Source organism: Alosa alosa, chromosome 1, assembly GCF_017589495.1.
Source record: "Alosa alosa isolate M-15738 ecotype Scorff River chromosome 1, AALO_Geno_1.1, whole genome shotgun sequence".
NCBI classification, from domain to species: domain Eukaryota; kingdom Metazoa; phylum Chordata; class Actinopteri; order Clupeiformes; family Clupeidae; genus Alosa; species Alosa alosa.
Genome location: NC_063189.1, coordinates 29,894,799 through 29,965,514, shown reverse-complemented (window position 1 = coordinate 29,965,514; position 70,716 = coordinate 29,894,799). Strand labels below are relative to the sequence as shown.

Here is a 70,716-nt window from a genome sequence, read left to right as displayed (position 1 = left end):
TGTTCTAAGCCTGTGGATAATTAGCTTCTTGCTGATTTCATTAGGTTTTCTTTGAAAAGGGGAGATGCCATGTTTGTTGCACACTTGTATTGGTTTTAATGAGGTAAAAAGGTCTGAATTATGTGGTATTATGGCACATAACTAACCAAAATGTGCTCTCTGTAGTTCCCTCTTTAAACATGCAAATGCACATCTGGTGAGGCAGAAGCCCAGAGTGTTTGCTGGATTGCATCTCCTTTAAAACTGAACATTACGGTACTGTGGGGGAGAAATACATTCAGTGCAGATATGCATAATTGTGTGCACCTCTGGGATTGCATTGCTCTTAGTTCTCCTGTTGTAAATATCTGCCCTATGTATTCACAAAGCAGCTGATGTCTTAAGCTCAAACGTTGACGCAGACACACTCTCCTCTCCTGTCCCCTGGCTGTCTATAGTGGGATGGCGTGGGGCCGTTCCCCGACTCCAGCGACCCACCCAAAGGGCTGCAGATGCTGTGGCACCCGTCCATTGTGAAGCCCTACCTCACGCTCCTGTCCGAGTGCTCCAACCCCGACACTCTAGAGGGCGCCGCCGGGGCTCTACAGAACCTGGCAGCTGGCAGCTGGAAGGTAGGCCCCGCTCCCAAACCAGTGAGTAACCCCAACCAGACCAACGGACGGACCTAAACTAAGCGCTTTGAACGGCTGTCATGTGTTGATATGTCATGTGTCTGACCCTGACTCTGACCCTGATTGGCATGGATTTCAAAACCTATTTGTTTGTTTGTTTGTTTTTCTTAATTTATGTGGAATGTGCTTTGTAGCAAAAGTGGTGGAGTTGTGTATAGTGCATTTCTTGTACCATTTTGAAAGATTAGAAAGATTATGATATAGCTAACATCAACACTAGGTATACTATTTAACAATAATGAAATTTACAGCTAGAGTTTTGTGAAAAGCACATCCCATTCCTCACGACTGAATTCCCACTCCCTCCCACCCTCACACTCCTAGCCACCCTGCATACTGAACCAATTTTGGTGAATAGACAAGCAAAGCATAGCATGCAGACCAAAGATGACATCTGCACTGATGGAGGAGCAACATTCTTGACAGCTCTCCTTCCCACTCTCTCTCTCTCTCTCTCTCTCTCTCTCTCTCTCTCCCAGTGGTCTGTATATATTCGGGCAGCCGTGCGTAAGGAGAAAGGCCTGCCAATCTTGGTGGAGCTGCTGAGGATAGATAATGACCGTGTGGTGTGCGCCGTGGCCACTGCCCTGCGCAACATGGCCCTGGACGTGAGGAACAAAGAGCTCATCGGTAGGTTGGCTTTTTTACGCGTCAGTCACGTACCTCCTGGTCAGCCCATTGGGTGTGGTAAGATTAACAGAGGCATTCGCCTCTCTCTTTTCACCATGATCCTACTTTTCTCTTTTTAAAAACTTTATATAAATTGGATTGGAAAATATGAAAATGTTAAGTCCTCAGTGAACATTGTCCCAAGGGTCTCTGAATATTAATCTGCTGGTTCATATTCCTAGTTGCCCTCTGTTCCCTACTGAAAAAGATGTGTGTTTCTGAGAGATAAAAAATATATTAAGAAATGTCCTCAACAATAAAATACAATTCACCTGATTTCACCGCATGTTTGCCATGGACATGAAATTAGCCCTGCCCTCGATCTGTTTTAGCATTCTTATCCAAAACCATGCACACATATACTGTAGACCTACTGTTTGAGCTGTGGAGTTGAAAACATTTGTGTGCTTTGTGGACATATCTGGGGGCCTGACATTTCTGTGCAAGCAGTAGCTGCATCCGCCTTTGGCCCTGCGCTAGCGAGCACAGCATCTTTGAAAAGGCCCCGCATGCCCACAGTGGATAGCACGCGCTGGTCACACAAATGTCAGCACAGAAATAGGGATCCCAAGCCTTAATAATTGATAAAGGATGCATGCATGAGCATTTCAGCCCATTGAATTACTCACACTTTGTCTTTCTTTTCCTCTCCTCCAGGCTTGACAAGCGTTAGTGTTAGGCTCTCCAGCGGCCACTGTGTTGGTCAGCACTATAGTGAGGGAGACTCAGGAAGGGATGCTGGTGTTGTGTATTGCTGCTCAGGTGGTAGTCGTGCCGTAGAGACAAGTGTGTCATGGCTGCTGCTGTGTTTGTGATGAGGTCCAGGGAGGCCCATCAGACAGGCGCTTCCTCATTACTCTGTTTATTAGCCTCTCGCTCTTCACTGGAGTGCTTTATAGGCCATGAAAGGGCTGAGTTTTACACATTTCCATTCCAATAGGTTTTCTTATCGTACTGAAAAGATGTTGGCATGAAGGCTTTTACTTTCCTTTTAAAGGACTGACATTCATGGGTTGATTGGTATGCCAGTTACACTAGTTTCATTTGGAAAAGTGTTTGTGTCAGGACCTCATCCAGCTCTTTCTTTCCAACCCCCGCCCCCGTCTCCATAGGTAAGTACGCCATGCGGGACCTGGTCCACCGTCTGCCGGGAGGCAACAACAACAACAGCAGTGGTGGAGCCCCGGCCAGCAGCCTGGCGGGGAAGACCATGTCGGACGACACCATCACGGCCATCTGCTGCGCCCTGCACGAGGTCATCACCAAGAACATGGAGAACACCAAGGCCTTACGGGATGCCGGCGGCATCGAGAAGCTCATCGGTATCGCTCGCAGCAAAGGCGACAAGTACGTACTGGCCGCATGGTTGGGCATGGGGCCCACTGGAGCGTCTATCTGTGCTCCCCCACTCTGCCGGTTCTCACGTTCTATTCTCCTGACAGAGGAACCCTGTGGACCCCTGTGTGGTTCAGCATGGGTTTAAAGAGCCAATCAGGACTGTTCTCTGCTAATTGATTCCCCTATGGCTGTGGACCTCGCAATGCCTCAGGCAATGGGCTCAGAACTGTAATTTATGCCATTTAATTGATGTATTTATTTGGGGGTTAGCTGAACAGCAGCTACCTTTCAGATTCAAAGTTGTTTTTCATGTGGATGTAACCACCCTAGAAGCATATTTGTAGCCACAATTACAAGTTGTATGATAAGTGCACAGTTTGATAAGTGCAAAATGCAAAACTGAATCCTGGTTGAACAAATGAATAGATAAGTGCTATGAAAGATGCTGCCCGTAATCAACACATATACTGTAGCTTCATAGAAGGGAGGAGTGCAATGTGATTGCCTGTTGAGCTGATATATCAACAGCCTTTCAAAACCAAAATTAAATCATAGACTGTTCTGTTATTGTAGTACTTCTCTTTAATGTACTTCGAAATATGTTTTGCAGTTCTTTATGTGAATTTATGTAGCAGAGAGTGGTTTCTGTGGAGCCATTCTATTGTAATAAAACAGAATTGGGTCAATACATGTGGTGCGTGGGCTCCAGCTCAACTGTGTCTGTCTCCCCCACAGACACTCTCCTAAGGTGGTGAAAGCAGCCTCACAAGTCCTTAACAGTATGTGGCAATACAGGGACTTACGAAGCCTCTACAAAAAGGTATCCATCACTTGTGTGGAAATGTTCTAGTTTGTGCTACTTTTCTGCTATTTTTTTGTACTGTTCTGTTAAGATATTGAAAATAAACAATGACAATGATGGGGGAAAAATAATAATAATATTTATACATTACCAGTCAAAAGTTTAGAGACACTTTAGAATTGTCCATTCCACTCCATTATAGACAGAATACCAGCTGAGATCAGTTGCATTGTTATTTTGATCAGGGGAGCAGTTTTCAGATACATTATGTGCTTACAAAATTGCAAAAGGGTTCTCCAATGTTTTCTCAGTTAGCCTTTTAAAATTATATCAGATTAGTAAACAGAATTTTTGAAACATTGGATGGTTGCTGATAATGTCAATGTAGATATTGCATTAAAAATCAGCCATTTCTTTCTACAACAGTCGAGAACAACAACTTACAACTGAAATTCCTAGGTGGTAAATAATGGATGCAAGTTTCATGTGAGTTGCCTTTACCTCTTTTGCAGGACGGATATTCTCAGTATCACTTTGTGGGCTCCTCCTCCACGATAGAGAGGGACAGACAACGGCCTTACTCCTCCTCCCGGACCCCCTCCATCTCTCCCGTCAGGACGTCCCCCAACAATCGATCCGGTCAGTCCTATTTCCTGTTGTAATTTCCACAGCGCTGCCTCCACATTTGAAGTGACCGCTTTAGAGTTACAGGCTGGACATGCTCAGTGAGGCCCCTCAGTATCATAGGGCCCGAGATTGAGAAATCCAGTTTGGCAGCGCGCTGAGAGTTCAGCCGTTTGAGAACCTTATTTCCTCTGTCAGCAGCCCAGAGAAAGCCCATGTGAAAGTCAGTCTCAATGGTCAGTTACTCTGCAGCTGTCAGGCTGGCCAGCATCCCTTAGAGGAAGGATTTCAGCCATGATGGAGCTGTCGCAAGCACATAGGACTTGGATTTTCTTTCTTTATTTATTTTTTTCCAGAGGTAGAAAATGCAGAAAGTTTGGACCCCTGAGTTTCTCAAAGTAGTTCGAAGTCAATCAAGGAGACAAAACATCTCCATAAAAGCCACGTCACACCATCATGCTGATCAAGAGCCCGCTTGTAGGCACCATGCTGCTTCCATCCTGAGCTTCATAAGGGAGACCTTGTCACACCCAATTAGCTCTAATGTGTTCACAGGTTGGATGCACCCGCTAAAGAGGCCCTGCCATGCACCTTAATAACAACTTGTGTTCCCAGTGACATTGCTTTGATTAAACCCTGCCTCAAATAAGATACCTGTTTGGCATGTCTTTTGGTGCCGACATTGTAATTAAAATCGTCTCTCACTTAATGCTCTGGCATTATCCATAGCATCAGGTGATTACATGCACACACACACACACACACACACACACACACACACACACACACACACACACACACACACACACACAACACACACACACGTGCACACGACGTGCGAGTGTGCATGCGCACCCACCCACACACACACACACACACACACACACACACACACAGAGTTCACACATTGCTAGTCCTGCGCTGTGTTTGACAGGGCAGACACACTGGTAAATTGATCGCTTGGCACTCTCATATCAGATGTTAGAGCCTCTTCACTGGGCAGAGACTGACATGACACCATGTGTGGCAGAGCCAGCTCCCACGTGATCATGAGTACAACATAACCCTTCTCTGTGTTGACATGGCATCATACCCACCACATAAACACACCTCTGAGCCAGCCAGGTCCCCATGGCACAAATCAGGAAAGTCAAAGCTGATGCCACTGTTTTGAGCTCTTTTGAAAGCATTTCCATTCAGAAACAAGGGTGAGCATACCTCCAGGAAAGATGCCATGGCAGGGAAGAATAGGGCCTTAGAAACGGATGCGTTGGTTTACCAAGGGATTAACCAACAGGCAAGCCAGTGCCCTTTGGTCACCATGCCTAGAGATTGGCATGGGGTACTTTCCATAAGATCATCTCTCAATGCAAATCAAACCAGCTTTTAGGCTAACTGAAATAAAAGCATGCCAATCTCTAGGTATGTGGTGAAGGGTATGTGATGATGTCAGGCTATTTTAATTCAAAGGAAACTTCAGGATGCATAGTATCCTGGATCCACGAAATAGCTGGCCTTTAAAAATAAAAATCTGCCTGCCTCTATAGGAATTTAACATGGAAGGGGTATTTTAAGGAAGAACATTTATTTATTTAGGATACATTATTCATTCACAAAGAAAATTGGTGTCCTTAAAGGTTGGATTTTGTCCTATTTTTTAATGAAGGCATTAAGATCAATTTCCAAAAGATGATTTTTTATTCCTCTCTTTAGTCAACATGGCGGTGTAAACGTACAGTATGCACACCACTGTATAAAGTCTGGTGTGTTTGGTGAAATGTAAGCCGTTGTGTTGGCCAAGCACAGGGCAAGAAGAGTCTGTTTGTGTTTACACACACACACACATACACACACACACACACATACACACACACACACATACACACACACACACACATACACACACACACACATACACACACACACACACACACACATACACACACACACACATACACACACACACACATACACACACACACACATACACACACACACACATACACACACACACACATACACACACACACACACATACACACACACACACATACACACACACACACACATACACACACACACACACATACACACACACACACACACATACACACACACACACACATACACACACACACACACATACACACACACACACACATACACACACACACACATACACACACACACACATACACACACACACACATACACACACACACACACACACACACACATACACACACACACACATACACACACACACACACATACACACACACACACACACACATACACACACACACACACACACACACACACACACATACAACAAGGGCGAGCACACCTCCAGGAAAGATGCCATGGCAGGTAAGAGGAAGAAAGCTGCTGTTACTCCTGAATTCTGAAATGAATGTGAATCATGATGATACTGCTGTAGCCCACAGCAAATAGAAAATCTACTACAACCAGAAACGGCCTCTACAGTACATGAGCTTTACACTCAGATGATCTGCGTTACTCTGGATGACGACAATGGTGCTGACGATGATGATGATGATGATGCAACCTGCCTTTTGTAGCAGGCTGTTATAATTTAGGTGTATATGAAAAACATCTAACATATGATTTTGTCATGTCGGTAATCTGTAGACCAGAGTGGATTAGGAACCTTTTGGGCACAATGAACACAGTATTGATATTGCCGGTATCTGCATCTGACAACCAGGATCAAACATTCAGCTTTATGTGCTCTCCTTCCCACAATGCAGCTCAGATATCCAGTGGAACATCAACACTGTACCGCGGGGCGTATGTGTCTCCTGGAGATGACTTGAAACACAACCAGGTAAGCTACAGAGCAGGCCTATGCTCATCTGTGTGCTACCAGTAGCATTTTGTACGGTAAAGAGTGAATGGTGAAATAGTGGCAGTAAAAGCTGCAGACCCTGGTCACCGACGCTAAGCCGAGTGCTGTTCCCTGTAGGTGCCGGTGCAGGCCAACCTGCCGGACGCCTACCCTCCGTTCCAGACGCCGCCCGGCGCCAACTACGAGGAGGGCTTTTACGAGGACCAGGTGCTTCAGCGTCCCCAGCCCAACGCCGACGGCACCATGACCCTCGGACTCAAATCCACCGGCAACTACGTGGACTTCTACTCGGCGTCTCGCCCCTACAGCGAACTCAACTACGAGACCAGTCACTACCCGGCCTCACCAGACTCCTGGGTGTAGCGGGGGGGGGGACGGGGGGTAAGGGGTAAGGGGTTCTGGAGGAGGGAGGAAGGGGCGGAAGGGCCAGTCGGGACACGGTGACATGAAGCCTCCGCATGTGCATGACCACCACAAGAGACATTTTTTTTGCAGCAGACTCCGTCTGGTCCAAGCCTGCTCCACCAAGTGCTCCTCCATGTCACCACACGGGTGGAATGCTGGAAGGGGAGAGACAGGAAGAGAGATGGGGGGGGGGGAGGGTTCCACACATGAATACTATGAACATCATTGGGGTTGCATAAGAAGGAAACGGAATGTGTTTTTAAATGGATGGTCTGTTGGGACATTTGTGATGGGATGGGGACAGTAGAGAGTCTGGAACGTCTGAAGAGGAAATGTGTCTACTGTACATATGTGGCATACTACTGGGGATGCGAACGTCAAGCACAAGTGGAGAAACATAAGGTGACACTGAGGAAGATACATTGTCACACCTTTCTTACCAGATTTCTTTTGGTTTGCTTCGACTTGCGTTTCATGCCTCTACAGAGACTCCTCTAGCCTTTATATCTTTTTTGAATATTATTTTTGTGTTTCTAAACTTCTTTTGAACTTTTCTCTTTTACAATGTTAAGTTGTCTGATGTTCATTTCTTTGAGATGCAAGTGCATTGTGTACATTACACAACGTTTACTGTGTCTCTTATGTCATGGCATACGTGCATCATTTTTTATGTTTAGTTTTTGACTTCTGGCAACACAAGAGTGGAAACTCTAATTCATATGAGCAGTAACCTTGGTCCGCCACATGTGAGGACTCAGCCATGTCGTTTGTGTCAGTTGTGGTGGTTAACTCTTATATCAGCACACACACACACACACACACACACACACACACACACACACACACACACACACACAGCTGCACTCTTAACACTCTCAATCACACAGCATCATCACCTGTATGGTGCTACACTGCCTGAAACCAGTTTACTTGCACAAACAAATTTCTTTCCTCTCATTATCTACAATATTTTCCCTACATTGTGTAGCCGTGGGGGGGGGGGTTAAACCTGCCCTGGTCAACTTCATGAAGAGTACCCAGCTGTTCATAACTAGCAAACTAGTGAGCTGTGCTTACATCCAATTTTGTACAAATGTGCCAAACATGAATATCCCTGAGCCAGGGGCTACCGTAGAAAATGGTGTTGAGGTTTCTATCCAGCAACACATCATTGGTTTAAATGATGCCAGTTTGTAAATGTGTTGAGTTTGATTACGCTTCGTTTCTCCTTTTTTTTTTTTTTTAAAGTGTGTTTTAAAGTCACTAAATCCTGGAATTTATGTGGGGTTGGGGTGGGAAAGGGGCTTTGAAAGTTGAGATCCCTGCAAAGATGTACAATTTAGACAACCCTGTGTTGTAAAATAGTTCAAGTTTGAGAAAAATCCACATTTCCCCCACAGAGGTCAGTGGTTCCTAAAGTTCATCGTAGAATAAACTGTCAATAGAGTATGAATATTATATATATTATATAAATAAATATATATATATACTTTTTATGTGCAGATGTGGATGTCACATAACGCAACAACATAATGAAAAAAAGCCTTGTAAAAAAACATGTAGGATTTTGTTCACACTCATTTCTATTCCAAAAATGACACACTAAGGTGTTGACCTCTTGTTGTCATGTTGTTGCCATGTCTAGCAAAGGAGGCCAGGGCTTGGGTTTTATGTGGGGACATAGTCAGCTAATGTGTGTAATTCTGAGAGGAACAGGTGCTATATGCTGTGCCCACCTTTGTGTATGTTTTGGTGTTCTAGGTTATGTACTTTGCCATTTCGTGCCCCTAACTTTTGCGTAACATTAAAGAGCATCAGCGAAACAAATGGGCAGTTTCTTGTCACTCTGCTGAGCCTCCCATGCCAACAGACCATTATCATGTAGGACACACAGAGTGAGAAAAGAAAACCAGTGGCACATATCAATTGACCTACTCAACTTGATTGTGAAAAGACCCATGCAGAACATGTGTCTGTAAGAGAGTAAGAGGATAGTTTGTCATTGTAAGCCCTGGTCTCCCTTACGTATCATTTTGGGTGTATAGATACTTGTCTGATGCAAGGAAAAGAAATGATCCCAAATGTTATTTAGCATATCCTGCAGCACTCTCTGTAGTGGACATCTTTAACTCAAGCAAAATTTTGTGAAAGTAGACATGTCTGACAACCTGTATTGAAAATGTCAGTACATCTTTTTATTTCTATTGCTAGACAACGTGTTTGAGAGAATTGTGAATCTTTTTCATTGCCTCAACAGAGTGCAACTGCTACAAAATATTAACTGACCATTGGAGAGTAAATGTTTTTGACATTACCTTTCTATTGTCCAGATTGTCTTTGTGTTGTCAGCATCAGGTAATACTGACTAGAAATGTTGCATCGAATACAACCACACGACAAACATCATTAACCATATTCATCATGCAAATTGCTCCTTGACTAGAATCACTGTACAGGGGTGTGTGTGTGTGTGTGTGTGTGTGTGTGTGTGTGTGTGTGTGTGTGTGTGTGTGTGTGTGTGTGTGTGTGTAGGTGCACATGCCTGGTCCTCATATCTTTCTCCTGTGTTTTTGTCACGAGTGCCATCATGTTGTCATCATGTCAACTGCCTTTCTCTTTTTTTGATGTTTTCCCCCTTTTCCTCTCTGGATGAGAAGATGAACCTGATGGTGGCATTTATACTAGGACCCTATTGCACCTGCATGCATGGCCATCCGTTTTGTCATTATTGAGGGTGCGGAGAAAAGACAAGGTTTTATGGGGTCCCTTAAAGAGTCGTCTGTTCATTTACAAGGCTCTGCATTCATCCATCTATTTATCTAGCTACTATCCTTGACTCTTAAGCCAAGAAAACACACTGCTGTGATCCCATCATAAGAAAGGCTTCAACACACGAGCGCATTCATTAACATGTATGGAATATGAGATGTTAATACTGTACATCCTGTTGGCGTTGTGGAGCGCAGCGCTGTCTGTTTAAATATGCTGTTGGGTGGGGCTGAGCAGGCCAGGCCAGTCCTCTGAGACGCTCTTGCGGATGAGAAAATCTTTCAAGGTTTGCTGGGCTGGGAGCAGGTCACACAGTGAGTCGCTCACTCTAGGAGGGAGAATGCTGCCCCCTACTGGCAGACCTCCGACACAGGCCTCACCTCTGATGTGGCACGGATGAGCTAACCAGCTAGCTTCAGTCTCATATCAGCCTAATAGCCTTCTCTCTCTCTCTCTCTCTCAAACATCTGTGATAATATCACTCTCATATTCGCCTCTCATATTGGGGGTTTTAGTGGACAGTACACTGGCACAGTTCAGGAGTATCTGTGAGATGTGTGCTTTTTGCAGTGCTCAGCTGGGGACGGTGAGACTCCCTCTTCAGCTTGATGGAGCTCAGATGGGTGCTTCACCCTCCATTTGTGGCGCTCGGTGGAGCCCCGTCACTGTGACAGAGGGCTCCTGACTTTTTTATAACTCAACACTTCAGTTTAGTGCCCCAGCTGCCTGCCCATAGGTCATCCAGGTACAGTCAGAGCTGCATTAAATGCTGCCTGGCATTTTTTACTGTCTGATTGCCTGCTTCTCTAACTCGGTCTGTCTGCGTTACTGCAGAAATGTGAGCAGGTATCTTACAAACGTGACCAAGCCATTAATCACCAAACCAAACCAATAATTAAAGCAACCCAACGCACAGTCAGCAGGTTCTCCTTTTATTGAGCTCTACATACGTATCACACTGTGATAACACACTGCCACTGTGATATTGAGGACATCTTCACAGCTTTCCCCCCTAGTCTCATTACGTAGTGCTGAGGGCCTCTGTGGCCAGATGTCTCATCAGTGCCCAGTCATAACAAAATGTTAATACTGTACAAACAAATTATTGCAGTTATAAAAAAGTGTTCTGTATCAAATTTCAAGTATGATTTCCTCACTAGTGGAATGAGAGGCATTAATACAACAGCAATAATAACAATAATAACAACAGCAACAATTATTATTATTATTATAACATGGTAGATGAATAAACATGTGGTCTTTCTGTTACTCTTGATAAGTGTGGTTAATTGCTGACGCCATTCATTAATGCTCAACACCACTAAAACACCACTTGTCAAAACAGTAAAAGTCTTTTTCATAAATAGTAATGAAGTGAAGTAGTGAAGTTTCAATTTCTTAGTAGTTTGTAATTGACTGGCTTGTCAAAGTGGGATAAAAAAGACCAAAGTGGCGCAGCTCACTGGCAAACGTCATCTCCGTGGGGAGGGGAACCTGATCTTGTCGTCCGCCCGTTTCTTCTCGCTCTTCACCTCCTTGTACTTCCACTTGGGTATCTGTAGGTGGGCATCGTCGCGGTGGCGCCGCGGCTTCTTCTCGGGCGGGTGGGCGGGCGGCGGCGCCTTGCACAGCATCACCTTGGGCACCACCAGGCCCGGGCGCACGCTGCTGCGGCGCATCATGTGCAAGGGCAGCAGGCTGGAGCGGCGCAGCGCCAGCGAGGACGCCACCGCCATGTCCTGCAGCATCTGGGGCTGCAGGCTGGCGCGCCGCTCCTTCTTCTTGGGCACGAGCAGCACGCGCGAGTTCTGGAAGAGCCGCTTGTAGGTGGCCAGCCGCTCGGGAGCCGAGGCCAGGCTGCGCAGCTCGTTGGCGCGCTGCTGCCGCAGGATGTCCTGCACGGCCGGACGCCGCTTGCCCACGCATGGCGGGCTCCGAGGGCACACGGTGTGGCAGCCTGTGGCCAGGATGGGCCCGTTGAGGGCGGTGGTGAAGCGCACCATGTAGTCCAGCGCGCCGTCGTCCACCGCATTCACTTTGTTGCTGATGCTGAAGGAGCAGCAGCGGGTGCAGTCGGTCAAGCGCTTCCAGCAGGACCGTGGCTCCTGCGCCTGGGCCACCATCTCTTCCAGCTGCGGCCACTCCAGCCGGTACGAGTCGCAGAACTGCTCGGCGCATGGCTGCTCCATCAGACGTTCTATGATGCGCACCGTCTCATAGCGGCATGTGAAGAGGGCCCACTCGCGCGACGTCAGCTTGCGCCCGAAGTCCCGGGCCTCGACGTCGGCACCTGTAGAGAAATCAGAGAGGATGTGAGACAGACACAGAACACACTCTCTGACCACTCACAGTTAGGAAGAGTTCAATGGTGCCCATAGCTGTGAACTAAATGTAGTACTGCTTGAAAACATATCTTCTCCACTATCCACTACATTCCTGAGCCAACAATGGGCGTCGTCATGACACCTCAGTATTCAGAAATCCAGTTTTCTATTTCCGCTGAAGCTGAGTTGTATTGAGTATAATGTGATGGTAGACAGTGCCTGACACACCCTAAGCCTATATGGTAAGTCCTTGAATTTCCCCTAGGGATCAATAAAGTATCTATCTATCTCTCTCTCTCTCTCTAGCCAGGGGTGTCAACTATAAGGCCCGGGGGCCAGATCAGGCCCACCAGCAGGATTCATGCGGCTCCCCAGATGTTTTGGGTAGGAAGAGAAAATTAGAGAAAAAAATATTCACATCCAGTTGTCTTCAACAATGCGTAATAAGCAATATCTAAAAAGAGCAGTATATGACAGCAGTACATGACTTGTGCTAGTTTGCTCATAAGTGGGTATAGTAAAAAAGCATATAATCTATCAACACTCCTATACCCATGCAGAAGAATGGTAATGACCATGACGATGACGGCCCCTGTGAGGTCTCATTCCAACAAGTCCAGCCCACTGCCTGATATGAGTTTGACACCCCTGCCCTAAGCCATGTAAAAGTAAACTTATGTATATGTTTCTGTTAGTCATATAGTATATAGAATATCCATATTGAGTACATTATTGTCGACATTTCAAAATAAATATATGTTGAAGATTATCCTACTGAGACTGCACTATGTTACTGTAGAATGTAAACAGAGTGGCCGGAAGCAGAGTTTCATGAATAAGGTGGGTAGGTGTAATTCATCTCATCCTGAAGTGTGTGTGTGGTTAGGTACCTGACATCATGAGGGCGCGCACACACTCTGCCCTGCCCTGCATGGCCGCCTTCATCAAGGCTGTGAACCCATGGCAGTTCCTGCGCTCGATGTCCAGCCCTGGGAAGTAGTTGAGTAGGAACTGGGAAATCATCAGATGGCCTACGCGCCAGACAAATGGCAACAAGGAGAAGCACGAGAGGTCAAAAATGGCATCTACTTGAGTACTTGTATTTTGAAAGTTCCACATTCAGCATCTAATTTACAACATTTTGTAACATTTTCTAAATATGCCATTAATCCTTTCGCTCATTTTCCATCAGCTTGTTACATTGGTTTACACCACACTGGTGTACATTTATGAGGAACATCTTACTGTTAGATAATGAGTAACATTAATCACGAAAACAGTGGAGCAGGCAACCTGATAAAGCCCACTATACTCACCGGCCTGTGCAGCTGTGATGAGGGCAGTGTTCCCTTCATTGTCCTGCCAGTTGACATCTATGAAGGGACAGTGGGCCAGGGCGATGACCACATCTACATAGCCATTGTAACAGGCAAGTATCAGTCCAGACTGTGGGAAAAAAACGAATCAAGAGTGAATACAGTCCTTTATCAACAACTGAATTACTGAATTCCTGTAATCTTGTTGGCAACAACCCTTGGTCTGACAAAGAAAGTGTACTTTCTGACTCATTGTAGATAGAGTAACACACATCAAAAACACTACTAACAGAGAGTAACACACACCAAAACACTACTAACAGAGAGTAACACACACCAAAACACTACTAACAGAGAGTAACACACGACAAAACACTACTAACAAGGTGCTGACCTCTGTTGAGTAAGAATTTTGTCACACTTTGTCAGTAAATGTTTATATTTTTTTATTTTGGATAACTTTTCAGATCTAATTTTCAGTGAAACGTGAGACTCGTTGGACATGCCAGTGACACCACGTGTGGGATCTTCATGGGAGAACCGCACAACTACATGGGCTTGAGTGAGCAGTGTGTGGCAGTGGGACAGAGGAGCATCACCTTTAGGAGTGACCTGCACACTACAGGAGTGACCCTGAGACACTACAGGAATCAACAGCAGAACACATGGGCCACAGTACAGCTCCAAGCACTTCCTGCACCACACCTGGTGCATAATGGCCCAGGAATACCATGCACTCCATCTGGGTTAAAGGGATCTCAAAGCTGGCAAAGAATAGTCAAGTCAAGTCAAGTCACTTTTATTTATAATGTCAGTCATGTTAGGCCATGCCAGGTTATCATGTCTTGGAGGTTGCAGGCTTTGTGGTTGGCTGGGTCTCAATTGCCATAATCCTCATAGGTCTATACTTAAGTCAATAGGATCCTGAACAGTCCTGCACCAACACAGTGTTGAAAGCCACCACTGATCTAGGTTAAAACCTTAACACGCTAGGCAAAGGTGGCAAATACACACAACCAAAAGCCACGTTGCCATGGTTGCCATCCATGCAAATACTCTAAGACAGGTCAAGTGAGATGTGCTGACATGTTCTACACTCTACAGTCACAATAACAAAAACAATTAAGACAACTGTGTCATTATATCCCTTTAACCAACCCAACATGGCCGAACAGCGGGGAGGTGAAGCTTTGCTTAAGGGCAAGCCAACAAGCCACAGCCACAAATAGCCACAAAATAGTATTAGCTACTACTTAGCAAGGGATACCCAGAAGAAACTCCCTACAGCAATGAGGCTACTGAACCTGTTTACCATGACAACACAACCCCCTTACAGTCAATATGTCCATGACGGCACCACCACAACAACAACAAGTTGTTTTACTCAGGACAGCTGGAAAGGACTGAACATCTGGGTTGCCGTTTCAAATATTTGATATGACAGAAAATTGTTTTTATTTATTTTGTTCTGACAACAGTCATTAAGACTTATGACCTGTGACCTGGTATAATGTAAAAATAACTATGACCACAATCTCTACACCCTTATACAGTAGAGGCATGTCAGGTCACACAGGGAAAAGAAAGTGTCAAAACAAAATGTCCCTTAAAGGAGAAGTCAGCGATTGTACGTTAAAAAATTTGTCACATTCAGTGAACATCTCCACACCATCCGCTAGCTGCCCATCCCGTGAGTACACTGTAAAAAAAACGAATAGGTCTCTGTAGGCAGCCCAGGCTCCGAAAACTGGACACAATTAAAGTGGGGGCAGCCTGTTCCACAGACAAAACCAACACCATGTTTTGAACTTCTCTGGGAATACTGGAGAGAATATCTCTTTGGTATGTTTTGTTTGGTCCTTGGTTAGAACATAATGTACGTTGTTTTGGACAAAAGCTACATATAAACATTAAAATTAAATATAAACATGAACATGAACAAACGTGACTTACTGCACAATTACCGACTGTACCTTTAAAAGGCTGAAAGGGTGAGGGCAGTCAGAGCCATAAAGCAGCAGTAGCAGAGAGGGTTAAAGCAGATCTTTGGCGGTAGTCTTGGAGTCCAGTGCCAAGGACCAAAGAGTCCCGTCTGAGGTAATTTCTTGACCCACTTCCTGTCTCCCTCTCCCTCTCATTTCCTGTCTACTCTTGCAGGACAATTCCCATGTCATTTAAAAAAGCACCACAAATCAGTTATGTAAAGGCAGGCGGAGAGAATCTGAAATCTATATGCCAAAAATCAAAAGTATTTCAAAACCAAAAAGCATGGTGGTGTGCAGGGACAGAGCCTGGACCGAGGATACACAGTGCCATGGGGTCAGCTGGTAGCGTATCAGAGGAGAGGGTCTCAGCCTGCCCTGGGGGCTGGATCACACAGCTAAATTTGAGGGGTCAAGATTGGCTAAATGTTTTTTTTGTGGCTGCTGGCACACCACTTCCGAAGTTGGCCGCCATATTGGTATGCGCCTAATTTCATTCACCTCCAACCAACTTCATAATTGATACTGCACTCACTTGGGTAGTCTGGGTAGCTTGTTTGATGAACAGTTTGAGGGATGTGTGAAGACAGACAGACAGACAGACAGAGATTCCTTGCTTTATAGTCAGATTAGACATCAGTTCGACCGATATGAAGAGATTAATACCGATAGATGAGCTGAAAAGTGTCAAAATTATATTGTGTATACTAATGTTGTTTCCAAAAGAGTTACTGAGTTTGTACTGTGCCTTGTTCCAAAGTATGTGATAAAAACAAACTCATAAAGACTACATATGCTTTGGTTAAGATGGTAGATGCTAAGTCTGCATGTTTTCCAAGAGGTTTGAGGATTGGTTTTAGTGTTTGAAACACAAACACTAAAAGAAAAGCCTTACACAGTTGAAAGAATACCACAATGCTTGTCTTTGCAGTCTATTGTCATGGCCACTATTTTGCAAACACACACTGTTTCATAGAAGAGAATAGCTGTTTGTGAATGTCCCATTCCTGAATACTCCACACATGGACACTAATCTTAGATGACTATGACTCATAACCCTGAAAACACCATCCTTGGACGCTACGTCAGCTGTAATTGCACAACACTTTTGTTGAGGCAATTCAATCCGCTGTTTGTACCAGGCAGTAAGCTGTGACCAAGTGTCTGTGGTTAGCCGCCAACAGAGAGTTGTCTTGCAGTGGTAACTTGTGGTGCAACATTGTCTTTCTACTTACTAAACAACATAACGCCTGGCCTGTGTGTGTAGAAAACAACATGGCTAAGATCAGACAAATTCCCAACAGCATTTTACTCAACTGTAGTCGTGGCTGGTGTTTAAAACGGCCTCAAATGCTGGACATTCATTTCAAAGCTACTTCATTATTATTGCATATTGTTGCATTACATGTATTGTTTTGGCCAGAAGAGTAGGGCTGGAAAAGGCTGCACTTGCCACCGCCCTGAGGCTTTTTCAGTGTGGTGAGCCTTTTAAAAGCTCAAACGTGATTACAATCTACTTGGAGTCCATCTTGGACAACCATCCCAACTACCATATGCTCCTGAGTTTAGCCCACTACTGAAGGCACAGACCCCAGACTTGGACATCATCTGGAGAAGCCTGAAAGGGGTCAGAACCTTGTGTTCAGGGCGATATAAATGCTATGTCTACTCTGGGACAAAATGCTCCATAGGCCACACCAGTATGTAGTCTGCACTGACTGAATCTTAAAACCACATTCAAGCACTGTTATTGACTAATAGCATAAGTGAAACCCATAGGCCTATATATTCTCCAGGAAATTATTCTACTAACAATGGCCAATGAAATAAATAGCCTATGTAACATGAAACAAACAGGCCTGGTTGAAGGTAACACTGTTGCATTAAGCCACATGGGATTAAATCAGAGTACATAACTTCGATTGATCTCTGGAGACAGCTCAACATCTGCGTGACTGCACTATTCAGCTGCTGGTCATATTTAAATGTAGTTATTAAGTGTCTTAATGTAGCCTTGGATACACATTTTCAGACAGTGTCTGCGCCACCTGTTGATGTATTTGCATAACTGGAGAATAAGCAAAAGCAAGCGTGCTGAACTTACTCTGTTGTTTTTATCTACTTCTCGTACTTCTTCTTCAGTTACACCTTGTCGTATCATTATTTTCACAATGATAGCGTTGTTATTGCTGCATGCTCTGAAAAATGTCAGTGGTTCTGGACTATCGGGGGTGGGAGATCTTCCAAACAGAGAATCGTCGCGAGGATAAAAGGAATCATCGGACACAATGCTTCTGTTGTCCTGCAAGTCCGAAAGATCGAGTTCCTCAAATTCCTGGTACACGTCGTCGTCATCGTCATCGTAGATGTAACCATTGTCATCCTCGTCTTTATGCACCGTTTCATCCGATTCAACAGTTTGGGAAGGTGAGTCCCTCTCCTGTAGCGCACCGCTACCAGTCCCGATAGTTCCATTTTGCTCGACTTTGAAAACAGGTGGATTTCCTCCGGTACCATCCTCAGTGATCAGCACCATTTAACCCTGAAAAGTCCTCAAGGTGCAGAAGAATGCGTAATGGGAAGGTCTTTTAAGACATACCATACCACTTGATAACGCGTTTCCAATGTTCACCAAAAGGCCGGTTAAAACTCAAGCTCCCAAACTTACCCTTTGCATTTGCATTGAAAGTCTTCCGTTCGCAGATGCGAGTACATGTAATCATCTCCAGTGAATGATGTACTCTGAAGCAGCGCTCTGCATCTGCCCCACAAGCGTTAGAACTTCATCTTGATGGAAAATTCGCCCCTGCCATCACGCTGCAGCCGCTTCTGGAAAATGTCTTGTCGGAAGAGAGGCTTCTTAATCCTTTTTACACCCACAGACACAGGCTACACACGTGCTCTCTCTCTCTCTCTCTCTCTCTCACTAATTTCAAACACTTCCCACAATTAACCATAGGAGTAACCTCAACAACAGCCGTCCAAAATGTTTTCTCCTTTGAAACATATGTGACCTTAATCTGCTACTGGCCTATAGTTTTCACCATTTTTTCAGTGAAAGGATAATTGGATACGACATAAATAATAATGTTCTTATTTAACTTAATCTAGACTGACCTATCCTATACATTCCTGATCAGCTTTGGAGAGAGTTCCCCTTCTCATAACTGCTGAACCAAATTACATTTATCAAGCAACCAGACAATCTGTGTAGTTTCCAAATGTATTTCCTAAGTTGGTACGAACATATAACATGGTGAATAACAGCACATTCAGTTTGCAATGCATGTGTTGGCCTTACTACTTCAACTAGGGGTCAATTCTAGTTAATTTCAAATATGATAAGTAAGACACTGTTTACTGTCTTAGAATAAAACGTCAGAGTCTGAATCTGATTGCCTTGTCTTGCCACTGGCTGGTCACTGGTGGTGTTATGTAATTGAAAGGCCCTGAAAGAGAGGGAGGGAGAGAGAGAGAAGAAAGAGAATGAATGTAGAGTAAGAACTTAACCAATACCTTTGTTCTGACTGAAAATGACACTGGACATGGTTGACATGGCTTGGTAAGTAAGAACCATTTTGAGAGCTGTGATGGCAAATAAAGATGTTTCCATTGATTATTTGAAAAGGGTATGGATAATTTTGGACACCATTTTTCATAAAAATGTTAAAAAGATGAAAACGCTTCTTTTTCTGATTCCACTTTTCTACCACATTGTCATGCAACCTTTTGGAATGTGCCAGTCATTTTCAGTCAGAACAAACATAGGCTATTTATATCAATATATGCCATGGGTATAAATAACTTTGTTCTTAACAGTTAACTGTATGTGTTTAATTAATGCGGATATAAAAATAAAATGCTCCCACAAGAAAGGAAAAAGCCAACCAAACCATTTTCCATCTATCAGTGACAACATCTTACCTAATGCAGAAGCCCATCATTGATTGCATATATTAAGGTACAGGCTCAGGTTATGACTTCCCAACCTGATGTAAAAGAAACTGCTTTCTTCTGCAACTAGCCAAACCAACTCAGCTTTAATTGTGAATGAAACTGGAGTCCCCCAGGGCAGTCAGCAATGTGCTACAGTACCGAGGAGGTGCAGTGGTGCCTCAGTACCTTGTGGCCGAGGCAAGGAGAGGCCAGTAACATAATTAGCCTAGACAACCCAGATCTCTCGACAGTTTGACCTTAGGAAGCCGTGCCAACAGGTAAGTCCATTCCTGGGCGCTGTCAAAGCCCAACAGTGAGCTACCGGCATCTCCGCTCCACATTGTCTAGGACAACTAATCTTAAGGTTTGTCAGGCTTAATAGAAAAGAAACCTGTCAACATGTCAGATAAGAGCTGTTCCTTGCTGAACGTTCAAATCAGCTCTCCAGGTAGAAAGGCAAGACATTTTAAATGTCTATCAGCATCCTCCATGTAGAGACCATCTCCGCTCAAAAAAAGCATGACGCAAGACCAGGTAACACTGGTGTGCCATACTGAAGTACCTGCATCACAGCTCGATAAGCAATTTGACAAAGAGCGCTCACAAAAGGAGCACACACATTTCAGGAAATGGTGATGACACATCAACCTATTGACTCTGGAGTTATTTTCAGCACAAATAGCTGGCTTAAGAGCTTAGGACAGCAGTTTAACATGGGCCTCACTTGACGCAGGTGGTGCTTTCAGGTAAGCTCCATGGAGCCTATACCCTTCATGAAATTTTGACTGAGAATACTGAAATGCAAAAATAATTTTGAAAGCCGCACTGTGGCATATGAGTATGGTTGTTCCTGACATAAGCCCACTCTTCTGACATCAAGCATGAGTCTGCTGCACATGGTGAGGACAGCAGCAGAGACCTGTAAGGTCACATGTACTGTATTTGAACTGAGCCTTGGGCGCTGACACCCAAATATGGTACGTTGCTGCCACGTGCACCACAGCTCCTTTTAAGCAATTAGTAGTTTGTTATGCTTTTAACCTGTTGAGGAGTCCTTTATTTTCCTGGTTCCTGCTAGAATTCTATACAAACAATCTATAGTTTCAGAACAGAAATGAGATAAACAGGAGACGTCGGGTGGAGGCAGCACACTGCACACATGAGATAAACGAGGAGAGGTCGGGTGGAGGCAGCGCACTGTACATATGAGATAAACATGAGATAAACAGTAGAGACGTGGGGTGAAGGCAACGCACTATAAATGAGGAGACATTAGGTGGAGGCAGCACACTATACACATGAGATAAACAGGAGATGTCGGGTGGAGGCAGCGCACTGTACACATGAGATAAACAGGAGACGTCGGATGGAGGCAGCGCACTGTACATATGAGATAAATATGAGATAAACAGTAGAGACGTGGGGTGGAGGCAACGCACTATAAACGAGGAGACGTCGGGTGGAGCCAGTGCACTATACACATGATATAAACAGGAGACGTCGGGTGGAGGCAGTGCACTGTACACGTGAGATAAACAGGAGATGTCGGGTGGAGGCAGTGCACTGTACATGATATAAAGTGGAGTGGTTTACCTGATGCTTTTCGTACTAGCAATAGTTTGGGATTTAATGACTAATCGTGGGCATTTAATGACTAATCTGTTTACCTTGTGTCTAACAACTTCTCTTTACAGTCAAGGTTCGTATGTGGATGTTGTTATTGTGATGATTTGCTATCATTATTCTGTTAAAAATCATTTACTCTATTATTGCTATTTTTATGTATGCTTTATGACTAGAACTGTTCATCTTTGATGATGTGTATTGTTATACGTGTTGTCCGTCGCTTTGGACAAAAGTGTCTGCCAAGAACCAGAAGCATTAACATATAATGAGGCCTGAGCTTTCTGGTTCAATTTTAACTGCCCGTGCAATATACAAGATATTCAAATGAAGCAAGCTGAGAAAATTCCACACTTGTCATTTAATGTTTGTAATTGAGTTCTTGAAACAAAGCAAAAAAAAAAAAAAAAAAAAACTTTTCTGTCCATGAGATTGAAAATATTCCCGTGCCCTTGCCTGCCTCCCTCCACACGTTTGAATTGTCCAGAACACCAGGCCACTGCCGAGGCCAGGCCAAAACATGCTATGGCAGAGAGGGAGGCAGGACAACGCTCCTATTTCTCCAGGCAAGTGGGAGCAATCAGCATGTGTTGATTCTAATCAACAGCAGTGTTATGTGCCGCTGTTGCCCAATTACAAAGGAAACCACAAGAGAAGAGAGGAGACAGAGAGAGGAGGGAAAAATCAAACAAAATCAGAAGCACCTCTAAAATGCACATATAAAAATAGAGCATTTGCCTTTAGATAAAGCCAAAAGAAGGTCAAGAAGCAAACAATTTCCAGTTTTGCGTTGCAAAGATACTATAAGGTCACTTACAAAATCTCAACTTTTTAAACACTGCCTGTTATGTGGCACTCTGATACAAAGCCAACGGAGCCTCACACCTGTAGCAGGTGCTTGAAATGTCAAAATTAACATTATTATGAAAATCAAATACACAGTCCAAAAGTGCTGCAATGATACATTATTTACAACATCTGATCGGATTCCATCACCATCTGATGGAAATGTTTTTAGACCATAAAAGAGAAGGTAGAATTCTTCAACACTGGTGCACAATTGTTAATTGTGAATTGTTTGTCTGTTTTTTGTTGTTGTCATTGTTGTTAAAAAGTGTAGTTTTTAATCATTTTCAATGTACAATACATCAATACTGATTGAATGACTTCAATTGGAAGAGATTATTCACTATTGCTACACTTTAAAAAAAAAAAAAAAAACGACTGGTAAACGTACAACAGCACCTTTACCAAGAAAGTCAACCTTTTGCACATTGTGTGTGGCAAGAAAATGGATGGACAGCTGGCAAATAAATATGTTCAACCACGGAGGTCTGCTGGACCCTCACAGTCTTCGCTCACATACTACTGAAGCACAAGCGTCAAGCGAGAGGTGGAGAGCTACACAAAACAGCTCTTTGGTAGAGTCCAGTCTGTACAGGTCTATAGCTCCCCACAGCATTACCATACTGTGCTTAGGAGGAAGTATGTCAGCATTCTGAGAAATCTGCCCGAAGCCACCCTCCTCCACCATTAAAGTCCTCCTGCAACAGCGGTCATGACATCACTAGAAACAAGGGACCCTCGGAATAGAGATGGTCTCAGCAAACCACGTAAGGTGCAAAGCCATCCTTTTCAGTTCACCCAAAGTGATGACTGCTCTGTAGTAACCACAACAAGAGTGGTGGTATTATAAAACAATATCAAAGAAAAAAACCTAATAAATAAAACTACTCATTTGGCCCCCACCCAAATTCTTCACCAATAACCATTGTGCATTGTCCTTTGTTGACCAAAAAAGTAACTGAACAAGAACGGGCATGACTTGTAGCACAGAAAAATAGCACAGGCCACTCCAAACACAGCCATATGATTTGACTGAAATAAAATGAAAACTATGATTTAATAAATTAGTATACACAAATCTTCCTGTTTTTAAGCTGTTCAAAGAAACATTCTTTGAGATTGGTATCGGGCGTCCAATGTAGCGTAGCTGTTGTCCTCTTCATCTCTCTGCTGTGAGGTCCTCCAGGGGTCATCTGTTCTCAGGTCTCCCCAGCTGGAAGAGCCACCGGGGCGGCAGGAGTTGTGGAAAGTTGCAGCGTTGCAGTGGACACAAGGGGATGTGGGTCATGCACCAGGTAGAGAGATGGACAGTTTGGAGGGAATAGTGCACTGGAGACCTCGCTCACAACGCATACACAAGTTCAACTGGTCTCTTTCCTCTCCTCTCTCTCTTTATCACTCTCTCACTCACACACACACACACACACACACACACACACACACACACACACACACACACACGCGCGCGCACCTCCAGCTGATTCTGTTGAGTCACTTCCTTAGGCTGTTACTCCTGTGGGGAGCTACTGTGGGTGGTGGTGCTGGATTTGCCAGATTTCCGTTCATAATTCACTAGTCTCTGTCCAACAAGGTACCTGCAGAGGAGAAGAGTAAGAAATTAAGGACCACTTACTGATATCGTACCACAGTCAGGTCCAGTTAAACTATTCATTCATACATTAAGGACCACTTATTGATATCGTACCAGTTATGTCCAGTTAAACTATTCATTCAATTCTGATTTCGACAAGAAGTATTCCACTAATTTCTCCAAGTTGACTTTAATCAATGACATTCAATTTATTCAATGACAACGTGCATCAATTATTTAACATGGCATATTTTTTCTTAGTGAAGAAAAGGAGAAAATGGACTAAGCGTAATGTAAAAACATGTGAACTTAAAACAGGTGAGTATCCAAAAGTTGCACCTTTTGGGTGCATGAAACCTATCTGGATGTCTGATTCTGCTTCACTCGTCACAAAACATACCAATCCAACATTTTTGATCATACATGCACCCAACATAGTCTCCAATACGACACTAGTGTAATTTGACGGACACTGCTGATGCAGCATGATTGTGATCAGGAGATGTAGCAGAATCAGACATCCAGATAGGTTTCATGCACCCAAACTATCCCACACCATTTTTCCACTGGCCATCTAGAGAGGATATTTGTTGGATTCCATTACAGTGCATCATTGCATTCCTTAGTGCACCTGCTACTGTCAGTGGGAGGAAGGACCACCTTGATCTCTACACTCTGCATCAAATGAAATAGAAATGAGGCCAGTTATGATTAATTGTTATAAATGATCATGATGTAAAATGAAGTACCGTGTTTGTTTTTATTTCTGATGTTTTTCTTTCAGTTATGATGTTTGTCATTATTGGAAAATTACATTTTGTCCATATTTAGTGTGAAAAATAAACATGGAAGATTTGCATAAGACAAGTCAAATTGGTGTTTTTTTAAAAGAAGGGATTGTGGAGAATAAAGAAAACAATATAAAGAAAAATCTTCGTACATTCCCACAAGGTGTTAGGGTGCTCTGAAAATGAGATCCAAAATGATTTTTGCTTATGTTTTGTTTTGTTTTGCTTTTGTTTATTGCTTTTTTTGAGTGTTTTTACTCATCTCAATAAGGGGAAAAAATCAACAGTCTAAGTCTTCTGAAGGCTACATACTATTCCTATTTATGTACCAGCATGCAAGCTCAGCATGAGCATCCTACATGGTTTAGTTCTTGAGCTATGGGCTTGTGAACTTTAACAAAAAAAGAGACCGAACAAACACCCCCCTCCCCCCGTAAAACTGGCTGTAGCTTGGAAAGTATTTATCTTACATAAAAGTAATTTTACAGTGTGTCTCCTGGGTAACATATGTACACCTGAATATTTCAGAATCAGACTTTTTTGAGACCTAAGTGCGTGGACCCTGATTGAATTGACATGGAATTACCTATACAGGGCTTAAAGCAATAGAAATGTCTGTGCCTGAAGTTATCATATATACACTGTAGTCTCATTGCCTATTTTCAAATCTTAAGCATACCAGCTCATGCCTGAACACTTTAAGCCCTGCCTACAGTATATGATATATAGACTAAGTCTGTCTATGTTACTGTCAACAATAAGTCTGCATAGGTGTTAAACACATGGACACAATTGATGCTGTGATTCAGTCATTAGTTATGAAAAAAGTTGAAGGTGGATACATTTCCATCCATCTCTGTGCCATTGAACAGTTTGCTCCTACAGCCTAGCGTGTGTGGCTGGCTCTAGGAAACCTAGCGTGTGTGACCAGCTCCAGGAGGACTACTCACTTGTCGTTCTTGATGTGTTCGTAAAGGCGCTTGAACTGGCGGATCTGGAAGGACAGGATTCCCATGATCATGACCACCATCAGCAGGAAGGGATAGATGCGTCGCTGGACCAGGTTCTCCATCTCCCGCTTCACCCCTGACCACAGCCAGAGAAGCCATGTTACTAGCAGTCCACCACTGGGCACGTCTGCCTCTCCAGCAGAGGGTCAACGCACAACACAGAATTTTGGAGAAATAACACTATCGTGGGACAGCGGCACCATGGATCACAATATTCACTGATTTATTCTGACTTTAATTGTATCTTGGTAGGTAGACTTGTCTACTCTGATGAAATTCCTTGTCCACAAGATGGCACAAGATATCGTTCTCTTGCATCACAGAGGAGATGTAGTGGGCTGAGCTGGCCACAGAAACTCCTAGTCTCCCGTGCATGAGATGGAATATATGGCAGAATTAATCAGCACTGCCTCACTGAATCCAAGGACAATAGTGACTGGATCATTAAATGTTAAGAACTGCAATATTATTGTACCATGGGCCAGTACAGCGACAATTTCAAACCCTACTGCTGGCACTGAGCAGGGCCCCTGGACACGGCGCTTGAACGTACCGATGAGAGGCACGATGCCTGTGGCGATGATGTAGGGCACGCAGAGCGACACCAGCAGCACGGCGATGACGGGGGCCGCCAGCTTACGGATGATGAAGTGCAGGTCAATGTTGCGAATCCCGTTGGCATACACCTAGGAGATGAGAACATCAAAGGCTTCATTGAGTCATTCAACATGCATATTCCCCGACAGACCAGGGCTTAAAGTGAAAAAAAAAAAGCAAGAAGAATAATCACGTTATATTCGATTCTGACTAAACACAGTCGTCACAGGGATAACCACCAAGTCTCTAGTTGTTTTTTAAAGGCAGTCGTCGGAATCCACTTCATTGTAGGCTAAATACTGTAGACTATGGTTATCTGCTGCTCTGCAGGTTGCAGATTTAAAGGTGTTATACACTCGACACATTGGTCACGAAACGGGAGTACTGTAATTATTTATACTTGCTTTATACTTCAGCTCTACCAACTGTAGCCTTTTTTGTGCCTCTGCCTTTGATAACACTAGATGAACTAGTAGCCAGCCAACTTCATAGAAATGTCTTTGTTTTCATTTTCTAACGCTACATAATTTCACAACACCATCAATGATTATCAGGTGAGTGACAGAAGCACTGTATGCTCGGCTCTTCCTACAATGGTGTGCAGCCAAATCCCGCACTACTCTGCCTTTTGATTGGCTAAACACGTTTGTTAGTTTGAAAGCGAGAGCTGGCATTGGTAGTTGAACTCGGAGCTCTATCTCAAACAACGAAAATGATGACCCTCATCTAAAATGATTTCCCGACTTTTTCTTCTGAGGAAATGTTCCTCACGGCCACGACACGCCGGAGATCCAGCACAGTGCCGGGATACTTTAAGCCCTGCACTCACACTGGCTGGTTATTCAAACAAACTGTGAGCACACACACAGACCCAAGTCAGAGAAAGTAAGCCGCACATGTCATTCACACAGCCCACCCACCTGCTCGATCACAGTCTTCAGCCACCACTGCGGGCCCATCAGGGTGATGGCGGCAATGATTTTGGCATGCAGGACGCCTAAGGCCCAGTCCTACAGGGAACAAATACAAAAAAATACACAAGTGACGTAATCTCCAACCCACTCCAACATTAACAGAGGACTGCTCTCACATACTGTAGCCAAGATGGTAGCTACACAAATACACCTTGGGCCCTAATTTGAATGAATACTAAAGTGCGAAGTCTAAGGCAGCGTTCACACTGACTCACGTTGTTCATCTCCAAAACACGAGTCCTCCAAAGTAGTGAGTGTTAAAAACATGAGAGGTAGAAATGAATTGCGTACATGTTGTTGCTTTGATACAACATATTTAGCTAAATAGCTGACTTAGCTAAGGCAAGCAGCTAAGCAACGACCCATTGTTGAAAATAAAGGGGACCTCAAAAGTTGAACTATTTGAAACGGTGGCGTGTCGTATCGTTCCATAGGGAAAAACGAGTCCACTCAATGCTCCCACATACTAAACTATAGCTACACTGTACTTCATGCATGCACACTTTGCTTGTTGGCAGACTTTGTACTTTGCTCGCTGTGAGAAACTGAACTTTATCGTTCTCACTACCTCATCCGCGTTGCCCTGCAAGCGCAGACACGAGAGAAAGAGACTCATTTGTTTGCACACACACGCACACAGTTCCCCACTGCGTCCCTCTTTGAATGTAAAATGTTTTGTTTGTGATGTTAAGTGTTGTTGCATGTTCGGTGGGCTTTGGGTTATACAAGAGATGTAATGGGGTTTTATTGTTGGTGTCGGGTGTTTGTCGCCGGTTTGGCATTCGCTCACGCTGTAAACCAATTGTTTGGTGTCGCGGCGATTCCGCCATTCATTCATTCACTCATTACAATGTCATTACCAACTTCATTCTTGTCAATAACAATTACATAGTGTGGTACCCACTAGCTTGTCGTCCATTTGCCATGTCATATCGTCTGTATAGTGCCCTTAATCTGGTTAACGCACACATCTACTCACAACACTTCCTGACGCTCCGACCTCTGTCACTGTCCCATTATGAAGTGCGCTCCACCGACAGGTTATTTTAAACATTCTGCAGGGGTAGGGAGCAGGGCATTATGCTACAGGGGTGTTTAGGATATTCTTTTGGTTGTTTTGTTTCTTTATGCCTTGTGGTTAGGTACATATTTATAACAGACATATGTTTTGTTCATTATATACTTTTCTGTTGTTTTCTATATCATTGTTATGTTGATTTATGTTATGTATTAGTGAGCCCTATTCTGAGTACTTCCCTAGCTCAATGGTATGCCTCAATTATCCCCATTTGACAGTAATAGCTGGGGCTATTTAATGGGGTAGCTCAGTTCCCAAAGGGTGCGTAGTAGGTGAAGGACTCTCCTGTTGTGAGGCAGAGTAAGTTATGTGTTATGCTGATACTTTGGACTATGCATTGTTTGTGCTATCTTTGTTTGTTTTTGGTAGGGAAAAGTATTTTGTTTATTAGTGTTGCTATTTTTGAATATGGTGAAAAATAAATAATTGAAATTAACAGATGCTACATCCAACCTCTCCTGCAAGTGCCGTTTTCTCCATCTCCACCTAAAACTCACAATCCAACACGTGGGTTGACCGCCCGGTCGCTCACACTCGCCATTTAAATGGGGCCCCTTGTGCCCTTTGAGCATGAGGTGGGGGCTCTTACCTGCCAGGGGTAGAAGAGGGGGGTCTGGTCCAGGGGCACTCTGAGGGGGGCCACGATGACCAGCTCAAACAGCAGCCCCAGCAGCAGGGGGATCACCCCGGCCAGCAGCACCGCCACTATCAGCGTCTTCAGGATCTGAGGTGGAACCAAATTAAGTGAACACAAAACAATTATACGAAACACAACACATGCTCAGTACAAAACACAGCTACGCACGAGTCTGTTTGCCCAGAGATCAGTTTGGAAGTACAGCATATATTAAGTATATTAATATATTAATATTCTTAGTATATTAAAAATACTTAGCTAAGCAATTAGCCAAACAGTTATTCCTGCCCTTACGACATTCAGCTATTTATTATTCTCCTCTTTCTAGAAGTGTTATATGTATTTACCAGATATATAACACCACAAGAAATATAAAAAAAACAACAGTCCAGAGCACATCCTGAGGGCTACAGGGTTTTAAAGATTTCTCAAAGAAATACACGCAAATTCCCTCAACTCAAGTAGGATCAGCAGACAGGAATCCATTATTGGTATAGGTTGCCATGGGACAGTGCAAACTGCTGGTATTTAGCATAGCACATGTAGTAGAGAGTAGATGAGTGAAGATGATGGGGTGGGGGGAGGAGGGGAGAGCTGTGCTTTGCGGTTGTGGCTGTACCATGAGCGTCCACTCCTGGGCCTTGAGCAGGATGACGTGTCGGCCCTGTGGCATCCAGGCCAGCAGCACGGTGATAGCACGGATGGACAGCCAGCACACGTACAGGCCGCACGCCGCCGTGTACAGCTCGTGGATCTTGGCACTGCCCGTCCAGAAAGACATCAGCCAGCGGCCCGCGCACACTGCAGGGACGGAGAGAGACTAATCATGATGTGGTCCTGACACAGACCCCCAAATATGGGGCAAGACATGACCACAGCCAGCAACCAGTACATGCTGCAGGGCTGGCCAGGAGAGAGAATAGTCATGATGTAGTCCTGACACAGACCCCCAAATATGGGGCAAGACATGACCACATCATTACAGTAGGTCAAATCATGAGAAGTTCCATAGAATACTAAAGAGGCCCACACATACTGCAGGTAGTGTTAATTTTGTCACCTATTTTTAATTTAGTCTTAGTCTTGTGACAAAATGTCCTTTTTAGTCTTTGTCATATTTAGTCATTCAAATATCATTTTTGTTAGTCAAGTTTTAGTCAACTAAAAGTCTCATCATTTTAGTCTAGTTTTAGTCCACTACTGTCAAGTTTTAGTCCACCACCATCATGATCTTCGTAGACCAGTGTTTCACAAAGTGTGGTCTGGGGACCACTGGTGGTCCGCAAGATATCCCAAGTGGTCCATGAGCAGACGTGGTAAAATATCATATAGATGAGTTGTTTGCAATATTGAACCAACTTGTATGTAAATTCAAACAGTTCTACAACACTGTATATGTCAGATATGCCAGTTTAAATCATATGAATCCTCTGACACAATTAAGCAAAGTGCAAAGACAATAAGCAAGGTGGTTCAGTGAGTATTGTGTAGGCTAATATACTGCTAGGTCTACTTAAAAAAGTTTGAGAAACACTGTCTTAGACCCAATTCATACAAGTATGAATGTTTTACTCCGCCACGCTAGATGGCGATATGCGCCCAAACGCAACACAAACTCTCCATCTTAGCTAACTTGCTAGCGAACTTTCCATATTAGCTTACTTGCTAGCAAACTTTGCATCATCAGTGTAACTAGTTAAATAGTTGACATTACTTGCTGAAAATTTTCGTATGGACATTCTGGAGGATGTTAATTTGTATATGTATGAGAGAAGCTTCAACTTCTGGGTATGTAGCATTGTGGCATAAAGCCTAGGTAGTTAGCTTGCTAACTCGGCAGAAATCTCCGGTGTTCTTGTTCCATGTAGTTTCGTGCTGCAGCCACAGGGTTGCAGCAACAGCACGTAGACTAGCCTACAGGAAAGCTGCTGCGCATGAACCATGAACTCATTCGGAATATTTTGAAAACGTAACAGCTATTCTGTCTTCTCATTTTGTAGACAAATATAAAGAGAGATTCTATCTTAGTTTTTATTTCATGCAAAACATTTTAGTCTCGTCTTTTTTCGTCAACAATAATGCATCTTAAGATAGTCTTAGTCAGTGTTTCAGGACATTAGTGCAGTCTCGTCATCGTATCGTCTTAGTCATGGAAAAAAAGGTTATTGACGAACATTTTTCCTCTCATCTCGTCTGACGAAATTAACACTAACTGCAGGGAAGGAGAACGCCGAGTCATGATTACATGCACCATGTGGTGTCCTGATACAGACCCCCAAATATGGGGCAAAACATGACCACAGCATTACAGTAGGTCAAAACATGACATGTCATTTCATATACTACATTGAAAAATCAAATGGGCTCATTTGGAACATATGTGGATCCTATCTTACATATTTAGAGACAATTTTCAAGGTGTCCTTTGTTGTAATAGAGGGGCCTTGGTTAAAGCAAAGCAGCATGTGCAGCATAGGCTACAGTGCTTCCTTTATAACTGACCTGGCAGAGTGAGGCAGACGAGGCTGGCCAAGAGCAGGGTGACGCACATGAACACGATCAGCAGGACAATCTGGAGAAAACAACACACAAACAGGTCATGGCCAAAATCTCCCAGGTCAAACATCACCTGAAGCCACAGAATGCCTCCGCCCTGCAATTAGCAGAGCACTGATTGGTCTGGGTTGTTGCCGCCTTACCCTGAAAGGGAATTTCATTGGCCGGTGGTACGGCTGGAAGCCGACGGGTCCGCCCTGCTGCAGGATGGCCTGGTGGGCGGCGTGCAGGCCCTCGCCCACCACAGGGATGGCGTTGTTGTTGTTGCGTGCCTGCTGGTTGTTGTTGGCGTTGTTGTCATTCTCCTCCTGGTCTCCCAATAGGTAGGAGTGCAGGTCTCTGAGCGTGGGAGGAGAGAGAGAGAGAGAGAGGGAGGCGGAGAGTAAGGGGCACGTGGAGTTCGATTACCGAAGGAATCATCAGGTACGAGCAGCATCGGGACATGGTGGAATGTCCACCCCCCCATCCTCAAAGTCTTTGCTGTACATTTTTCATACTGATGGCTTTGGTGCTTTTTACAAGTCTTACTACATGTTCCTTGTGTTGCCTCAGGTGGATGCAACTGCTCAGCGATATTACCTTTGTTTGATTTTGTGAAATACTTCTTACCTGAAATACTCACAAATTATCTCAAAGAAACAAGCGGCATTATTAATTGATTTCTTGTCAACTCATACATGATTAATTAAACCCAATGAAATAAAACAATTAAAAATGCTGATCTATTGTTAACTTGACATACCATCCAAACACCGCACATATACAGCTACACGTACTAACATATACTGACACAAAAATATAACCAACTGCATCACTAAGTTCTGTCCAATAGGACGCAAAGTTCTGTCCAACTTCTGCAACACCCTAGCGAGTGATTTGTTTTTGAAGTGATGCCCAGATGGGTGTTTGGCGGGTACGTACAGCAGGTATCCTGCGGTGACGGTCCAGGCACGGACCAGGCCTTTAAGCCACTGGCGGGTGTGTCCTTGCTCCAACAGCGCGGGCAGCACCACCTGCAGCAGCAGCAGCTCCAGTGACAGCTCACTCACCGGGGCGTCACTGAGAGAGAGAGAGAGACAAACACACAAACGATAGATTTAGAAAGATTCACAAACAAATATTTAGCAGCTTTTCTAAAACCTAGCATCGCTGGCAGAGGCTAGACTACACAACAACACTGACCTAGGGTCATGTGACCATTTTTATGAGACATGACTGACCATGTGCCACGTACTTAAGGTAAGTAAGGATGAGAAAAGCTCAGATAAACTGTTCACCACTTGACAGGGACACTAAACAGAATCCCACTGAAAAGACTCTGAGTGTGTAATGTGATGAAGTTCCCAAGTGAGCGAGCTCCCGAGTGCCTGTGAGACTGCATCAGTATGACAGGCTCCTCACGGGATCGCCCCGGGGGAATGGCGCCATCGCCTGCAACACCTGCCAGAAGCTGATGCAACCCAGCAGCCATCGCTCTGACTGCTCGCCACACGTCTACACCCAGGGCCGACCGCCGCCAGGCACAGGAGCACGAGCGGACCCAACACACACAACCACACACGCAACCACAAACACAACCCCCCACCCACAAACACACTAAACAAACAAACACACACACAAACAAACTCAACAGGATTTGGAGTCGTTCCAGCAGAAAGAATTCCAAAAAAGCACGCACCTGTACAGCATCACATTGTAGGGGAGAAAAGAGGGAAACAGGTGCTTGATGATTCGAATGGGAAGCCACAGCATCAGGAGGACTATAGACCCAAACACCACCTGTGAGAGGACACACACATCACACACACATCACACCGACGCTTGGTGTTCACACCTCCACACACGCTAGCTGATGACACTAGACTGAGAAGGAGCAGGCTGGGGGGTCATGAACCCACTCACCACAGATAAAATGAACCTGCGCAGGTGTCTGTAGATTGGCAAGTGGATCATCTCTTGTACTGGGTTGAAATCAGGGTCATTTAAGTTTCGGAGGAACCACAAGACACCAGGCCTGAGCACCTGTATATTGAAAAGGAAAGCAATAGGAAAACAATAGCATCAATGTCATGTGGTAAACTCTGTGGGTGTTGTAATTGTGGATAACGGGACCAGCCCAAAGTGAACAGCAGTCCTATCACCTCGCGCAGTAAGAGAATGAATGAGGCAAAGTAGAAGACGTAGACCATCCCAACGAGCCAGTGGAGGAACATGGTCGTGCCAGGGGCAGACTCAAAACTCAGCTCTCGGTCCTTCAGGGACGCATCAAACATTTCCTGTCACACACACACACACACAGCAAGCTTTAGAAGGTTGGCCCCCATTCAAAATACTGGACATTTACCTTGGTCATTTCATTACATCAGAGCACCCCCTTCGGGGAGACCCATCTGTGCACTTCAACACACCAGGGAGCAGATATCCAGCCACCAGCCACAGATAAGGGGGAAGACGCCAATCTCCACCACCACCAGCAAAGACACCTACGTTTGGATTAAAAAAAAAAAAAAAAAAAAAAAAACCACACACATATGATGCATCAGGTGATGACAATGCTTTGAATTCATTGGCTTCTGATCTGTCACTTGTGTAGTGCGAGGTGGTTTGAGTTTACCTTCACAACGATATAGCACACCCCTAATAAGCGTCGTGATCTCTGGAATCTCACTAATGCCGCTAATCCCTGAGATCATGCATAAGGAACGGAACAAGCACACGGAACAACTCGGCACACTGGAGTTCTAATCACACTCCAAAAGCCCAGGAAACAAGAACTTACAGGCAGAAATGGGACCAAGACCATCACACATTTGGACATTTAAAGGCACTTTACAACCAGTGGACTTGTAGACTAATAAAACAGTACTATTATGTAATCATTGGAAACTGAACTCATAGCCCTTGGTATGTTGATACCTGAATTTTCCAGTCAGGCTTAAGGAATAGATTGTGTTCACTGGTTGGTGTCTTTGTTAGGCTGTGAATGCTGGCCGTTAAAACCCATTATGTGTGAGTGAGAGAGTTTGGTTTTGATTTCCACTGTCCCCACTGTCTCAGCTGCAATGCCTGTACACATAGTCCCAGTTAGACACCGTGGAAGGATACGTGACACACAATCAGTGTAACAGCGAGTAGAACATAGCCCACAATGGTAGTGATGAGTCCCTCGAAATGGGATGCTTTCACCTGCAAAAGAAACACAAACAAAAATGTAGACTTACAAAATGACAAAAGCTTCAACACAATAAACAGCCTAAGTTGATCCTCCCTTGTGTAACAAAATGTACCACTGGTGGGGGCACGTGGTATAATTACATGTGATTGCACAAGATGGTGGCGTTCACATGAGCTTGAGTCAAGTTTGTAACAAGTTTGTAAGCTACCTGAGCATTGTAAAAGCTGTTCTACACTTAGTGGTGAAAAAAAACATACAAAAGAATCTTATTCAAAAGTCTCAAAAATGCTAATCATGTCATGTCTTGCTAATCATGTCTGTTCATTGACCAATACAGCTTCAATAACAAGTCAGGTAACTGTACTTGGAGATTGTTTTCTCAGTCAACACACATAATATGTAAACATTTCAATTAAAATCTTTCCCACATTTGGTTAAAGTATATAGTTGTAATGTACAACAACAACAACAACAACAACAACAGTAATATTACAAGGTCACTTACATATTCTTCAAAGCCAAGCCCCACCACTGAAAAATGCCCAATATGATATGGACAAAAAGCTGAAAAGACAAAAACAAATGCTCAATAATATGGTCATAAATCTGAACATATGTATGCCAGATGCTTAGATGAGAAAGGGACAAACACTTCAGATCAAATCAGATCAAATTCTAGATCTAGATAGACTTACCAAACACCAAGATGAAAAGTGTATTGAGTGAGACCACCCAGAAGACATGCTCCTAAGAAAATAAAACAGAGGCAACAATTAGGTAGGAATCAGAAATACCACTTCCTCTGGCATGCTTCATCATCCTGCAAATTAAAATACTTCTTTCCATACATACCAAAAAAACTAAAGAGCCATCCAATCCCAGCATCTGTTTGACAAGAAAAGTCATGTGATAAATGTATGATGTTAAAATAAATACACAAACAAAAAACAAATAACCAGAAATGAAACAGGAGCAAAAGGTCTGATTGCTGATTACACACATAACAATCACATTTCCTTTAACTGAGCTATTGAAATCTCAGCTCCATTCTATATGGCTTAATGGCCGCCACCGTCGACTTCAAGGCACCTAACCGTAACCCCAACACTAACACCGCCAAGGTAGCGTTGCCTTGCAGTGGACGGTGGGGGCCCAAAAGACCATAAAACATTCTATATGTGTGAGTGGTAGTGAGTAGTTGTAGAGGCTGAGGAGGCGTGTGCGCCTGCAGTGTGTTCTCACCCTCTCCCAGGTGAGCTCTTCCGCAGCTCGGTCCCACTCCAGAGCATTCCAGTTCATGTCATCTACAACCAAAACACACAGATCAGCCACACCCAAACACACATCACGCTACTATGGCAGCAGAACGACACACTGGTCTAGGCACTCATGACGCCTTTCACATACTGTACAACAACTGTACAGCAAAAATGTATTTGTAGAAAATAAGTATGTGCTGAAACATATATACATCATTATTATTCAGACAAGAATCACACACAAATGAAACCATGGCCTTGGCTTCAGTTGGACTAATAGAACCCACAACAAGGGGAGGGGGGAGGTCCAGGCAAAACGTATAGATGGGTGCTGTGGGGCGGTGGTTGCATAGTGGCTAAGGAGATAGGCTAGCATGCAGTAGTCAGTTGTGGGTTCAACTTCTGGTTGCTACCATTGTTCCCTTGGGCAAGACACTTCACCTCAAGTTGCTTTCAGGAGAATAGCCCTTGTCACAATTGACGTAAGCAAGTCACTTTGGATAAAAGCATCCGCCAAATGAGTAAATACATAAAAGTAAATGTATAGAAGATTACCCTTAACCCTTGTGCAGTTTTGGTGTGTTCTGTCATAGGTGTTTGTGTAAATAGTGCTGTCATAGGTGTTTGTGTAAACAGTGCTGGAGTGCAGCCATAGGTGTTTGTGTAAACAGTGCTGGAGTGCTGTCATACAGTAGGTGTTTGTGTAAACAGTGCTGGAGTCCCTCACCCTGTGCAGCGTTGTTGGCGTCGGCGCCGTCCTCTGCCCCTGCTCCTCCTCCTCGTTGTCCAGCTCCAGCTCCTCTGGCTCGGCCTGCGCCTCAAGGGCCTCACCCAGCGGCGCGTTCTCCTCCGGAGCCGGGGCAGGACCCGCGGCCGCCTGCTGCTCGCCCACACCCGCCTCGTTACCGGCCGCAGGAGCCTGGAGAAACAGCGAGGCACGGAGGGATAAAGAGAGGAGGGGTCAGTTCAGTTCAATGCCATATTAGCATCTATCGCTATACCATGACAACATTAGAAGTTACAGATTAAAAAAATAAATGTAAAACATAAGAGGGTAAACAAAAATGAGGAAACTAAACTCAACACAACACAGGTGGAACAGTAAAGCTAGACTCATAAGAAACAGAAAGTGAGACACAAGTAAAACACAGAGGGGACAGAGGAGAGAGCAGAAAATTGCACTTGTAGGCTTGAATATCAGTGTAGCGTCTCCAGAGAGTGTCGCTGGAATGGCAGGCAGTAGACTATACTAATTGGAAATAAGGAGTGGAGGAAAGTAAAGGAACAGGGGCACTGTGCTGCTAATGGGTCCCTACAGAGTCTCTAGCGGCCTTCCAGGAACATTCTCTATTGATTCCAGCTCACAGCTCTGCTAGGAAGTGCTGTACAGTCTGACTGTGTGGTAAAACACGCAGCAATACAATGCCATGACTGGGCTCTGCAGCTGGCATACTGGATACACAATACCATATCTCCATCTCATCTCCCTGTCATTTGTGTCTTTAATATTTCTATATAAATACTGCCACATACAGACACATCTGATCATAATAACAGCGCTAACTGTCAACTTTGGTGGTCCTTAGCAAATTAACTGCTTAATGAACCTTATACAGCTTTCAAAGTTAATGGCCAATGGCTTGCTCAGTTAGACCAAACATTTATTTTAGGATGACGATGTGGTTGTTGTTGTTGTTATTGTGTGTGTGTGTGTGTGTGTGTGTGTGTGGGGGGGGCTCATACCTCGTTGGGCCGTACGGCTATGTTGGCAGCCTGCTGCTGATTGTGCTCCAGCCACAGCGGGGCGCCGCCGTGCACGATCTGTTCCCGGAGCCACACCAGACTGATGAATGCGCAGAGCGTGCACGTCACCACAAAGCAGCCCTGCAGACAGTCCGCCAGCAGGTTCTCTCTGTGGAGAAAGAGAGAGACATACAGAGGGAGAGAGAGAGAGACATACAGAGAGGGAGAGAGACAGACAGAGAGAGACAGAGAGACATACAGAGAACGAGACAGACAGAGAGAGTTCAAGATGTGTGTCTGAATTCATCAGACTTCCAACAAGCTATCAGTGTAAGTGTCATAAAGACAGAAAAAGACATAAGTCCAGTGATTCAGTTTAGTCATGTTCTGCAGTGCACTTACGTGGACAGCATATCCAGTGGCAGCGTCAGCAGTGAACTTACAGAGCCTGTAAACAGACATTTATAGATGCGACCTACAGGAAGAGACAAAAGGCAGTCACCCAGAGAAAGACGTGGTTAGGCAAAGGTTTGGACATTCTAAATGACGCAAATGTCATCAGCAGACTACTTACATGCTGTTAAAGGGACAACACCAAGCCAGGCAAAAGCCACCAACGTGTAGTGGAACCAGTAGCGGATGGCTGTGCCTATACTGGTGACCAGACCAGCAAAGATATCCTGCACTGGCAGTCGGGAGGGCATGTCTGGAGAGTAGACTGGGAAAAGGGGGAGGGCAGTTGCAATAACTCTCATTCACATAAAGCCCTATACTGCTGACAGCATTATAACATGACACACATGGCTTCTCTTAGGGTTGGATTCATTCCCTCTTGATTCTACCAAGATATGGAGGAGCCATTGAACTCTAACAAATTGTCATATTTTAAACAATAAAAAGAACAATACCGGTATTCTGTTTGATTCTACCAAGATATGAAAAAGCCATTTCATTATAACAAAGTCATATTTGAACAATAAAAATAACAATAAAACAAAAAGATAAGAAAATAGATTAATAATCTTTCAAGAAAGTTGGAGTTACAAAATAAACAATGAAATGACTTTCAAAATGGCAATGGATCAAAATGTGACACACTTGGCTGAAGCTTTAGTGGGTGCTAATGCTGTGATCCCAAAGTTTCTGCTCCAAGTAGAGTGGTCAGCATGAATGCTTATCTAGGCCCACGTTCTCCTCAATCATTTCAAAAGAACAAGCTGCTGAGACCAAGTTTTAGCAAAGGTGTTTTTAAAAAAGATATATAATAATAGACATGCCATGGGATACATATTAAATACAATCAAATATGCTACGCACACACACGCAACCTTGAACAGTTTTCAAAACGTATCTGTATGTTGCCATGCTTGTGTACAAGTATAATTCTACAATAAAATTATACACCAATTTCTGTGATGAATGGGACCTTTGGATTTATTATTGGCATTACTGCATCCCTTACAAGCTCTACAATCATGATAGAGACAGCATCTTTCAAGTCATTTTGTAATTGCATTTCAAAATATTTCCACATGGGATTTAGAGAGTTAGTCTGGGAGTTTATTTTAATGAGTAAGGAGTCCTTATGACTACCTCTTAGTTCTCCCAGACTTAAGTACTTTTAGCTTTAAGGGGCTTTGTGAATTACTCTTTATGAAAATAAATTAGGAGTGCCGAAACTGACAAGACCATCATCAACAAGGCTTTCTCCTTGTTAGGAGCTACTTGGCAAGGAGATTACAATCTGGCTCCGTACAATCGGAACTCCAGGAGGGTCAGTCTTGTGTCATGGAAATGTGTCAACAAGGCCCGGGCCAATACCAGAACATAGTCCAACATTGTTACACATCGCATTACAGTTCTAAGCCACACAGAGTGTGGTGCTTTTCCAGCAGTATTGGCATAGACAACTTGACGATCTTTAGAAGTTATAGAATAAGACCAAAAGCAAGGGACACTTACTTGGTGTGAAGGCAAACCTGTGTTTGCATAATTCACAGTACTCCTTTCTGCTGTGTTTTAGCCATTGAACAAGGCTGATGGGAAAGAGCAGAAAGGGATGGTTTAACAACATATTTTAAAACAGTTCCTGTTACATCAACAACTATCTGGGTTCTACTTGCAACCAGCACTTTATGGTTCTTATATCATGATGATATAGCAAGTTCTTACCATTCTTGATGGATGAACTTAATGCTCCCGGTGCAGACACAGGGGTGATAAAGGGGCTTATCCGGGGTCCCCTCTGACCGACATACCCTGCATATATCGGCTGACAAATCATAAAAGGCGAAGTCAGACTTTAACTAGTCACTACAACACTGTGCCAGTAAAGCCAGACTGGGACAGGAAAGCACTCAGGCTTTTCAATGGCACACCATTCAGAGCCAGTGATTTCTGGATAGGGGAACACAAACTCAGACAAGCAACGGGCTTGTTCAGACTGTCGGTCATTTGAGATTAAACTGGAGCTGAAACGCTGTTATAAACTTACCATGACTTACATGTTTAATCGGACAACCATGATTCATTGTTTACACATAAATATCAACGTGCCTAACATCACGTTACTAAAAAGGCATCTTGCATCACTTGTGACACTGCTCCATTGATTAACATTAACGTTAGTTCACAAATTTGAGCAAATGTAAGCAATACAGTGTAGAACTGATAAACGCTTCTGTATCAGTATGTTTGGTCAATTATGCAACAATAATTAATTAGCTCGATGTGCTGACATCGTCAGCAGAGCTAGTTAATGTTACACAGCCAACAACTTATTAACTAACTAGCTTGAGACATTCTCTGGTTTGGCTAAATAAATGTCAGTTAGCTGGCCGGTAGCTAACGTTACAACCAAACTATCCTAACATTAATTAGCAAGATGAACGTCTACTGGCGATTGTGGAGATTCATCGTCTTACAATTTCCAGCAAATGAGGATGACAGAAAGCCTTCAATGAGCTGTTGTCAGTTTGGGTAGATTTGTTATGTTAGATCACATAATAGGCATGCTAGTTAGCACGCTATCGAAGCACACTTGCAGTGATAGTCAGAGTTCGCTAGCTAGCAAGATGTCCAACAGCCTTCAGCCAGTATTACCCACCACATACACACACTTCTAGCGTTGCATTAAAGGACTTTTGAACAGTGTAAAACATAAAAAAACATAACAATATGAAGTGGAAAAAATATTTCTGCTTGATGTGTTATTCAAGTGGTTAGGGTTTATTCGGGTAAATTACCTTCTTCGGCAGTGTCCATCTTGAATGGTGACGCACTGTCCTTCCAGTCAACACATAGCGTGTTAGCTAAGCTAACTAGCTAACGACGTCTGACACAGATCAAGAAAATAATGCAATCGGAAAGAAAAGAAAATATCTATACATTTCGGAGTAGGTGTTTCAGCGCAACACCTGGTACGTTTCAGTATGCTTTAACTCATTTCAGTTTTTTGTGAATATGAATCAAATGGACGAATTACAATCACTATAGTTTGTGAACTAATGTAACGGCTAGGCTTTCAGTGTTGAATGCTGTGTGTTTGGCAAGAGCCGTGCACTTGCATTTGCGTCAGATGTTCGCGCAAGCGCATGAAGTCACGCTAAGTGGTTCCAAGACAAAAACAAAAGATAAGTCGGGTCATAATTTCTAGAATATTATGCAATGTCACAACCTTACCGTATCCATGTTTTGCAAAGCTGTACCTTAAACAATGAGCGATTATCATTTAAATATATTATGGCTTTAAGAATATGGACCAAAATGAAAGGTCTAGGCCCATCATCGCCTTGCAAAATCCTTTATCAGTAGAAATATATTAATACGTGTATTGTTTTTTACACATTTATTAGACTTTACAAACAATTTTGAATTCACACAACTAGCAGAATACATTCCGCCAAGAAATAGAAAGCCCAGGTCAGTTTACTTTTCAGTTGCCTGGTTTATCTGTGCTTGGGATTGAAATGTCTTTGCATTATACACCCACACAGAGTCTATCCCCTCGCCGACTGAGTCATCAGGAACCCATGAGGGGAAAGGGAAGCGGCAGGCAACCACCCTGGCAGAGTTTTGCAGTTCCTTCCCCAACTTGTCTTCAAGCTGCTCCATCTGTGACAAATGACAGAGATAATGTCATTTATAAGACATTATAAACAAAATGGGTAGGTTAGAGCAAGTACATAATTGATTGATGACCCAGAGGCCAAATTATGCTTACCATCTGTGGAACTCCAAAAACCACAACATTGGAATACTGAGCAAAACTAACCTGGTAAAGAAGATACACTATCAGTATTATTGTAGATACTATCTTTCCTCGTGTATTTTCAGTTCACTTATTTGCTTCTGTTGAAATATAATCTTGATTAATCTGTTTACCTTCCATAGATCTGATATGTAGAATGAGGTAGAGTGATGAACCCCTTCCCTCCATGCTTTGTAACGTGAATACCAAACCAGCCATGGGTTGAGCTCAAATCCTACAGCTCTAAAGCCCTTTTTGGCAGCTGCAATCACCTACAAACAACAAATTAGGTCTGCATTAGTCAGTGCTGCATCACATTTGTGAGTAAGAACCTAATTAAACGTGAGCAAATAGGAATCCGAGGAATATACTGCCTTTCGTTAACATGGTTACAACAAGAAACACCGCTAGTATCATGTACTTACTATTCTTCCATCTCCACTCCCGATGTCCACAAGTGAGCCTGATCTGTATCGAAGCACCTTCAGCACATTTTCAACCTGAACCGAAGTTGCCGGAACATATGGGAGGCATATTTTTCTTAGGGCTGGGGCAACAAATGGTCCTGCCACAGCATAGAGGGCAACCAGTGACCCTCCAACAACACAAGTCGCGATTATACCCAAGCGCTTCCCAATGCTGTTGCCTTTTACTGCACCGTTTATTGTTTCTTCCACCGCACTCTCATGAGCGTTGTAATTAGACATAACGTTGACTTAATGGTAAACTTATCATACCTTGTCCTATCCTCCGTCCTGCCCGAATGTTCAACACATGCTATATAAAATCGGAGGTTAGCGCCACTAAGATATGATAAGAAAATGACAACTAATAGCCATGTCGCAGTGGATTTTTGCCTTACGCGCTGGTGTTTTAATGGTGTGGATTTTATTCCAAATGGGCAGTGAGCCCCATTTAAAATAACATCTAAATGGCTAGATATTACACAGAGGACAAATTCATTCAGTAGCACCAGAGCCCGTCTACGGACATTCTCTGGTAACACACCGACGTTGTGGCTGACGCACCGATTTTGTCCGTCAGAAAAAATCCCCCGACTCTGTAGCCATGATTATTTTCGTTCCGCGAAACAGAACCTGAAGTAGGCTATGCTGGCAGATTGACCTAAGAGTTTATTAATTAATGCCGTATTACGGGCTAATCAACACACACTAATAACAGTGTAATTCTACATATGGGCAATTGAACGATTCTGTCTGTCTATCTATATCTATCTATCTATCTAGCTACTGTATACCTACCTAACGTATTTGGACACCAAGGGCCTCATGTACAAAGACTTGCGTGGATTTCATACTAAAACATTGCGTACGCGCAAACCTAAAAAGTAGCGTACGCACAAAAAAATCCTGATGTATGAAACTGTGCGTACGCAGCATTCCACGCAGCTTTTCTTTGTACATCCCAATTAACGTGAAATTAAGCGTACATGCACGAGCATTAGGCCTACACTCCTCCCTCAATCACACTCATTTTAATATGCTCACTAGAAGGACATTCGAGAGCGCAGACCTCTGCGAAGACAAAATGGCCTATCCCGCAATATTAATAACAATGAAAACTCATCTGTGAATCCATTCATACTCAAACCTGTTGCAATTTGCAAAGTTTAATAATTGAAATCATCAAATGAATAAAAAAGTTTATTTCCAGCGAATGCGAGGTAGAAGTGCTTATCTGACGAAATGGCAAGAATCTTATGTCTTTATCATCTGTAATTAATTAATAACAAAACAAAAAGAGTAGTGGCAGAGCGTGGCAGTGGCTAGGCTGAGACCGTGGCAGAATTATTGGTCAGTCTGCAAGTCGGTGACAGGGTTCGCATAACTGGGTTTGCATTTGGACCATGACAACATAACTGCATTTATTAAAAAATCATTAAATAAATCGTGTCCAAGTACCACGCATCGTGCACCCGAATGGAATGAACTCAGTTGATCCAGGCCACCTCGCCACAACATTACGATTTCTGGATCATATCCCTATATTTGCACACAAGCGTGACAATAATGCAAATGCTTACTCAAGGAAAGTCAAAGTAGCCATGCAGTCAATCAGGGAAATATCTTATATTCGCACTTATTAGGCAGCCTTTCTATTCACATGCATGATCCTGGCCCATATGTATTTCTTTTAAAATGAAAACTATCGGAGATATGAAGGGGAAACACTCGGCAAATGTTAAGGCATGGGCAAATGCGTGAAGCCGACCCCATTTTTCACAGGTTTTGTGGAAAGCTCTTCAGAATCTGAAATGTTTGATAACCAGTCATCAACAATCGCGTAACCAAATATCGGGGCTGTGTAGGCTGTTTCACATTCCCTTTTAATTCTTATCCTCTTATAAGTCTACAGTTGTCATCATAGATAGGTTGTTGCATAACTTAGTAGAATTTGTGCATGTTGCATGTCCAAATTTAGAAACATAGGCCTATTTTCGAAGTGTTATCATTTTTAATAACCCACGTTTCACAATATACTGTGCAAATAAAGGCCTAGACTCGCGATCATATAATGTTGTTGCGCTGCATTGCCTCTAAGTGTCGCCAACTGACGATACATATTAGAAATTTGCGTACGCCCAGACATGAAGTTTGCGTGGAGGACCGCACATTCTCACGTTCAAGTCAGTCTTTGTACATCCGGACGTGAGCGTGAGAAATGGCGTACGCAGCATTTTTGTGCGTACGCAAGCTTTGTACATGAGGCCCCAGGCCATTACACTTACAGGAACTTAAATGACATCCCATTCCAAGTTTGTAGGCATAGGACAACAGCTTCCACTCCTATCACTCCAACTTCAACTGGGAAGGCTTTCCACACGATATTGGACTGTGTCTGGGATGTTTTGCTCATTCATCCAGAAGAGGATTTGTGAGATCAGACACTGATGTTGGATGAGAAGGCCTCACAATCTCTTAGTTTATCCCAAAGTTGTTTGGGATGAACTCTTCAGTTCATCCCAAACAACTCTTCAGAATGATCCACTATTTCACAATTGTTTGTGAATACAGGCTGCGTGACGAGGTGCTTAATTTGATACATCTGTGGCAATGGTTCTGAATGAACACAGAAATTGGTTTGGAGCCTATGTAAACTTACATGTGCATCCATGACTGAAGAAAGTAGCTACAAGTCCCAAAATCTCCACAAGGGGGCACAACGCCCCCATAGCTTGGCAGATTGGCCTTAAACTGATAGTGTATTACCAGAGACTTCATAGAGGACCAAATGACTGTCATTATCTGACTGCAGGAATATTAACAAAAGATCTCATTATAATGCGGTAGGCCTATTTATTAATGACTGATGAAAAATTTTACAATTTGCAATGACTCAGCCATTTTAAGATGGTTGGTATTATATGAGACAGTGACCATGCAATGAGAGGTATGCATTGTCATATATAATAACAACATGGGGATGAAGGCCATTAACAAATCCAAGATTTTTTCAAAATTTTATATAAAAAACACAATAACAACAAACATGCATGAGTCACATCAAATGAAAGGGACAAAAAGAGAGACAATATGTCAATAATTCATTAACTTCAGAGCTCAACATAAATGTAATAATAATAATAATAATAATAATAATAATAATAATAATAACACAAGTAAATCAGCTTGACAGTGAAAGCATACATGGCTAAACAATAAAATAAAATAATGCAATAATGTAAACATAATGAAATCATATATTTTACTGTATCTACAATACTGAATGGCTGTAACCCTATTACCTCAACCTATTTTTGCACTGATATAGTTTTTATATTACATTATTATATTATATGTATATATTATACATTACTCTCTTATATGTATATATTATACATTACTCTCTTATTTGTCCATATTTAGACCTTATTCTTGCACTGTTGCACTGTTGTACTACTGCTGGACTACTTTTTGCACCTTCACCATGACACTCACTCTCTTAGAGCACCTTACCATGCACACAGAATTACAGGCCCAGTCCCGGCCCTGTCACTGCAAGCGCCTCATGCTTGAACATCCTTAAGCACACTGTGGATTTTTTTAATTTCATTTATATAGTATATTTAGTATTTATTTTTTAGTTTTCTTATCTTCTACTGTCTCTATTGTACAGTGGAGTCTTGTTATATGTACTTATATTTACTCTTTCTGCTGTAAGTGCATGTTGTGTGTGATGTCTGTACTACTGAGACCTTGAATTTCCCCTTGGGGATCAATGAAGTATCTATCTATCTATCTATCTATCTATCTATCTATCTATCTATCTATCTCCAACCCTGACTTAGTGTCATGGAATATCCACAAGCATAGTATAACCATCTCTCTCTACTGATATGCTCATGTTCTCTACACATGACATGACATGATTTTATGGAAGGCGATGACGAAACAAAATAAATGAATCAAATGCTGGTATAACAAAAAGAGAAACATAAAGCACCACATTATAAATAAATGAATCAAATGCTAGTACATAAAGAAAAGAGAAACATAAAAACACCACATTCACAACTGGGGTTTCCATGCAAGTCCCCACACACCACCTGTCAAACACATCGCGTGCCACCACAGGCCTCAGAAATCGTTGGATACTGACCGGTGCACAGCTCTCTCCAGTCTCGCCCTGCCGTGGCTGGGCCCTTCGTCCAGCTCGTCGTCCTCTGGGTCACAGTCCTCGGCGCCGTCGTGCGAGTAGCTGTGCTTCATGACTAGGATGCTGCGGCGGCCGCTGGGCGTGGTGATGGTGTGGTGCAGGGGGGGGTGGAGGGGCAGGTGAGGGAGCATGGCCTGGCTGTCAGCGTGGGTGGCAGCGGCAGCCTCGCGCAGGCTCAGGTCAGTGCGGCTGCCGTGGGCGCTGGAGGCATGCGAGCCACAGTGGTGGTCGCGGATGCACTTGGACGAGGAGCGGCGCAGCTTCTGGAAGTCCTGTGGCAGCTCGTCCATCTCAGCGGAGTTGTCTCGGCGCAGTGTGCACAGTTCGTAGTGTGGCGGCTCAAAAGCCTCATGGAACAGGTTGGGGTCAAAATCATCCCGGCGCACAATGTACTTTTTGCGTGGCTGCTTCATCTGGATAATGCCTGACACAATGAGAAGGATGACCACTACACCACATGTCAAGCCGATGATGGTAACGTTCACATGGTCCAGTTGGTCCAGGACACTTGGTTTCTTCTTTTCTAGAAGAGACCAAGATGAACCCACTTACTGGTGATAGTAAACTCCTTACAACTGGCTTAACAAATCATGGGCAAAACAACAAACAATTTGGAGAGTGGGTGTGCACATCCAAAGAAAAGTTTTCTGCAGGTGCCAGACAATAATGTCAGACAGTGGAAGAAGTGTGGTCTGCACACTGCAATTGCTCCAAAAATATAAACTTTATTACTTTAAAAACATAGCAACGTTTCAATCACCCTGGATCTTCGTCAGGCATGTTGACCTATATTTCTTATGACAAAAGACGTATTTGTGTTAAGATTTCAAATATTCAAAAAACACAAAACCTTTTAGAGCCTTTTAGAGGTCAAATAAAATGTGTCAAGGGGTCCTTCGGAGTGAAAGTGGCCTTTGATGTTGCCTAAGTGTACTATTTTCAGGAATGTGTGACAGTTCAAAGTTACAATTGGACAAAAAGTGAGGACACAACTGTGAACATGTAATTAGGAAAACATTCTTGCTCATATGGCATATTTTATAATGTTGCTTTCATGGAAAAAGTCTCTTTTTAATCAGTTTATATCATTGTTCAAGAATGGTTTATTCAAACGGAAAAGTTACCTTTGCAGCCATTTTCATCCCATGGGTAGACACAGTTCTGTATTCCATTGCAGACAAGGGTGTTATTGATGCACATGTTACTGTGGCAGAAAAATGTGTCTCCTTCACACGGCGCTGGAAAAGGAAGAGTATTGGTGGTTAATTAAGTGTCATTTCAGGTAAAACGGTGCAATAATTTCCCCAGTAGTGCTAAAACTGTTAGGCACAACAAAAGTTTCAAGCTACAGTGCAAATAAAAGACTTGAGAGCAATAATAAATGCTTCAACATACAATACCTATAACCAGAGGATGATGGTGTGTACCAGAGAGATAGTAGATAATCTCCTATTACCACAAATGTGAGCAAAAAACTCTATTCTCTACATTTGCTACCTTTTATGGTTTTAAACATCATTGTACTTCAATTGTAAGTGCAGGTCAGGCATATTAGGTTTGTTTAGGATCGACACACCCATTATTTAGAGGAGTCTCTCTGGAATCTGCAAATTAGGAAATAGTTTTTCCCTTTAGATACCTTGTGAATATAGGCACTTGTCTCCAATTACCACAAATGTGAGCATATTAAACTTCATTCTCTACATTTGCTACCTTTTGTGGTTTTAAACATCTTTGTGTAAATGGTAAGTGTGAGTTGGGCATGTTGGGTTTATGAGGTGCGGACAGGAGGCACTCTCGGAAGAGCTTGTCCAACTACTATAGTCTGAGCAAATTAGGGTTGAAGGTGGAAGTAAATACAGCAAAAGGATATTTGCTATCAATCGAACCGTAATTTAATGTAGATTAAGAGTTTCAGGTGCCTAAAGCACAGATTTGTACCAGAAAAAAGATATACAGCTTTGAATGGACCATGGTATAATGATTATTGGGCCAAAATCGTATATTATCACATATAGATATTAGATCAGATTGATATCTCCCATACTGGTAAAAGGATCTTTACCAAACTTGGTGTACTTACTCACCATAAGTTCTTGATGAAATTAGTAGGGGTTTAATGTCTTGGGGTCAAAGGTCCAAATACTGCATGTGAGTTATTTGTGTGTCCCCTTGTAACCTTGACATTTGACCTTAAGACCTAAATTGTCTTGCCAGCTCATTGACAACTTATAGTGGGTAAGTAGACCAAGTTTGATGAATATCTTTCAATTGGCTTAGGAGATATCAGCTAATATTAAGATGTACTAACATTCGTTTTTGGCCCAAAAATCATTGTACCATGCTCCATTCAAAGCCCTTTTTATTTTTTTCAGTACAAATCTGCGCTGTAGGCACCACAAATTCTTAATCTACAGAAAATTACAATTCAAATGATACCAAATATACTTTTGCTGTATTTACTTCCACTTTTGACCCTTTTCTATGCTAATTCGCTCAGACTACTAGCATTCATCATGTCGTCAAATGGACTACATTAAATAGGAACTTATACATCACAACAAAAAAAGGCAGTAACACCTCTAGGCCCATATTCACCAAGCATTTTATTTACTGCTCCTAGTCACGATTAATGTTGGCTATTAACATCTCATGTCATGACCAATGGTTACTTGATCCACATTAACCCTTCATTCTGCCAATTCAAACCAAGCCAGTCAACATGGTTCTCAGGTCGTGGCAATAAAGACCAGAGGTCACACCTAGGTCACATCTCAGCAGAGAGACAAGAATTAATACTTAATACGGACCCGTGTCCAACCTATGTGGAGAGTCACCAAGATCTTGCTCACGATATAAGCCACCATTCATATGTGGTTCCTTGATACAGTGTTCTTCATCATAAATACTACAGACCTTTAACAACTTGAACCTATTCTCTCACACCAAGGTGATCACTGATACAATGAGAAATGCTATCACTCCTATCTACTCAATTCCAACTACACAAGTAGTACAACCAGTAGATTTGGAGGTCAAAACGGTGACTTCCTTGTGACTTGTCTGCGTTCATCTCCAAATGGTTGTTGGTGATTTCACACTTCCTCACCTGCTCTTGCAGGACTGTGTTATAATTTTCCAAAAATGCCTACTGCTGCCACTTCACAATTGGTGACTGAAAAGCCATTCAATCTAAAAGGTCCATACTGTCATCTGGTTAACAACCATATTTGTTGTGGAATCACATAATTCGATTGATTGATTGATTGATTGATTGACTGACTACCAACTTTGGATGGGAATGTCTGCCATATCAATATAGCAAATAACAGCACCAACTCACGTTCTTGAAAGGTGGTGAAAAGGATGCGAAAGCGACTCTTTCGACTCCTCTCATCGGCCCATAACCGCACAACGCCAACCTCAGTGTTTAGCATCACGTCAATTGCCACAGTGCTGCAGAACTTGTTCTTCAGGTGCTCCACTGAGCTACTTCCATCATACACAGCCACAAAGTTACGCTTGCACTCATTCGAGTTCTGCATCTCATATTCCAGGAAGCGCAAGAAGATCTGTGGGGCAGATATAAAAAACAAACCAACAAAAAAAATCATCTTTTCAAAAATAATAACTTTGCAATGTGTTTTTTTTATGTTCCTGTATGGATTGGTTGTCCTCAAAACCTAAAATAAAGCACACCAAATTAAATGATAACAAAAAAAATCTAAAACGGAACAGCTAAGGGGGATTTTAGGCACTCTGCTTTACGTCGTGCCTAACAACACCCCTTAGCTATTCTAAAATCACTGGAAACTACATTCTCTTGGGGCTTATTGCTAATAGATAATATAAGTCTTTTAGAAATCTTTGTAATTTTGTTTAAATAATACTACTTGCACTGAAGGACTGTATATACCTGATTCTGCCAGTCCATGTATGTCAGTGTACAAGCATTATATTCATCTATGCCAAATGTGCGAGCCATCAGTAACAAAGGATACAGTAACACATTGAGAGGTAGGGGACAGTTACAGTGAGTTATGTAAGAGCATGCTGAACTGACCTTAGAGTTGGGTGGGGCCCGTATAAACCACCTACAATCCACAGCTTGTGTGTCTAAGGCTTTGGACTCCTTGGATACCTGGATAGATTCCACAATGCCCTCTGGCCCCCCCATCTCAAAGTCACAGTCTGCAAAAAGAAAGATTCTGTGAGTTGGGAATGTTGTCTGTGTGTGACTCAGATGGCCATGTGAATTAAAAATGAAACCTACTAGGTAAGGGTGGCAAGGTTCCCATGTCTTTGAAATCAGGATCTGTAAAAAGAGGACACTTTTAAATTTCATGGCAAAATAGCAGATGTTTTCCGGTGATAATCAGGATGAGTATAAGTATAAGTATACTCTTTTGATCCCAATCCGTGAATTAGTGAAACACACACAGTGAGGTGAAGCACACACTAATCCCAGCGCAGTGAGCTGCCTGCAACAACAGCGGCGCTCGGGGAGCAGTGAGGGGTTAGGTGCCTTGCTCAAGGGAACTTCAGCCGTGCCTGCTGGTCGGGCTGAGTGGTGAGCATGCCTAGTGCAGGAGAAGCACAACACTCTTGTTAGCTGAGCTAGTGCAGGAGAAGCACAACACTCTTGTTAGCTGAGCTAGTGCAGGAGAAGCACCACACTCTTGTTAGGTGAGCTACAGTAGTGCAGGAGAAACACAACACTCTTGTTAGGTGAGCTAGTGCAGGAGAAGCACAACACTCTTGTTAGGTGAGCTTCAGTGTCTGTAACAGAAGGAGGATGACGTGATTAAAAATCATATATGTGACAAGATTAACCACTGGGACAGAATTGGGAGCTGCATGATTATTTGCAGCCTTTGTGATTGCATTCATTCTAATTGTGATTTTGATTAAAAATTAATTGTGCTACCCTAATGAATAACACAAGCACAAATGTGTTATGACCACATTTATCTACAGTGAAAGTACTTGCCTTTACAGTGTATTCCACAATGTGTAATAGATTTCTGTTGAAATGATGTTACTACTCTTAATGTTATTTCACAAACCTGAGCTGTTCATGAGAGTTATTTGGTAACTACCTTTGACCTTATCACTATCCTCAACATTGGTGCAATCATCCACTTTCTCCTAATAACTGCAACATGGAGGATTAGAGATTCTCCTGAAGCCTCACAATTGAGATTGTATGTGGATTAATAATCCTTGTACCAGCTTCATACAGATTAAACCGCTTCATCCTAGACATGCAAGACAAGATCATTGACTTCAATTCCTCTTCATGATGTGGAATAGTCATTCATTAGTGAATTTCCGTTTGTTATTAATTAAAATGGCTATGTGAAGTCTGATGTGCAATAAAAAATATATATTTCTAAAAAGAAGTGGATAAATGCTTTGAGGTTTCAATCTAAAAATCATTCACGAATCCTTTCTAATCCTCTCATGTTTTCTTACCTCTGGTTCAGCTCAAAGTGGATTATTCTCAGGGCTGCAGGGATTGGGAGCTTGCATGGTTGTGGAATTTTGAGTTTAGGTAAATTCTAGTGTTTGTCATTTCAAACATTCTGCCAAACACATTATTATTATAATTATTATTGTTGATGCTATTGACATTGTTATTATTATTATTATTATTATTATTATTATTATTATTATTACTAGGATTGTTGTTATTGTTGTTGTTGTTGTTGCTGCTGCTGTTTCTCTTGCTCTTGTTGAGTCATTACTCTCCAGTAAAATTCTGAAATGACTATGTTTTTATTCCAATGTTTTGGTGTCCGATGTGCCTGTGTGACGAAGAGCTGAGCAGCATTAAACTAGCACGAGGAACTGACTTCATTCCACATCTCTAGTGCACACTGGCATAACCAGCCTTTCCTTCCTCCAGAGTGCTGACCGGTGGGTGAGATGAAGCCACTGTAGCCAGTAAAAGAAATGTGAGCGTGCTAAATGGTGCACAGAGAGTGGACATAGAGTTCTCTCCCAAAGACAAGCTTTCATTAAGTGGGATGAAGAGAGATGACGCTGACCTCCCCCTCAGCTGGTGCACGTGTGCCTGCACTACAAATGCAGACCCTGCACACCAGAGTCCAACACACACACACACACACACACACACACACACACACACACACACACACACACACACATACACACACACACACACACACACACACACACACACACATACACACAGACACACACACATACATGCACACACACACACACACACACACACACACACACACACACACACACACACACACACACACACATACACACAAACTAACAGAGACACACACATGGTGGAGGTCTGCAAAACACTACTACATCCTATGCCTAGGATGCCATTCATCAGCACAACATGGAGCTTTTAAACTGTAATTTAAAGATCACTTTTTCCAGATGACCAATGCAGACGTTACTTTTATAAGTCACCTGCTGACTTACCTTGGGTGAAGTTGTATCTTGCAGAAAATCCAATTGCCTCCAGTTCGCTGTCAGCAACAAATTTTATCCAAAGGTAGCGTCCTGAGGATCTGACATACATGGGGCTCTCCTGTCCACAGTAGCGGCCGATAATAGGGGAGAAACTGAATGGTCCATCCCGTATTTCAATGTGATCAAATTTACATTCCCAAGAAGGTTCTATAGAATATTTGTCATCAAAGAATAGGTCGATACATTGCCTTGGTGAAGCTAAAAACAAAAAGGCAGATAAGAAATCAGCACATCACACTGCAATAAAGTTGCATTACTATAATTAAGAGGGTTGGAAAGAAGTAGCCTACCCTCAATGATGTAGACACACTCCCTCTCCGCTGGGTACTTCTCTGGGTAGTTGGGGGAGGTGAACTGGCCTCCATCAGCCTCTTTGACCCAGGTGCCACACAGACCCGCTGGAGTCACCCCAGAATTATTTTTCACTGCAACAGACATCAAACTCTCAGCTCTCACGATATTACTATAAAATGCTGTCCTTATGAGCCAGCATGACAGTTAAAGACAAACTTTGTGTTATGTTTTATTTTTTTTTTTTAAACTTTGTGTTATGTTTTACTTTTTTTTTTTAAACGTGTTTATGTGTTACTTTAACTTCGACTAGTGGCACCAGAGACTACATTAACAGTATGTTCATTTCCATTCACCCATGCAGTAAAGGTGAGAAATACTTCATGTATTAATGAAGGCCAGCAGTTGATTATTTTAGTGAGATGTATGCAGAACTAGAAACATTAGCTTACCCGCAGCTCTTTTTGTCTTTCCAGTAAAGCCCAGTTTGATCAGGCTGACAATCACTAACATTGCAGAGGAAGAGAAGGGTATGTTATGAACTAGGCTAGTAATGTAACAATTACCTAAATAGAACATTTTAATTTGGAAGTTGTTTACTTCCCTGAGCGTTGAAAGAAAAAATCATACTAAGTTCTAGATGGCTCCTCGCTCATCTAGATTTAAATCTGGATATAAATTCAAGTATTCTGTTAACTATGGCCTCCACCAAAATATAACCATCTGCGTTTCAGGCAAAACATGATTATTTTTCGGATTACGTCTGAAACTGTATTTTCAATCTTGTGACAAGGGAATTGCTAGCATGTACTGGACATGTACGCCCTGTAAAATAATCGAAATAAATAAATATTTTTTGCGCATATAAAGTTAAATGAACGCCAGTCAGTTTTCACAAAGAATCGCATTGCTTTGTCGAGGTTGATAGTGTAGGCTAATAATATTATATATAGGTCTAATATACTATATTATGCATGTGGTCATGAGAAATTAACTTACCAATCAACAGTTTGAGCCTGTACATGATCTCTCTCGGCAAAGGTTCCCCACCTTGGCTGTTTCCATGAAACTTTGGCAAAAAAATACGTCACTGGTGAATCCAGACATTTACCTTTCCATTTTGCGCTGCAAACGTAACAGCTTGAAAGCTGAAAGACATGGGAGAAAAAAATCAACGAAGTGAAAGGTACCACTCTATAAAATCGACTGACGAGGAGTGTCGGTATGGTTGTCTGATCTCCATGCCTGTGGAAACCTGTGGTGGGGAAGAGCGGATTAACAAATCCGTCATCATACCGCCTTCGCGCCGCCCTTGAGAGCCTGTCCAGGACAACAGGAAGAAACGAGATGGGCGAGTGGTCAGTTCTGCAATTAGAGCGAATGAGTGGCTCTTGCTTTTGCATGCCGTAATGACCCTCGTGTTGGAGATGCATAAGAATGAAGAGTTCAAATCACTCTGCCCACTCCCCCAAAACAAAAGTGGGAGAGTTTTGAGAGTGAGCAAGGCAATCTACAGTGTTGAGGAAACTGTTATCTTAATCTGTATTGCATATGGTCAGCAAAAACTCAGACTGATGTTTTTAATTAGCCTATTTCCATTTGCACCTTTTGACCTCATTTGTTCTCCAAGAAAGAATTCAAAGGAGCTGACATTTGATATCATGGATCAAAGATCATCAAAGATCTACTCACTCATTCTGATTTAAGACAGAACAAAGTGTGTGATGCTGTGTCCATGTGTGGTGGTGAAGAGACATATACCTTTGACTTTGCAGTCTCTTCCTGACATGGGAATTTTTCAGATTAGAGATGGGTAAACAATCAGGTCATGCAGAACAGCTGAGAGAGAAAGAGAAAGGTATCTGGTCCCAGATGTCCATCTGCAGCACAGAGGGTCCTGTAATTTAGTCTGAGATTAGACTGACCACCCTATGTTACATCATATGTCAGATCTGAAAAGATACCCATGTGGATGTTTACATGAATGCATCCGCTGTATTCTCTCATATGTACTGATCAACTTCCAATGCTGCCTGCTATGGGGTGTCAAGCCATTTCCATACATTGCATTTATTTCACGCATGTATTGATATAGGGAAATCAAATCAACATCTGCACAATGTAACCTGAAAAATCCAGTCTTGAGGTGGACTGAGGTGGAGCGTGTCACCAGCTTCAAGTTTCTGGGTGTCCACATCTCTGAGGACCTCTCTTGGACCCTCAACACCTCTACTCTGATCAAGAAGGCTCACCAGTGTCTCTTCTTCCTGAGGAGACGGTTCACCTGTCTCCTCAGATCCTGGTGAACTTCATGGATTGAGAGCACCATCGAGAGCATCCTCACAAACTGTGTCACAGTTTGGTATGGCAACTGCTCTGCCTACGACTGAAAAGCACTGCAGAGGATGGTAAAAACTGCCCAGCGCATCACCGGTTCCTCACTCCACTCCATCGAGGCCATCCAGGGCAAGCGATGCTTGCGTAAGGCACTCAGAACCATTAAAGATTACCCAACCCCAACCACAGACTGTTCACCCCACTCCCCTCCTGGAGGCGTTACAGGTCTCTCTGCGCCCGAACCAGCAGGATCAGAGAAACCATCTTTCCTGTGGCTGTCACCCTACTGAACTCTAGCTCTGCATCCCGGTGACAACCAACCAACTAAGCCTCCAACCCCCTGCCCCGCAAATCAAAGGAATACATCGCCCTCCAGTTGGTGGGTCGGCAGTGATGTCCAGTCACTGTCCATCTTCTCCCGATTCCCACAGCCTGTTCCAGAGCCAACCAGAAGCTCTAGCTGCCTCCTCTTACTTGTGAGTACCAGTCTTCCTCTCTCTCCCTACCAATCCCATAGTGGTAGCCTAAGCATTTTCCACAACAACTGTTCTGGGAAACCCATGTTGCCAACCTTCACTGAGAATAGCCAGGCCTGCCACCCTTGTCCGCCTGCACTGCAGGACCAGGCCCCTGGTACTTTGTGGCTTCCCACTATCAGGCTTCTTTGTATCCGCCTTCCCCCAGGAGTTCTCACAGGAGGATCTTCTTTGCCTTCTCTGACCACATGACTATGTCTGGCCTCAGGGATGTTTGAATGACACAGGGCAAGTGTAACTTTGTTCCCAAGTCCACTCTCATCTTTGATGACTGAGCCAGCTGCAGCAGGCTCTTCTTGGTCTTCTTGGAGGAAGGTGTCTCTTCCCCCTCCCTGATGAACTGGATGGATGATGAGGCTGGTCTCTCGTGGGTCCACTGCATTCTCAGTCTTTCCTGTTCCAAGATGTCAGCCAGTGTTCAGAGGACCTCGTCATGGCGCCATCTGTATCTTCCCTGGCAAAGTTTCTCTCTCCACACGTGGGTCCTCTGTCAATTCCCACCTGTGCAGGTTTGTTGGTTTTGGTGGAGTTTCACACACTGAGCTGAGAAAGAAATATGCTGAAGGGTTCCAGTCTCACAATTTCAGGACACTTGATGGTTCACTTTGGCAGTTGACATATGCCCTTCCTCTTCCATGTGTTGGACCTTGGCTTAACATGTATCTCCTCTGCTTCTGCCTTGGGTCTCTCCTCTGTTGTCCCATTCTGCCTGATATAGGATTTCAGTTGGTATGGTGTATTCTTCATGTTTTTCATTCCATTATGAGCTAATTTGACAAATACTGCCACAGGCCATTTTTGTTGTCCCAGATTAATTTTGCCATTGTTTTTCTGAAATGTTCATTCTTCCCTGGAAAAGACATTGCCTGGAATTTCAGTTGCTCATTCAACAGTATGGTGTAACTAATGCTCCTCGACACCGAAAATGAACTGAGCACTTTTGGATAGTTGTGATATTTGGATAGGCCCTCTCCTCTTTAGCCCACCATGATTTCCAAAAAGGACCCTTTTTGACCTAACGTTTCCTCCCTCAGTTCATTTTGGGCTAAGATAAGACAGTGTTATTTTTTGTATCATGTCTAAATACAATTTTGGCTGTAGTTTTTGAATTAAGTATCAAACTGTGCACAGAGAAAATAGTTATCAGAGGTTTTCCATACAATGTCAGGTCTGGAAACAGGTCTGGTGTTGATGCAGGGCCATCTGAGGTCCAAAAGACCATGGCCATCCAATTTGTTTTTCAGCTCTTTCCCTTGTTTGCAAAGATTTGTCTGGATTCTCTGATTTTTTTAAATAATATTATGTCCTGTAGATGATGAACTCCCCAGATACTTTACGGTTTCATGTTAAGCAATAGAATTACATTGTGCTCACAGGTTTACACAGAGTGATGAATACATCTTTACTTCTAAGAGACCCTGCCTCTCTAGGATGCTATTTTTCATACCCAGTTATGTTCCCAGTTACCCTGATTAGTTGTGAAACATTCCTCCTTTTGTTTTCTTTATCATTACACATTACTTTTCCAGTATTTTGTTACCCCCGTCCCAACTTTTATTGAAACATGTTGCTGGTATCAAATTCAAAATTAACATATATTTTCCATGAAATAGTCAAATTTGTCTTTTTCAACATCTGATACGTTGTCTGTGTCCGTTTTGCTAATATGAGTTTAAGAGATGTGCATATTATTGCATTCTGTTTTTATTTTGAAGATCTGAAGACAGTGTTTGGTTTGAGCACAGGTACAACTGTTTTGAGATTGGGATTTGTGTTTATAGTTTTGAGAAAAGGGTGGCAGGTTTCAAAAAGTGTTTTGGCAATTGTGAAAAACTGTAAGTACAATGTTTGAGGGAACACAACAACACCTCATGCAGACGGTACTGAAAACCACTAGATGGGGCAAGCGCTGTTTATGATCACCTGACAAGAGACAACTTTACTGTCATCTTTTGGGACAGATCAGGTCTATGCAACAAATGGATTGTGGTATCTTAAAACAACACATTTTTTAAAAGATGTTTTACCAATTGCTATAATTTTCACTAATACGCAAAAAGAGAGGGCAGTATAGGTGCTACTGCTACAGTGTTAAAGGGCGAGCGAGAGAGAGCGAGAGAAAGAGAGAGAGAGAGAGAGAGAGAGAGAGAGAGAGAGAGTAGTTGGTTGCAGCAGGTGCTTGCGCTGTTACTTGTCTCCGAAGACTGGTCGTTACACATTTTGAGCAAAACGCTGTTCCTTCACTATGATGGAAGGTCACGATACTGGATTGTTTCCGTTGTGGTTGGCATCCTCTCTGCTTCTGGGATGTGGTGTTAGTCTTTCTTTAGGGCAGAATGAAACCGAACCAGTGGTTTTGGAGGGAAAATGTTTGGTGGTATGTGACTCGAACCCCTCCGCAGAAGGAGGGGTAACATCATCCTTCGGAATATCTGTTCGGGCTGCCGGAGCCAAAGTGGCGTTTTCTGCGGTCAGAGGAACGAACCATGAACCTTCAGATATGAGCAACCAATCTATGACCATCTACTTCGATCAGGTTATTATCCTCCGGCAACCTTTCTTGTGTTGTTTATTCTACAAATGAAGCATCTCCAGTTCCAAAATGTATTGTTTCCAGTAGGGTTGTATATGTTTAATTATGTCTTCATCTTGTTTAGCTACTTTTTACGTAAGTGGTGAATGTTGATTTCCAAAACCACACTCGCCTAACATGGACAGGCGATGGTGAGAGTAACACAGACATGCTCTTTCACACCATTACAGGTACTTGTCAACATTGGTAATCATTTCGACCTCAGGTCCAGCGTATTCCTGGCACCAAGAAGAGGGATATACAGTTTTAGTTTCCACGTTGTGAAGGTTTACAATCGACAGACTATACAGGTGGGTACAGGACAGGACGCGATTGATCTTAGCCTACTTAGGTCTATACAGTGTAAACTCAAGTCCAGTAGATTCAACTGAAAGTTAACACTTTCCCCTCAAATACCTAGGTGAATCTGATGCACAATGAGTACCCAATTATCTCAGCGTTTGCTGGCGATCAGGACGTGACTCGTGAAGCGGCCAGCAACGGTGTTCTCCTTCATTTGGAGCGCGAAGACAAGCTGTACCTGAAACTGGAACGAGGGAATCTGATGGGTGGATGGAAATACTCTACATTCTCTGGTTTCCTCGTATTTCCACTCTAATTTCACAATCTGTTATAACATTTCTGTTGTGCAACTCTCTCTCTGAGCCCTCCGTGTGAATTCGGATAACGTCTAAGGATTTTATTATATTGAATGACTTTGCTTTTCCATAATGAAGACATCCTCTGAAACACCATCATATTTAAGACACAGTGAAAGCTCATGTAATGCTGAAAAACTTGCTTAAATACAAGTTGGTAGGCAGATATGGGATGATTACGAGTCGTGTTTATTTTGATCCTGTTAAATTCTGTTTCATTCTGTTTTTAGACCTATATTTTGATGTTTTTTTGTTTTTGTTTGTTTGTTTAATAACACGGTAGGGTACAGGTTATTTTCACAGTCTCGGTTGATTCGTAGTCTTAACCTATTCAGTGTCAGTCAGTATTCAAAACACATGCATTTTATACTTGAATGTAATTATGAAAAGTAGCATTAGGAATGTAAAGAGTTGTTTTATTGCTTGATGTTACCAATGTTTTACATAGCCTAATCGTAAGCCATTTAAAATCATCTCTAGTCTACTTCAGTTTAAAAACCCGTGTTGCAAACAACATTACACACTTTTAAATTTAAAATCATCTCTAGTCTACTTCAGCAAAGTATCGCCTGCAAAGAGCTGTTAGTATGACCACAACTGAGTTATCTAGGCCTACGCTGGAAAAAAATCCGAGCATGATGTCTTAAAAAAAGAATTAGTTTCCAACTATTTTGTGTAAATATGTGTAAGACAACCTATATTCTGTAGCAACTACATCTACTCTCAAGGTAGAGGACAGGTATCTCTAACAGTCTTACTGTATAAGTTGGATGGATGCCAAAACTGGGGTTGGCCCCTGCATGCGCACCAATCAGGCTCCTCATAATTGAAAATTCAAACCTCAGGCAAAGTTCATTATGGATTCGATGGGATATTGTACTCTTGGAACTCAGCATGGTTTCAGACAAGCACATATCCTGTCTGTTGTGTGTGTTACAGTAATAATGAGGTAAATAGTATGACTACAGGCAATCAAAGGTGTTCAAAACATGCTGAAAGTGATTGAGGCTGTCCTCCTGCGGTGATGATCAGGTCTGCAGGAGTGCTACTTACTTCACAATTACAATCGATTCCTTGAAAACACTGAACTTTAAGGACAAGCTTTGTTCAAAACAGTATTTTTTAAATTATTTAATTGTATTGTTAGTCATAATCGTTGGTATCCTTTTCCTGTGTAATGTAGTCACTTCAAAAATGCGTGGATGAACCTCCCATAACTATATTTTTTTGGTAAATGGATGAGAGATGTCATGGAAGCTGTCACCGATACTTTGAGTAAGAGTGAGACACTGACACTGGTGCAGCTACAGCATCATCATAAATATCTACTGCGAGCAGAGCTTAGATAGAGTCTAAAAGCAGGTCAGACAGAATCTGGTGTGTCAATCAAGCAGTTGTTTTAAAGACAAACACACACACACACACACACACACACACACAAATATTATCACTTACATACAGACAGATATGAAAACACACACACACATTCACACAAATGTTCCTACACAAGCTCTAAGACTCTCCTCTCTCTCTCTCTCTCTCTCTCTCTCTCTCTCTCATTCTCACTCACACACACACACACACACACATGCTTCAACGAAATGCAACAAGATCAAGTGAAAAACAGAAATAATTTTCCACCTGCAGAGTGTGCATAGAGTGGAAAGGAGTGCCCAACATTCTCCTCCAGGGATTGGCAGATGCACACAATGAGCCTTGGGTTGTGCTGTGACACAGTAGCATCTGAGCATCTTCTGACAGGAGGACTATCAATGAGTCTACGCACCTCTGAACACCAAGGATATTCCCAGATTTATTTTCTACTGGCATAGGAGGACAAGGCGCAGAACAAGGAGAGTTATTACCATGGGCACAATTAAAAACTGTATAGACAGCACTCCTGGAGATAAAATGCAAATTTGATGAGGCTTGGTAACAACGTAGGCGTTCGGTGTTAAATTGCGCAAGGAACATTGCAAGGGAGGCTCTTGAGAGAAGACGCAAACACATTTTTTCTGTTATGACGATGTGGACTATGGACCCAATCACACCTGTGAAACTATCTTTACGCTCCTCAGTTGTCTGTATTATCCAAATCACATTCCTGTCCCTTTGTTTGCTGTGTTAAAGCAGAGTGTTGTTTTCCAGCTTGTTGATTTTTCTCTATCAGCTCTGATCTTGTGTGCTCCATCGCCACTGTAAACGATCTGTGTCCCCTGACAGTCTCCTGGTCTGGTTCAAGTAAAGATGGCCCAAAGGCTAAAAGCTGTCTGAATCTCTTTACTGACCTTTCTTTTTCAGGAGGATGATTAAAACTGAACACATGAGTCAAGCAGACACGTTGGTGCCAGGTCACTTCACATGACTTTGAATTGGGGGGAGAAAATGCAGATTGCTCTGGTTCAAACTTTCTGTTCTCTTTCTCCTCAGCCAGAGGAAACGCTCCCTCTGCCCTTGCTTCTTTCTGTGGTTTGTCTTTAGACTGTTTGACCTTATTTTTCACAATGCACTGTGGTCCTGCATTATTATTATTATTATTATTATTATTATTATTATTATTATTAGTAGTAGTAGTACTGTAGTAGTAGTAGTAGTAGTAATATTAATATTAATATTAATTATTATTATTATTATTATTATTATTATTATTATTATTATTATTACTATTATTATTTTCAGAACACAAAATATCAGTTCAAGAGACATTTAGACATTGCTTAATATCTTTATAGTTGTAGTGATACTTTTGGGAAGCAGAGTAATTACAAGTTTATTATCACTCTACACCTCACCCCTCTCAATCCTTATTCTCATTCTACATGTGTGTCTAGTAGTGTCAAGTTTCCATGGTGGTACAGAATGGCCTCAGGTTCACATACATTATCATAGAATACAGTGCATTTGGCAAATATCAACTGATCAACTGCCCTGGAATGTGAGCCCCTTCCTCTGAGTGGATGCAAGAAAAAGGTGTTGTTGTGCAGTGTGCTGCCTCTCTATCTGGATGCATCCTGCCATGCTCCCTCTGTGTTGTATTCCTGTGTACTACCTGTGTACTGCAGCATGTGTTGCACTGAGGAATGCAAGTCCAATCAGCACAGCCTCCCACAGAGCTGGCTCCCGTGAGGAAGAGACACTGCTTATTAAGAGAAATAGAAATGAGAGGAGACACTCAAAATAGACCTACTGTACTGGATTCCAGTTTTGTTCTTTTCTGGGGCCTTCTTGGACTTGCAGTGTTCCGACGCTTTAACATAGTTTAGAAAATGCTGATTGCATCTTTGAAAATGGATCACGATAACATGCTTGAACACAGTGATATGCTGATATAAAGCTTGGCACATGCTACTGATGAAAAAACAAAGCTAACTTTAGGCTTCAGCTGCTGTTGTGCAAAAAGCAGTACTTTCTCTTTTGCCAGACAGACATCTTTCGCCTTCTTTAGCCAAGTGGCCCACAGTCAATTAAAAATAAAAAAAATAAAATAGATAAATCCCTTTTGCCAAGATAACTCCTGACTAGTAATGAAAAAATGTTCCCATTCCCGTGGCTCAAAATAACTTCAAAATGACAAAGTAACTGAACAAAGCTAGGGTGTGAACTTATATATAATGCCAACAGACTTTTGAATTCATCTACAAATATTTTTCATCATCTCAAGGTGTCACTCTGGCACACCCATGCACACACACACATATACTCACCCCCCCCCCCCCCACACACACACACACACACACACACACACACACACACACACTGTGTGCTGTGCTTCCGTGCTCAGATGGTGAAAGCGATAGCATACTCCCCCATGTGCACTCAGCTGAGGGCCTTTGATGTCCGCCCTCTCTGCGGGACACCTGCCGGGAGATGGGCAGTGAGTGAGCACAGGCCCAATCTGTGACCCACTGACACCTGGCACTCGCTGGCCCGTAATCATCCTGAAGCCTGGACATGGGTGCAGATCCGCCCCGTCGCCCGGCGAGAGGGGAAGTGTCCTCTCCAGAAGCCCTGACTGATCTCTCACCAGAGCGACCTCCTCTCTGCACGCTGCGCTTAGAGCCGGCTGTTGGTTGATGGCCATTAATATTCAAGGCGCACTAGAATATTAAGATTTAGAAGAGGCTCAGAGCACACATGTGCAAATGTTTTGCTAACCCAAACACCCCCATGAGTATCTTTGTAATAGATACTAGTGTCAGAGCAGTAATGGTTGCTATAGGGTTTGCGCAATCACCAGTTAACAGTAACACTGAACTGGCTCAAGGTGCACCTGAAATGCTACCATTAATCTTCAGTCCTGTGAAGAGACACATTATCCATTAAGTAAACATCCAGTGGTGAGGTAAGAAAGTACATTTAAGCAGTGTGCTGTTATAATTATATAATTATAATTCTAAAGGTTTTCAGTAATATCAGTTGTAACAGGTGAACATTTTGGTCGGTGGATCTGTAGATGGATTAAATTGTAGATAATAATAGTAGTAAAGAGATGAAATTGGTCACACTTTACTTTGATGGTCTCCTAAACTATTTACAGAGTCTCCGATTGTCTCCTAAACTATCTACTGCGGCTCTGATTATAAACAAGGTATTTGTTGACACTCTAAGCAGACTATACTAGTAAAGTGTTTTTCTAGCAAACAAGTCTTTGGCATGCACTATATAACACAACCAAGCCATCAAGTTAGCCAAAGCCAAAGACCAAAAGAGACAGCCTGTCTCTCCTAAAAAGCATTTCAATAAGCAGACAACTTTTCAGACACTGATGAGCGTTTCATGCAAAATTCAGAAAGCAATGATTTATACCTCATTATCACAGTTATCAATTCAGTGCCTGTAGTGTAGAGGTATCCATAATATTCACAAAATGTTTTTTTCTTGCAACTTCAATTATAAAACTGGTAGAATTTGTTATCTCTGAATGGGAGAGTCAGTGAAACTCAATGACAGTAAAATCTCTCAGATAATACTCTGATCTAAATTACCTTTCTTAGTTCAGAGATGTCTATAATCCAATCCCTTTCAATCCATGTTTAATGTGAATTTATAGTCACCATTTTTTCTGTGCTTATCAAAGTTGATTGGAAGATTTTGAGCACAAGCCAATAACCTGATACATGCTTCTATTTTTATATTTCTTTAATCTTTTTTTACATTTAGTGGTCCAGGTCACTTCACAAATTGTAAACACAGTCATCAACTGTTTATTCAGTGAGGTGAGAGGGTCTTGTGGTGCATGCCGCAAGCACATGCAAACCCAGAGCGGTTTAGTGTGAGTAATGCTTTGTGCATTGCTCAATCAAGTGGTGTGTTTGCATCTTTACTGTATGAAAGATGATAGACTTGATGAATATATTCAAGTAGAACACATTTTTTAAATAGCATAAAAACACAGCAAAAGTACATAGTAAAACATAGTAAAACACAGCAATCCTTTATCTCATATATTTTATTCAGTCTTTGTAGTGTTCAGCTTCCTGTGATGCTCATGTGCTATTAGCTCATTACACTGTAATAGATACTAGTGAGAAAAGCACCATTTCAATGCAGGCATGACTACCTGCAAGTTCTTTAGAAACACTGGTTGCCATGTGATTTTGTGAATGCGTTTTATCATGTGATGCATTTAACACAGTAGTACAAAAGCTATTAGTCTGCACATCATCGTGTCTTCATTAAAAAACTCCACTTAGGCTGTTCTTTAATCGGGGGAGCATACGCATCGTTTATTTTACAGTCAGGACAACACATTTGCCTGCTGATGAACAGCTTGAGGGTGGAGAAGATGTCGCCACACTGTGTCTATGATAGTGGGTTTTTATGGTACTTTATGGATATCCTGGAGGTTGTTAGCATTCCGTTAGGCCTATGCAATTTGCATAGGCATGGACAAGACAATGTTGTTTTGATGAAGTTGGCCAGCTTATTTTAAATGCATTAGGTGCTACGTTCTGGATCCCATCTGTTTAATTACTTGTTTGAGAATCAGCTCTAATTCAATCAATTTCATTGCAAACAATTTCAAATTTATGGGTGGAGCGCAAGTCGTACGTCTTCTTAATGGCCTAGAATTACTTTTTGACACTTTTGGAAAAACAAAAAAGTTCTTCAACAAAGGGAAAGATTTCTACAAGGCAATGTACCAGTAGTAAATGTAGCAGCACGACCTTGTCTGCATTAACATGTCAGTGTGCCATGTCTCCAGAAGTGTGCAGAAGTGTGCAATGTCTCCATAAGTGTGCCATGTCTCCAGAAGTGTGCAGAAGTGTGCCATGTCTCCATAAGTGTGCCATGTCTCCAGAAGTGTGCAGAAGTGTGCCATGTCTCCATAAGTGTGCCATGTCTCCAGAAGTGTGAAGAAGTGTGCCATGTCTCCATAAGTGTGCCATGTCTCCAGAAGTGTGCCAACATGTCTCCATACCTCTGGTCGTCTGCTCATCATGTCATTCTTTGACACCACACTTTCTGCTCTTTGCCAGTGATTATTTGCAATAGTATGCATTTGTGTGAACATTCACAACCTGAGTAACTACTAAGTAAACAGTTGCTCCCTGGTTTTCTTTTTTCTTAACTGGAGATGGAGAGATCTCCTTCGGGAGCAATTGGCTGGTTCTCCTCAGACTTGGATGCCAGCAGTTTTGATATTTTCACTTTGAGAGTTGTCAGTGGCTGCCTGTAAATAATAAATAGGAGCATCTGTTGGATCCCATTATTTAGCCTTTACCTTCTTCTCATTAATTCTGCCAGTTCAGTCCTCAAAGTTGTTTGCTTTCCTATAGAGAAGCAGGCCCAGAGGGCTGTGGGACTGGTGAGATATGTAAACAACATTTCACACAAGAAGTGGAGAGGATTTAATGGAATTAAATTGTGTCTTTGCCAAACTACTGTACGTGTGAGTGTTGAGATTGTTGTTGTTGTTGTTGTTGTTTGCATGTGGGGAGCACAAACAGGAGAATAACAGAGACAGAAAATGTTGCCTGATCTGCTTTATGCCAAACAGAGCTCTCAAATGGGGCTTTGCCATAGTTAAGCAGAAAATGTCATAATTTGTTATGAAACAACCTGTTTTGCTCATGAAAGGTAAATGTAGCCTTTCTTGGATTCGACCTATGCTCTTCTGAAATTTGTAGATTCTGGATTTTACATTCAATGTCAAATGGTAACAAAATTATACATTTATACTCTTAACTAACCAAGATACAGATTTTACCTAGATGGCATTGGTGCATTCATAAAAATCATTATCTCTTTTTCATTGAACACAAAAAATGTGGAGCTCACATTTGAATTTCATGAAGCCCGAAGGCAAGGCCTCAGCAAATACTGATGAAGTGCTGAAAGATTAAAGAGGGCTGACTGCTTAATCAACTGTAATGACATCCACAAACATTTCATACCAATACACACATTCATACCTGTACACATATTAAAAACAGCAAAGACCATGAGTGATGCTGAAAAAATACCTAAAGATTCCATTTTCATGCTATATTACACCAGGGCCTCATCAGCATCTTTGATCACTGAATGATCTCTATTATACTGATCGTTTTGATGCTATTCAAACATCCCATCAGGGAAGATGTGTCCCAAAACTGATCCGTAAATTCTAGAGTCTTTCTCAGATGGAGTTATTCAACAAACAGGGCAACAGACAGGGCAGCAGACTCCAATTGTAAGTAAGTGTCGCATCAAAAGGGAGTCTGAAGCTGTACATTGAGTTACTTTAAGACCACAGGTGCTCTCTGTCCTGAAGACAGAGAGGAAGAGCATAGAGGAGAAGAGAACAGAGAAGAGAGAAGAGAGGAGATGAGGGGAGAGGAGAGGAGAGGAATGGAGAAGTGAGGAGAGGAGGACAGAAAAACAGGACGAGAACAAATAACTCCTGAGATAAAATAGCAGCCATCTAGCTCATTACATTACATTTAGCAGACACTTCTTGACCAAAGTGACTTACATATGTCAGCTATATTACAAGGGATCACATTGTCCCCGGAGCAACTTGGGGTTAAGTGCCTTGCTCAAGGGCACAACGGTGGAAGCTGGGAATTGAACCGACTATTTTCAGGCTACTGCACGCTAGCCCAGCTCCTTAACCACTACACTACCACCACCCCACAATGCTCAGGAACCAGGGTCAGCTTCCTAGTGGCTGGCCAGTAAAGCTTCAGGTGCTATTCACATGCAGGTATTCTGGTGACACACCAGAATCAACAGCACACACCCAGACTTGTGTTATACCAGGAAACACCCTGGTGTTATCAGTGCACTGCACAACCACTGCCATGTTATATACTTAAAATAACATATAGGCTAATGAAACCATGTCTAAAATCCTTTGATATTTTCTATGATTACAAATGTTTGAGCTTCAACGTTGTGAGAGATTTGAGTACATCAGATTGTTTTGGCTAAATACATCATTAAACATAATCTCTGCCTTGCTGGATTTTATGCAGACACCTGAAAAATTATTCATCTTTTTCTAAAAACATTTTATGAAAAATGTATCGCTTGCCCTGATCTTGTGTGTGTGTGTGTGTGTGTGTGTGTGTGTGTGTGTGTGTGTGTGTGTTTGTGTGAAATGTCAGGCTAATTAGAAACAAGCGAACAATGCTCCAAGAGAACAGACTCATCTCTTCTCTGTGACCCCCAGGTCTGCTCCTGCGCCGGGAGTCATAAAGCTCTCAGGGCTCGCCTGGGGCCTTTTCCGGCGCTGCCAGCCCCTCACCCTACTCCAGAGGCAGCAGCCACACAGCACATTATTAATACATGGCCTGTCTGCTCCCTCTGCTTCACATACAGGATACACGCTTATCACTTATCTCTTGTGCACCGCCAGTTTAGACATTCATTCATTTCTCCTCGAAATAAGTACTTGGCATTGGCATCATTTTTGAAACTCTTGTTTTCATAGCTTTCCTTATCCCCCCCTTTTTTTTTCTCTCTTCACCTTAATCATGGGGATACATTCATTTCTGAGTCGCATGAGGATGCAGGCTATCCAGGGCCACATATGAGCACCTCTTCACTGGCCTCGCAAGCCTAATCTGGTCCGGTGATGAAGCCGAGGTGGGGAGAGGCACGGTGCTCGGCGGTACCGCCTGCTTAAGCCTGCCTTTTATGTGGAGACACATGGTGCACCCGGAGAGAGGTCTTCTGGGGATGCTGGCAGATGGCGTGGCTCTCAGATAAAGGCAGCATCAGTGTGACAAGCGGTGCGGTGCAGCTCCACAGGCCTCTGCGCAAGAGCCCCCGCCGAAGCATCAGGGTGTGTGTGTGTGTGTGTGATGCCTGCCCGGCTGCCACCGCTGCAGTGCGAAGTCCCAGTCTTGAACACAAAAGGCGAATCAGTGCTCACTTGTGGAGACACTAACACTTTTTTTTGAAGGGGGTGCAGTGACAAGCTTGAAGGCAACAGAGTTATTGTAGCAGAGCTTTGGTTTTGGGTTGGTACCCCCCTCCCTTTCATCCTCATAGGTGATTAATCTTGTGAAAAATATTTTTTTGTAATCATGATCAAATCGCTTTGGGAAGTGCTGATGCCATGACAGAAAAAAACAAACATCCTGATTTGAAGGGATATTGACACTCAAGGCTAAGCAATTGTTTCTATCAGAAATGAAAGGCAAGATCATTCAAAAGAAATATTCCAGCACAAGCATGCAAAACACACACACAATACTTTTACAATACTCTCAAGTTATTGAAATTCAGGTAATTCATCCTCTTGATGCTTTTTTTGTGAAAACAAGACAATCTTTCTTCATACATCATCCAACCCACTGTAGACTACTTACATCATTTGTATTTTACTCCTTTCTGCTAAACAAATGACGCCATCTTTATGATGTGGCTGTGCTAGAAGAGATGGAGGACACAGCAGCACATAATTCCATTCCATCACCACACATGGAGGAATAAAATAATTATTAAAGCTTTAGAAGGAAAAATATAATTCTGGCAAAGAGCTGCTTTTCTCTCAAACTTTAAGCTCCTATAGGCTCCCCTGTTCTGATCTTTGGTAGAAAAGAACATGCACGCTCATTTATCAATTAAGATCTAAAGAGGGCATTTGCTGTGGAAAAGGGCTGTGAGAGACATGTTGGGCTTTTAAGTGACCCTTAGAGAAATATATAGTGGATGGGAGCCTCCTTAGAAACCAATTAAATCTGACTCGGAGGTGCTGGCGTGGTATGCTTATGATCAGTCACCCTGGGTAATAAACTACACTCCGGGGCCGGCGAGGTGTGGTGTTTGGGGGAGACACCGAGGCCCAAGCACGCCTCAAGGTAACCAGCTGGACATGAGATATGGGGGCCATGCACGAGGATGGCCCTGACTGGGGCTTAATTTTCTAAAAAAAAAAAAAAAAAGAGTCCAATGCAAATCAGAAACATTGTTGTGTTGGAGACAGCCTCTCTCAAGTCTCTAATGCAATGTTAAAGCTTATTTGAAAATGCTATATGACAGATGCTCTGCAGCGATACACTTAGTGAATATATACCGTATTTTCCAGACTATAAGTCGCACCGGAGTATAAGTCGCACCAGTCAAAAAATGTGTCATAAAGAGGAAAAAAACATATATATAAATATATATATGTTGTACCTGAGTCGCAGGACCAGCCAAACTATGAAAAAAAAGTGTTTTCCCCGGAAAATACGATACATGAGAATTGTACCGTGGAGGTAACATAAAAGACCACACATATCAGAATAAGTCATTTTATTTACATGGTGTATCTGCAGATACAAAAAACCTTTTACACTGTATTCAAAATGTGCAATAAGTTGGTATACAGCCTGCCCCTTCAAAAACAACAAGCATGTCAGAGCTTACACTGCATTCTCGAAGGGCATACTAAACCTGGAACAAACCACAACCGAAAAAAAATCACTGCAGCCATAGGCGTCCATAATCACCCATTGTGTTACCACTTCAGCTCTACTTCTAGTGGACAGACGCTCAATCCTAAGTGACAAGCCCAGTCATTCTAACCACGGTGAAACAACATTCGATGTATTCATATTTCTGTATAATCAGAAAGGCCATCAGTAATCATTATGGAGAAATGAGAATTACAACGTACCAAACGTGTGGATAATGAGGATATACTTCTATAAAGATCTGAATAAACTAAGGCCCGAAGCAACTTAAAATGATTAGTATGAACAAATGTAAACTTCCCTAAGGTAACACCTAAGGATAAAGAAATGGACAGCATTGGCTGGATATGCTAGATATTTAAAGATAAAATACTGACTTAACCAGCAATTTAAATGAAAAAG

At 42.7% G+C, this 70,716-nt stretch overlaps 7 protein-coding genes across 8 annotated transcripts in view; 2 read left to right on the top strand and 5 right to left on the bottom strand.

Moving 5' to 3' along the window:
- The window catches only part of ctnnd2b (catenin (cadherin-associated protein), delta 2b), a 78,415-nt gene extending 71,079 nt beyond the window's left edge, over positions 1-7,336 (top strand). Inside the window, exons 16-23 of the mRNA XM_048249489.1 lie at positions 438-632; positions 1,151-1,301; positions 2,453-2,687; positions 3,414-3,498; positions 3,993-4,119; positions 6,433-6,474; positions 6,876-6,952; positions 7,091-7,336. Coding sequence (XP_048105446.1) covers positions 438-632; positions 1,151-1,301; positions 2,453-2,687; positions 3,414-3,498; positions 3,993-4,119; positions 6,433-6,474; positions 6,876-6,952; positions 7,091-7,336 — 1,158 coding nt within the window. The remainder of the gene's footprint in view (positions 1-437; positions 633-1,150; positions 1,302-2,452; positions 2,688-3,413; positions 3,499-3,992; positions 4,120-6,432; positions 6,475-6,875; positions 6,953-7,090) is intronic.
- A 3,730-nt stretch (positions 7,337-11,066) lies between these two features.
- On the bottom strand, positions 11,067-19,201 carry ankrd33bb (ankyrin repeat domain 33Bb). The gene is made up of 4 exons (XM_048257030.1): positions 17,874-19,201; positions 13,788-13,917; positions 13,362-13,502; positions 11,067-12,437 (listed from the first exon to the last, which is right to left on the bottom strand). Exons 1-4 carry the CDS (start codon positions 18,303-18,305, stop codon positions 11,620-11,622), a joined length of 1,521 nt encoding a protein of 506 aa, XP_048112987.1. The 5' UTR covers positions 18,306-19,201; the 3' UTR covers positions 11,067-11,619.
- A 2,469-nt stretch (positions 19,202-21,670) lies between these two features.
- Positions 21,671-41,284, bottom strand: marchf6 (membrane-associated ring finger (C3HC4) 6). Its single transcript, XM_048257017.1, is given in 27 exon segments — positions 21,671-23,769; positions 25,504-25,639; positions 26,117-26,249; positions 27,081-27,170; positions 28,802-28,936; positions 29,469-29,650; positions 31,352-31,421; positions 31,549-31,744; positions 32,327-32,464; positions 33,084-33,184; positions 33,308-33,427; positions 33,547-33,681; positions 33,814-33,888; positions 34,020-34,088; positions 34,511-34,591; positions 35,086-35,144; positions 35,276-35,327; positions 35,433-35,465; positions 35,823-35,884; positions 36,567-36,608; positions 36,611-36,758; positions 37,583-37,751; positions 37,985-38,057; positions 38,157-38,300; positions 39,545-39,618; positions 39,755-39,854; positions 40,828-41,284. Coding segments are annotated over 27 exon segments (2,724 nt in total). The 5' UTR covers positions 40,847-41,284; the 3' UTR covers positions 21,671-23,681.
- Positions 41,285-41,414: 130 nt separating this feature from the next.
- On the bottom strand, positions 41,415-42,889 carry atpsckmt (fATP synthase c subunit lysine N-methyltransferase). The gene is made up of 4 exons (XM_048257043.1): positions 42,257-42,889; positions 41,966-42,103; positions 41,805-41,855; positions 41,415-41,695 (listed from the first exon to the last, which is right to left on the bottom strand). Exons 1-4 carry the CDS (start codon positions 42,536-42,538, stop codon positions 41,510-41,512), a joined length of 657 nt encoding a protein of 218 aa, XP_048113000.1. The 5' UTR covers positions 42,539-42,889; the 3' UTR covers positions 41,415-41,509.
- Positions 42,890-46,011: 3,122 nt separating this feature from the next.
- Positions 46,012-54,548, bottom strand: LOC125301464 (neuropilin and tolloid-like protein 1). Of its 2 annotated transcripts, none has more exons than XM_048253891.1 (9): positions 54,321-54,548; positions 53,774-53,827; positions 53,321-53,455; positions 52,980-53,228; positions 50,782-50,823; positions 50,572-50,699; positions 49,852-50,080; positions 47,633-47,746; positions 46,012-47,031 (listed from the first exon to the last, which is right to left on the bottom strand). In XM_048253891.1, exons 1-9 carry the CDS (start codon positions 54,343-54,345, stop codon positions 46,430-46,432), a joined length of 1,578 nt encoding a protein of 525 aa, XP_048109848.1. In that variant the 5' UTR covers positions 54,346-54,548; the 3' UTR covers positions 46,012-46,429. The 2 variants fall into 2 exon arrangements, with proteins under 2 accessions (XP_048109848.1, XP_048109858.1); XM_048253901.1 differs by having other exon boundaries at positions 46,012-46,932.
- A 3,783-nt stretch (positions 54,549-58,331) lies between these two features.
- cbln2a (cerebellin 2a precursor) lies at positions 58,332-59,719 on the top strand. The gene is made up of 3 exons (XM_048228310.1): positions 58,332-58,730; positions 58,958-59,077; positions 59,188-59,719. Exons 1-3 carry the CDS (start codon positions 58,440-58,442, stop codon positions 59,383-59,385), a joined length of 609 nt encoding a protein of 202 aa, XP_048084267.1. The 5' UTR covers positions 58,332-58,439; the 3' UTR covers positions 59,386-59,719.
- Positions 59,720-70,138: 10,419 nt separating this feature from the next.
- The window catches only part of socs6b (suppressor of cytokine signaling 6b), a 6,023-nt gene continuing 5,445 nt past the window's right edge, over positions 70,139-70,716 (bottom strand). Inside the window, exon 2 of the mRNA XM_048259257.1 lies at positions 70,139-70,716. This exon is cut by the window's right edge and continues 4,149 nt beyond it. The gene's annotated coding sequence lies outside the window, so the exon portion shown is untranslated.

Bases quoted from the DNA above. Each gene is read 5' to 3' on its own strand.
- ankrd33bb (XM_048257030.1), bottom strand. From the start codon at position 18,305: ATGGTGCTGATCACTGAGGATGGTACCGGAGGAAATCCACCTGTTTTC. The intron at 13,918-17,873 runs GTAAGTTCAGCA...TTTTTCCCACAG, and splicing joins AAGTAGATAAAAACAACAGA to TCTGGACTGATACTTGCCTG. The intron at 12,438-13,361 runs GTACCTAACCAC...ATTTCTCTACAG, and splicing joins GCGCGCCCTCATGATGTCAG to GTGCCGACGTCGAGGCCCGG.
- atpsckmt (XM_048257043.1), bottom strand. From the start codon at position 42,538: ATGTCTAATTACAACGCTCATGAGAGTGCGGTGGAAGAAACAATAAAC. The intron at 42,104-42,256 runs GTAAGTACATGA...TGTTGTTTGTAG, and splicing joins GGAGTGGAGATGGAAGAATA to GTGATTGCAGCTGCCAAAAA. The intron at 41,856-41,965 runs GTAAACAGATTA...CTTCTTTACCAG, and splicing joins ACATATCAGATCTATGGAAG to GTTAGTTTTGCTCAGTATTC.
- LOC125301464 (XM_048253891.1), bottom strand. From the start codon at position 54,345: ATGTACAGGCTCAAACTGTTGATTG. The intron at 53,456-53,773 runs GTAAGCTAATGT...TGTCTGTTGCAG, and splicing joins AAAGACAAAAAGAGCTGCGG to TGAAAAATAATTCTGGGGTG. The intron at 50,081-50,571 runs GTCAGTTCAGCA...TCTGCCCCACAG, and splicing joins GGGCCCCACCCAACTCTAAG to ATCTTCTTGCGCTTCCTGGA.
- cbln2a (XM_048228310.1), top strand. From the start codon at position 58,440: ATGATGGAAGGTCACGATACTGGATTGTTTCCGTTGTGGTTGGCATCC. The intron at 58,731-58,957 runs GTTATTATCCTC...ACACCATTACAG, and splicing joins TGACCATCTACTTCGATCAG to GTACTTGTCAACATTGGTAA. The intron at 59,078-59,187 runs GTGGGTACAGGA...TCAAATACCTAG, and splicing joins ACAATCGACAGACTATACAG to GTGAATCTGATGCACAATGA.